Source organism: Glycine soja, chromosome 14 (assembly GCF_004193775.1).
Source record: "Glycine soja cultivar W05 chromosome 14, ASM419377v2, whole genome shotgun sequence".
In the NCBI taxonomy this organism is placed as follows: domain Eukaryota; kingdom Viridiplantae; phylum Streptophyta; class Magnoliopsida; order Fabales; family Fabaceae; genus Glycine; species Glycine soja.
Genome location: NC_041015.1, coordinates 29,759,938 through 29,832,026, shown reverse-complemented (window position 1 = coordinate 29,832,026; position 72,089 = coordinate 29,759,938). Strand labels below are relative to the sequence as shown.

Here is a 72,089-nt window from a genome sequence, read left to right as displayed (position 1 = left end):
TCTCAAGATTGAAGGGCGGGGAAACTATGTCACGGAAGCCTTCTCAAAGCCTCAAGGCACTTTTTTTTTGTTGTTTTGTGTTACTATAAGTGATAATTTTTTTATAATTAAAATGTTATTATGCAAGTCATTAATGTGCAAAGGGTATTTGTATCCTCTTGACTATATTCTACTACACTTAAGTATTGGCTTAATGCACTTAAGATACATAAACCTGCAGCCTTAAAGGGTAAAATTTCTTAACAATTTTAAATTGATGGCCTTTTTTTGTCTTAGGTTGATTGTAACAAAACCTTGCAAAGGATGAGTTTGAGAGAAATTTCATTTCAGCTGTAGTACCTCCTAGTCAAATTGGGGTGAAATTCGATGACATATGTGCTCTTGAAGATGTGAAAAAGGCACTTAATGAACTCATTATTCTTCCAATGAGAAGGCCAGACTTTTTCCCTCGTGGAAATCTATTATGGGTAATGATTGTTGTTTCTCATAAACATTCTCACTGTATCCAAATTTATTTTGTTCTCTTCCTTACATGTGTGTGCAACTAATTTGAAGAAACTTTTTCAAGCCTTGTAAAGGAATTTTAGTTTTTGGTCCTCTTGGCATTGGGAAAACCCTTTTGGCTAAGGCACTTGCAACTGAAGCTGGTGCAAATTTTATCAGCAAAATTGGTTTGACCCTTACTTCAAAGTTAATTTTTTATTGTTGGACATTTTTCTTTTTCAATTGATAATGATGTTGCAACACCCAAATTTGGTGGGCTGTCTATGCAAATTTTGTTTGCATCTAACTTGCAACATATGCATGATATCCTTGATCCACCAAACAATGATATCAATCAAATATTCTACACAACTTTAATCTATATCTTATAAACTCAACAATTTGTATTAATCCTACTATATATCTCTCCTCAAAAAGAAAAAAAGACCTTATAGGGTAGTTTTGGACTTCCAAATGGATTTATCAAGTAAACATTTAAAGATTAAGCTAGACAATAGGTTAATTACAAACTTAAACAAAGAAATTGCATGAAAACACACCAAGAGAATCTGAAGTGCAAGTACTTCAAGCTAGATTGGAGGATATATAATAGAATTAAGTAAAAACATATGGCTTTATAATTCACTAGTTTTGCTAAAATCAATTTCCTTTGAAGTTTTTTGCCCATTTATTTTTCTTATATAAAATGTTTTAGTTGTTTAAAGATATATTAGTTTCTTCTTTTGCATGTGATATCTTATATATATTTGTCATTTTTCTTTTTAAAACATTCAGGGTATACTTGAAAAATAATGTATTTTATTTCTAGTACATTGGAATTTGCAATCTTTTCAATATATATTTCGACATTTTAATTAGTTTTGTATGTTAAATGTTAAGTTGTTCATGTATAACAAAAATTGCAGTCAAAGAAGTTCAATAACTACTTCGAGTGGACCTTTAATGACTAACCATGCCTCTTCTCTATGACAAGTCTCTGTTGTTGAATTGGTTAGTTGAAATGGAAATAGAACTCAAGTCTATTCATATAGAATTGATTCCTAATGTTCTATATTTTTCTTTATAATATCCTTTACTAATTGTGTTGCTATTTTGAGGATTTTATATTTTTTTTATCTGCAGGTTAAATTAATGTTTTGTATGTTATATAATAGGTGCAACGCAAAGAAATAATATAAAAAATGCATTCTAAGATGGTTCTGTCGAGAACCGTCTTAGAACGTCGTACATACTAAAACGGTTTACTCGCTAAAACTGTCTTAAAATGTGATACATTCAAAGACGATTTTACGGAGGAACCATCTTAGAATGGTCCTCATACAAAGATGGTTATGTTGTATAAACCGTCTTAGTATGTATAAAACCATCTTCAAATGAGCCTTATTCTAAGATGGTTTTGGCGTGCAAATCGTCTTAGAATGTAGGACGTTCTAAGACGTCTTACATGACATAACCATCTTCATATCAGGCCCATTCTAAGATGGGTGAGGAACCGTCATCATAGGTGTAATAATATTCAACGATGTCACCTACGATGACGGTCATAAACCAATGTAGTATGCCCAAAATAACCGTCGTAAAAAATAAGTTTTTTTAATAGTGCACTTCTGTTCACTAAAATATGAAAAAATTGTTTCCTTTTTTTAAGAAGATTATAAAGGTATAATCTTATATCAAGTGTAAAAAAAGAATCTCACCAAAATGCAATGATTGACACAAAATCTGAAAGCATACATTTTTTTGTGTGTTTTTGGAACCCAATGAATTTTTCAACCACCAAAAGGAAGCAAGGAAAGAAAATAATACAACAATAAAATAATATAAATGGATTTAGGGAGAAGAAGCATATCATACATTTTTTTCTGTAAGGTTTATGATTCATCATATTCAGCCATGCCACCCTTATCGTTAAAATCAACTATGAATTATCCGGCTATCAATTACAACATCTCTTCCATCACCATCACTATCACATTCCTCTTTGTCACTGGCTTTATGCCTTCTCCGCATTGGCAACGACTTTGTGACCTCATTGGGACCACTCTTGTACTCAAACCCTTCATCACATTCCTAAAACCTAACAATGAATCATGTGGTGGAAGTGGATGGAGAAATAAAGAGATGAAGAAGGGTAATGCAACGTTGATAATAATAAGGACTTTTATGAAACAATTAAGGAAATAAAATATAACATTTATGTTTATTTGATTAAAATGATGTTTTTACGTCCATTGATTACTATTGATGTCAACATTTTTTGTAAAGACTCTAAATGTCATTACATGGAGCATTAAGACTTCAACGCAGAAAGATATACTTTTATTCCTTTTAAAAACTCTCGAATTAGTTCAAGTAATGAAAATGCACATAAAATTTTATGAATACTACCATGTCATATAAACATAACGCATAAAAGGTCCTCAAATCATATGGCACAGGTACGGGTGCCCTAAGGTACTACATCATCAAAACATTAAAAACAAATCTCCAACCAAATCTCAAGGTTCCCATTAAGACAATAAATACAATATAGATCCATGAATATATCTAAAACCTATATTGGTCCCCACTAAGACAAAACATAAATAAAAAACCGAGAATTGAATCTCATCCCTAAGTAACCATCAAGTCCACGAGTGACATGCTCCTCAAAAGCTATATCATAATCTAGTTCCTTGTCAAATGACACGATCATCACAGTTCAACAAAATATAATAGAAATATAAGATGATCGTGTTTAAAAAGAGATGCATAAATTCTTCACTTTTCCAACAACCATGTACTAACATAACTCATTAAGTAACACATCATTCTCAAGTCACAATTATCAATGTACATGTCTAACTATTAGGTTATGCCATGTTGACTTCTTACTCTCAAAAGATTTCACCTTGAGCGATTAACCAAAGTACATCCCTTAACATAGTCACACCTTGACCACTTAGGGAGACTTAAGTTAACTCTACAGAAGAAGTGTGGTTTTATTGAAAATGGATGTGTGGGTAGTGACTTATCTCGATAAGGCTTGCAAAGACCTTAACCTATCTACGAATTTTCCTACCCATCCATTTGATAGGCCCATTCCCATTAGCCACTACCACCAACCTCTAACACTAGGTTGAGGACCCACCAAGCACTCTCAACTTATATGCCTACTCACATGCAATATCATTCATCAATGAATGTATGTTATGATCATACAAATCAATATCATACATCATCACAAATTCAACCATTAATCTCAAAATCATAAGAGATTATAATATCATAGATTCACCATTCATGTGTTTACCACACTCATGAACCCACATATAGTTCAATGAGCATAGCAAGACATTCCAACACCTTGAATTCTGACAAACAATTCATCAAAAACTCATATGAATATGGATCTCATGATCTTGACATAAATTCAACTCTAACAATAAAACATCAATCATCTCAACCACATCCCATATCATCATAAAAAAAACAACCAACACAACTCAAGACATTCATCAATTAACATAATTATTTTAATATCAATATAATATCCTCAACAATAAGAGCACAAACCAATCAAATTATACAATCATGTATCACTATACCATTATAATAACTTTTCACTTGATGTTTAAGTTTAGCTAAACGTCTCATAAGTTTTGTGTTACTATCTCCTTCATTTTCTATTTTGCATCTATGACCTTCATAGCTTATAAACATGCTAAATAAATATATACTAACTCAATTAAATTGATTTTTGTCTCATTTGAAATCTAACATTATCTCCAACTTTTATTCTTACCCTAAGACCTAGTTTGGAAGCATGCCATGCCTAAAAGTATAATTTATACATAACTTTTACTTATTATCGACCACTTGACCTTTTTCTACTCATTCGATCTTTTTTAGAGTTATACAAAATATCTTTAAGTGATACCAAAACCATTAGTTAGCTAATATCTAGAGATAAAACTTTCATGAAGACCCCATTTCCAAATTCGGACTCTACAACTGAGTTTTGGCAATTGTAATCAATTTTAACTCATTGTAATTGATTACAATAGAGCTCGGGTCAACAAAATAGTTCTTGGGCTCAACCTTTAAAGTTTATTTTAATCGATTACCACATGATATAATCGATTAAAATGATTCAAAACTGTAGAAAGTTATGAATTTTAAACCATGACATAATTTTCATCAAAACAAAAATCATTCCTTTTAACCTAAAATGTTCAACAACAGAGTTAAGCTTCAACAAAACATTTTCTAACATTACAAAGCACTCAAAACAAGAAAGAGGTGAGCTTCCCTTACTTACACCAACCCAAGATGATGACTCCATGAATAAGGAAGGAAAATGAGTGAACTTTGGGTCCAAGAGAGGAACTTTCTTCCACTCCCACAATAGCCACACTACATAAGCATCAACCAAACCTTAAAGCCAACCAAAAACAAAATCAACACCCCTTAAAATTGAGCTTTTCCACAAACTTCCATGGGTTCTCTAGAAAAACAAAAATCAAGAGTAAGGGAGGAAGAGGAAAAGCTTACCACTCAATGAAAACTATGGAGTTCCAACAAGAAGGAAGAAGAATTTTCTTGCAAAAAAGGAAGTGAGTGGAAATGAGAGATTTTGGGGAGAAGTTTATGAAATGTGAGGGTTTTGAGAGGCTTATGGCTCTTTGGACTGATGGAAGCTTGCTTGTGGGGCTTCTATGGAGGATGGATCTTTGAGCTTCAATGAGGTCCTTTAATGGTGATTTTCCACCATGGATATGCAGCGGAAGACAAAGGAGAAGAGGTGAGAAGAGGCGCCATCCACTAGGGAATAAGCCATGGAAGAAAGAGCTTCACCACCAAGAATGTGCCTTGGATAAGAAGCTTGAAGTGGATGCTTTAATGGAGGAAAAGAAAGACATAAGGGGGAGCACGAAATTGAAGGAATAAAAGAGGGAGAGAAGTTGAACTTTGAGTTGTGTCTCACAAGACTCTCATTCATCAAAGTTACAATAAGTGTTACAAATGCTTCTATTTATAGACTAGGTAGCTTCCTTGAGAAGCTTTCTTGAGAAAACTTCCTTGAGAAGCTTTCTTGAGAAAACTTCCTTGAGAAGCTTCTTTGAGAAAACTTCCTTGATAAGCTAGAGCTTAGCTACACATATCCTTCTCATAACTAAGCTCACCTCCTTGAGAAGCTTCCTTAAGAAGATTCCTAAAGAAGCTAAAGCTTAGCTACACACACCTCTCTAATAGCTAAATTGACCTCCTTGAGATGAGAAGCTAGAGCTTAACTACACACCCCCTATAATAGCTAAGCTCACCCATATGCCAAAAAACATGAAAATACAAAAAAGTCCCTACTACAAAGACTACTCAAAATGCCCCGAAATACAAGGCTAAAACCGTATACTACAAGAATGGCCAAAATACAAGGCCCAAACGAAGGAAAAACCTATTCATTAGAATAGGTTTATGCGAACCCTAGGGCCTTCCCTTGGATCTCTAGCCCAATTTACTTAGAGTCTTCTATCCAATGCCCTTGGGGGGTAGGATTGCATCATTCCCTCCACCTTGGAAAGGATTTAACCTCAAATCCCGAGGTTCTTCATACTCTGGGCTCCTTCCCTCGACACTTGTAAAAAGAACAAAAACATATGTATTAGTGGTGTTTGGTATGTTGAAGTAAGGTAAGGTTTGAAAACCAATTTCCTGGGCATTTTCCCATGAAGGAACATGGTTCCTCACCAACTCAATGAGTGGTGCTACAAGTATAGAAAAATATGGGACAAACCTTTTGTAAAAGTTTGTTAAGTCATGGAAGCCCAAAATTTTTCTTATACTTGGTGGAGTGGGCCACTCAGGAATGACCTTTATTCTCTTAGGGTTCATGGGAACCCCTTGATCATTATTTGACAAATTAAGAAAAGTAACGCAATAAAACATACCTTTTCCTGTATTTTCATATTGAATATTCCTACCAAAAAGTATGACAAACCTAAGGTGTCCCATATGAGTACCTAAATTTGTATTGAAACTAAAAATAAGAACAAACCTACCTAATGGGTCCCTATGTACACACACCATGAAGATGTTAGGTGCACGAGTGATTTTACAAAAGAGGGTTGCACCACTCAAAACATTCATCATACCACTTATTTTAGGGACTTGGTGCCTAATAATACCTATTTTGGGCACCAACAAAGCACAAGGATTTAAGCTCTTGCGAACCAAACCCTCATCCAACAACTTCTTTACTTGAGGAATAAACTCAAGCCCAAGAGGTGTGGCAATGCTAGCAAGTGTCTTTTTACAAAAGAGAAAATGTGGAGGTTGTCTAAGAGGGAAAGTTTCTTTAATGTTTGTCTTTATTGTAAAATGAGTTTCCTTCTTAGCCAACCTCTTGGAGGAGACACTTACCTCCTTACACTTCTCTTTAACCACTAATGGTTGTCCTTCTTCTTGGGGGTAGATTTCTTCACTAGATTCTTCCCCTTTTGCTTCTTTACTTTTGTTAGAGGAAGGTGAAGTAGTAGCCTTATCTTGGCTACTATAAATGTCTTGGCCCCTCATAATCATGGTTTTTGTGGTAGGGCATTGAGAAGTAATATGTCATTTTCCAAGACATTTAAAGCACTTTATAGAGCTAGTTTTCTCTTGCATACTAGCCTTAGGGGCTTGCTTTTCTATTGTCTTCCCCTTATCATCTTTGGGCTTAGAAGGTGTCACCCCTAAGATGCCTTGACCTTGGTCTTTATTTGGATAAGAGTGAGAGCCATAAGATTTTGACGTAGACTTCTTTTTAAGTTGTTGCTCTAGCCTTATTTCCCAAACTAAGTTAGCCTCTACATTGTCCTTCCCATGGAAGTATGGGAGGTTAATGTTAGCCTCTTGAGGCCTTCTTTCCTTTTCTCTTCTATGGGAGTGAGTTTTAAGATGTGACCTATGCCTTCCTTTGTAATAGTCACAAAGTTCTTCACTTAGGCTCTTGCAAGAGTTATGACTACTATAGGAGGCATGTTTTTCTCTTTTCATTTCTTTCATTATTTTTCTTCTTTCTTCCTCTCTTATTTTCTTTCTTTCATCTAGACTTATTTCTTCCACTCTTTTTTTTTTCCTTTTTCCTTTCTCTCTTGTTTTTCTTTCCATAACTTGAGGGAACTCAACTCATCTAAGATTCTAGATAAAGGGTCTTTATGACTAGTACCCTCACCATTAACACTAGATGAATGATGACTCATGTTGGTTCCTAAGTGGTGGTTCTTTCTTGATGGAGGTTTGAAAACAAAAGGTAAAAGAAACTATGGTTGAAACTAGCCAAAATAAACACTAAAAGAGGTGTGAAAGATAAGGTAAAAAACTAATTGGTAAAAGGAAACCTATCTAGGCGGTTTGATAATGGAAGGTAAAGGAAATAAGCTATGAAAGTAAGCAAGAAATGTAAACTTGGCGAATCCTAATAGTGTTTGGATGACCACATTCAAGGTTCCCAACAAAACACTCACTATCCTAAGGAAAATTTGCCTAAAATTATTACACACAAATGGAAGTTTGATAACCTATTGGAGGCTCCCAACACACTTCCAATGAAAGGCCTTTTTGTTACAAAACTTGAAAGCAATGAAGGTAAGTAAATTGCAAATTACAAAATTACAAAACGGTCCTCAATTTTGGTGGTTGTTCTCTCTTTGGTGATTCACTCAATTTGGAGTGCTTCTTAGTCCAATAGCTCTTAAGGTGGTTGGCCCCTTTCTTCTTGACTCAAATTCTTCAAGGGATGGCACCAATCCTCCTTCCAATTCCCTATATGGCAACCCACAAACAAGGAAACAAAGAGATAAGCAATAACCAAAGACCAAAAAAAATGAAATGAAAGCTAAACCAATGGATTTTTAACAAGACAATTTTTCAAGGATTATTCAACAATTAAAGCAATGAAAAGGACATAGAAGCAAGCTAGGACTCAAAGAGAAATTTAGAATGGCTCTAGAGTAGTAAAAAAAACTAAAAAAAAGAGACTCAACAAACCTCTAGCTTTGACACTTGTTTTCACAGTAATTTTAAATTTAAATTTAGGAACTAAGATTGGTATAAGATAGGAACCAATTATAGAATAAATTTTGAGCCAAAACAACAAGCACACTTCCCTTTCACTTTTTTTTTCTGGATACTGATTTTTTTTCCAACTCGTGTGATTTTTCTTATTTTTTCCTTTTATCCAAACCACCTGGTTCTTTTTTATAACTTTTTTTCAGATGTCTAGAAAATTCAGTAAAAATTTCAGCTCTAAATTAAAAGTAACCAATTCTCAGTAATTTTTACAAGTTTGTATGTCCAAGCTGCCAGCACCAGCGATTTTTTTTTAAGCATGGTATATTGATTGCCTTGGGCTTACTTTCAACCTTCCTATGTATGTTGAACTCACTAGGATTGTTTACCACAGTTTTAGGAGTTCAATATTCGCTTAGGATCAACATTTCAGCCAGCAATTCAATCACCAAAACTCAAATTCACAATAGACACAATCAAAAGGAAACCTAAAAGTTCCAGAAAAGGTTCACAATCAAAGACTCTCTAAGAATTTTGCATGAACATGTTAAGGACTAATTAACATGAAAGATTTGACTCAAATCAAATAATAGGCTAAGATAATTTCATACACTCATGAACAAATGAGTTAGACAAAGAAACAAGAAAAATAAAATTAAGCACAACATAAGAAATCTTATGTGACACGTTTCATGACTAGACATAACTTCTATGACAAAACTACAATAGGTGAACAAGTCACTCTAGATTTTTGAGGTTTTCTTCTACTTTAATATTTTTGTAAGAATTTTATGGTTTAGGTTTCAGCCACAAAAAAAAATAGCAAGACAAAACTCAAAGGAACCTAAACTCAATACAACTCATGGTTCAAGAACATGAACAAGAAATTTGAACCATAGAAAATCAAATCTAGCTTCTATAGCTAGTTTAATCGGTGGAAATTCTAAAGAATCATGTTAACAACATTTAGCACTAGACATGTGAGGAGATACATGGAGAAAAATGAAGAATCAACAATGAAAGAGAAGGTAAAGCAAAAAATTAATGGAGGTTTAAGGAGCACCTACTTGAAGCTCTTGCGCTCTGATTACCACTTGATGGAAGCTTGCTTGTGGGGCTTCTATGGAGGCTGGATCTTTGAGCTTCAATGAGGTCCTTTAATGGTGATTTTCCACCATGGATACGCAGTGGAAGACAAAGGAGAAGAGGTGAGAAGAGGCGCCATCCACTAGGGAATAAGCCATGGAAGAAAGAGCTTCACCACCAAGAATGTGCCTTGGATAAGAAGCTTGAAGTGGATGCTTTAATGGAGGAAAAGAAAGACAGAAGGGGGGAGCATGAAATTGAAGGAATAAAAGAGGGAGAGAAGTTGAAATTTGAGTTGTGTCTCACAAGACTCTCATTCATCAAATTTATAATAAGTGTTACACATGCTTCTATTTATAGACTAGGTAGCTTCCTTGAGAAGCTTTCTTGAGAAAACTTCCTTGAGAAGCTTCTTTGAGAAAACTTCCTTCAGAAGCTAGAGCTTAGCTACATATACCCCTCTCATAACTAAGTTCACCTCGTTGAGAAGCTTCCTTAAGAAGATTCCTAAAGAAGCTAAAGCTTAGCTACACACACCTCTCTAATAGCTAAGTTCACCTCCTTGAGATGAGAAGCTAGAGCTTAACTACACACCCCCTATAATAGCTAATCTCACCCATATGCCAAAAAACATGAAAATACAAAAAAATTCCCTACTACAAAGACTACTCAAAATGCCCCGAAATACAAGGCTAAAACCCTATACTACTAGAATGGCCAAAATACAAGGCCCAAACGAAGGAAAAACCTATTCTAATATTTACAAGGATAAGCGGGCTCATACTTAGCCCATGGGCTCGAAATCTACCCTAAGGCTCATGAGAACCCTAGGGCCTTCCCTGGGATCTCTAGCCCAATCTACTTGGAGTTTTCTATCCAATGCCCTTGCGGGGTAGGATTGCATCATGACTCTCTCTTTTTACACCTTGGCTTCTACTAGCACATTTGCCTCTCTCTCATAATTCAAAAGTCCATCCCTCTAGGCCCAAACACACCAAAAACTTATTAATACACATAAAACACATACTCAAATCACTAGGTCATAAATTAATTAATTCATTCAATCACTTAAATTTAATTAAATCACTTGAACAGTCAATTAATAAAACACAACGTTACACTTTTTATATTTGATTTTATTTATTTTTCTTTTCCTATTATATTGTTTTTTTTCTTTTATTTACTCATCAAAAATATATTTCCAGTTCTACCCTCACTTGCTTGCTTTATATATATATATATATATATATATATATATATATATATATATATATATATATATATATATATATATATATATATATATATATATATATATATATATATATATATATATATATATAAAGCAAACAAAGGCAAACAAAGGCAATGGATAACACTGTATTAGTAGGCAAACAGGAGATGCGTTCTATATTAGTAACCAAACACATTTAATGGGAAAAAGCACACCCTTTCAAAGTCAATAATAAAGCTCTTAAACACCTATAATTATATTATAAATAAAATACATCAATACACTTATAAAAAAATTGACATCAATACTTAAAAATCAATGAGTAAAAAAAAGGTTTACCCTTATGTGACTCAAATTTTTTAGCAAAAGATCTAAACCAATTAGTGAATTGGTGTTAGTCGTTTTATACGACTAACTTTTGTATAGAACTTTTGATAATTATATAGAATTCCTCCAAGTTACAGTTCTTTTTGTAGGATTGTAAATACTTTTGGTTAATAAATTGATCATTACTCATTATAATCTTCCGCTTGTAATTAATGTAAATTTCAATTCTATTTCAGGTGAAAAAGGAGATTTTGTGAAGTGCTGAATCTGCTGTCTTGCTAAGCCTGGTTTGTGCACTTAGTGAGTATGTCCTGCTAAGCGAGGCACTAGCACGCGCTCAGCGCATTGTCGTTGGCTAAGCGAGTCATCCGTCATCTTCCAGGCTATGTGCGAGATTGGCGCTGAGGCATAGTTCACTAATGCGCGCTAAGTACGAGATTGGCGCTCAGCGAGAGGCCACCGATAGGATTTCCATATAAAACCTGAAAACACAGAATTAGAAGGGAGGTTTTTTTAGTGTGCAGACCCAGAGGCGACTGAGCAGACAAAAGGAGGCATCTTGAAGATCTTTGAAGGAGTTTTTGAGAGATTGTGAGGTTTTTAGAGGTGGAGGAGACATCCCCACCACTTTGTACTTTTTCAATTTCTCTTCTTATCTTCTTTAAACTTGTAAAAAGGAGCTTCCTCGCAATGGGAGGCTAAATCCTCAGTTGGGAACTTCTACAGAGTAAATGATGTAAAATCTTTCATATCTATTTAATAGTGTTTTCATGTGTTCTTTGTTCCTATCGACCTTTAATTGGGAAATGGTTTGATCCTTAGAACTTGATAGGACAGGGCTAATTTATTGTATATCTGGACACGGAGTGCGGTAACTTGGTTTTTTGGTATGCTGTAACCGTAATGCTATCCAGTTAGACTAAGTTCAACAAGAGACATTTGAGAACAGAGTCTAGTTAGGATTAGGCTAAACTCACGAGACATCGGGGTTTAGTAGTTAGGACCTCAACATAAAATACAGGAGCACTGTTAAGTAGAGAAATATCCTTAAATTACATCAAAATACCCTGTAGGAGGAACCAACATGTTCGCATATTTGTTTTCACGCACCATTACTCACTTTACTCGCTTTCATTTAGACTAGATCATACTTTTATTTCTCTTTTCAATCATTAATTGTATCACCAACACCTGCTCACCAAACGACAACTTTTACCAAGTAAAACAAGTTCCTTGAGATCGATACTCGGTATTCTTACCATTTTAATACTACTTGCGTGCCCCGGTAGACTTGCCGGGCAACGATCAATTGGCAAAAGATGAAATAAAAGGCCAATAAAAATTATAAATTAACATACAATCTTATTTCAAGGCTATAATGTTTAACCATTTTAGAAACTCCAATCTGTTCACCTTTCTCTATTTTTAATCAAGAAAAACATCATTAAATTGCCTTTCCATATTAGCATATCTTGCTTGTAATAAGATTATAATTGGGGCGAGACCTCTGCTTGAGACAAAATAAAAAAAAATCATCCTAATGTTTAACCAATTTGATACTATATAGATTTTGAACCAATTTAGAAATTTTAACATCACCTTTATCTTTTTTTTTTAATCAAGAGAAACACCACATGAATTGTTTTATGATATCAACAAATCCTACAGGTAATAAAATCAAAATAATTTTTTATTTTTGTTAAAAAAATAACTTGATTAAAAAGATACGAAGAAATCTAAAGAAGAATTCCAACCTTTGTAACATTGTATCAGTAGCCAAGATACAAAGGGAGTCCATTTTGTATCAGTAGCCAAACACATTAAATAAAACAAAAATACTCCCTTTCAAATTCAATAGCGTATATCATTATTCCTCTTTCCAGATAAAAAATCATCCCGTATAAAGAGTGAATTGTTGAACCAATGCAAAGTAATGAATGTATAAACACAAAAAGGATGAAAAATTAATTATATGCACAAAATAAATTCTAAGAGATGTTAAAAAAAATTGGGGGAAACATAGAAGAAAGGATAAAAAGCAATTTAACCAGTAAATTTTTTTCCAAATCATAGTCTAAAGAGACCGCAGTGACTTCTGGTGATGTCAAACACTAATAGCGAGATAAGGAACATAGGATTTTGAGACATGACTCAAGCTTAATGTAGGCCGCGACTTTGCACTCAAAACTATTTTTAAAAAAAGAAAGTAGGCACATTGCCAACACAAAAATGCATAAGTGCTAAAAATTTTAAGCTTTCAGGTTTTAGAGAAAGTCCACAGAAAAACACTAGCTCATAAATTCTTACAAAAATGAAAAATTTTATAAATCTTGTTTTTTTCGGTCCTCTGATGCTTTTGTTCTTGATATATGTTGCAGGTTTGTGATGAAACCTCTTACAAAGAAAAAAATAGCAAATAAAAAAAACAAAATTGTAGAAGGAAGTAGAGAAATTGAAGAGAACCAAATATTTTTTTCCAAACCCCATGAGAAAGAGAAATTTTCATAGTGTTTTTATTTATGTACCAAAAGAATTCTTATTAGAGTTGTAGTGCCTACTCACTTCTCAAATATATTGAGATAAATGTAGGGGTGTTCATGGGTCGATTTTGGTCAAATTCAGGACTAAATCCAATCAAATTTAATTGATTTAACTCAATTTCATTTTCACAATTTTTTTTTTGAAATTCAACCAAACCCAACTCATTCACAAACAGTTTAGTTCAATTTGTACCAACGAGTTACCCATTTAAATTTGATATTTTTTCATATAACTATTATTTTATATCACGATTCATCCAAATATCCAATACAATTAACACGATATTATCAAATGATTAAAAATAATAAAATTGATTCATTTAAATCATCAACACAATATCCTAAAATAAACTAATACAAATTAAAACAAAATATTGTTCAATGAGATTTACTATAATAGTATGAATTACAATTATTTCTTACAAACTAATTTCTAGCAATAAGCTTTACTCCAACCAGATCTGCTATAATTAGATTTCTTGTAACCATATTTGCTGAAACAAATGAACAAAATATAATTCATTAATATTATAAACATTGCAGACAAAATAAATATGAAAAAAAGGTGAAACAAATAACAATGTACCTGAAAGTAATACCTTAAGAAGTTTCAACAGTAGTAGTTCCAACACTTGGAGTCTCAATATTAGCAATATATAGAGTCAAATCAAACAACTCTAAAAAATTTGATCGATTCAGTTCTATTTTTGATCGAATCTATATATCTAAATTCGTGACCTAACCCATACGTGAACGATTTTGATCGGTTTAGTTCGGTTTTGACCCAAATACATAAATGACCCAAAGTTTAGTTCAATTCGGATTGCAGGTGACCTGTATCCGTAAACACCCCTAGATAATGTTTGTAACTTGAAAATAATAATTAGAGAATTAATATTCCATTATTTATAAAAACCACCGATGCATTAATTATTAAAATAAAATTCATTTTTTCATTAATTACTAATTAGCAAGCATTTATGCAAAAAAATTATATTTCCAAAAATGCTCATACCTATTTCCTTTTATATATACTAGTTGAAAAAGAGACACCAAGTGCCTCTATCTTTAATTTTTAAAATAAAAAGAAAAAGAAATTAAAGAAAATAGTGATAACAATTTTTTTATAGGGAAAATTATAACAACTGCGTCTTAAAAGTTTATGAAGAAAATAAAAACAATTATATATATTATAGAATAATTTAAGAATAAAAAATGTGTACATCAAAAAGAATAATTATCTTTATTAATAGTTATAGATAACAATTAAAAATACTTGTTATAAAAATTCAAGGAGAAAAAATGTTTCAATAAAAAATACGGAGATTTTTAGATTCAAATACAGAATATGATAGAGATCCACGGGATCCCAACACAACAAGGCCCAGAAGGTTAGTCACTGAACCTAAATACTTGAGTGATTACGTAACCTAACAATGGCTCTATGACAGAAACAACATGTAAGGAAGACGCACCACTACTACAAAAAATTGATTTAACATCGCAAGGTTAACATCAGTTTTTTGAAAAACCGATGTTAAGAAAAGTACGGTGGCATTTTGGTAAATAAGTTGATTTAATTAACATTGGTTTTGAAAAAACCGATGTTAACTATGTTAACGTATACTAGTTAACATTGATTTCTTCAAAACTGATGTTAACATTATAAAGTTAACATCGGTTTTTAAAAAAACCGATGTTAACATCAACTAGTTAACATAAGTTTTGTTTAAGAAATCGATATTGTCTCATTCATAAGTTAAAACCCCAAAATCTATTTTCCCCCCACGCGATCAGTTACGTACAAAAACTCTTTCTCCCTTTCTTCCTCATCCCTCAGATACTGTGTCTTCCTCACTCAAGCTGCCATTGAGGTTCGTGTTCGGGTTCGCACAGGCTCCATAAGTTCCCATTCCTGACTGGCGCGATTTAGGTACGTGGGCAAACCTTGATGTTGCTTTAACATTTATCCCTATAGAATGTTAACTTCGAGTTGGTGAGTTCATTGTTTCATGGGTTTTTGACACAGTCTTGGCTCCTGGTTGGTGGGTTCATGAGTTGGTGAGTTGTTGGATTTGCGAGTTCCTGAGTTGGTGGGTTCGCGGGCTGGTGAGTTCATTGTTTAAACCAATGTGTTTCACTTTTGCTGTCTAACATGCACCCTCCCGGTAACTAGTGTTTTTGTTTTAGTTTGTGAGTAATTAATAGGTGTTCAACTTTCTTCGTTTGGTTTTCTTTGCTTCAACCTGTTGGTTTGATGGTGTTTGTTTGCACTGTTGCTGCAAGCCTACAATGATTGTTAGGTGCACCATTTTCTTGTTTGCTGAGTGCCATTGTTTTATTTTGAGGTATGCAGCTGCTTGTCAGATATTCTAAATCACTCACTGCACTATGCCTTCCAATATTGGGTATCCTTTTGATGGTGTAACATCTCTGCTCTTGGAACAACAACTGCCAAATGAAGGGTAATGAACAAGGAGGTGAAGGGTTAGTGAAGGCTTGCTTAGCAAACTTAGGCTCCATATGATCAAGAAGAAAAGTAGGATGAATTTGAGGCTAAACAATTCCAGAATTAGAGGTAGTTTGCATTGGATGTGTGTTTTGAACAATGGTTTTGATAACCCTAACCCTAACCTAAGACTTTGTTCTCTCACTCCTGTGCACATTAAGTGATTGATTCAAGTCCTTTGCATTTGTTTTGGGTCTGTTTATGATGTGGCTAATGGTTTGTGGAATGAACTTAATTGAGTTTTGAGAGAAAGTGGGTAATGCAAGTATTCAACTCCGCCATTGTGTAACTCTTTCCCCTGCATTATAACTCTTTTCCCCTGCATTGTGAACATGAGTAGTTACAGAAAATTGTGCTACTGGAGAGACAAGATAAAAAAAAAAGGCATTATTGAGGTGAAAAAAAAGGAAAAACAATAGGAAAATAATGGGTTTATTATGAATATTCTATCCTATAATGTAAGGGTTTGGGGGACAAGGTGAAATAGAGGTTTATTAGGGAGCTGGTGGTGAAGCAAAATATTCAAATAACATGTTTTCAAGAAACAAAAGAATAACATTTCTTTTTGTGTCTCTTGTTATCATGTCATAACACATTATATTTACACTTGTCAATCCTTTTTTTCCTAAGTATAGAATAGTAAGGAGTGGTTCATGTGGCAGTTACAATGAGGTTGGTTAGGTTTTGGAATGTAGAAATCAAAACCTAAATTACATTTCTCATGTATTAATTGAAATGGCCAGTAAGCAGCTTCCCTACTTTTTTTCTTTCTTAAGTTGATCAGGTCATGAATAATTTCCTTCCTTTTAATGTAGAGGTATTTTATTCCCTTTGCGACTTTGTTTTCTATTTTTTGGGTAATTAAGAATCATGAATCGTGTCTTATAGTCAACTAAGTACAACAATACAAATAGCTTTTCAGTAGTCATCCATGTAAACATTTTGCATGCATTCATTTGCAGTATTGGTTGAACGCCTCAAGATTGTCCTGCTTTTTATACTTTCTAGCAACTTACTTTCAATTAACCAAAGTTAAAATATTGCAGTTAGGAAGCGATTGGACCTGAAAAATGTTCGATGAAATGCAATTAGTGTACAAGTAATTTCCAATAGCTAGCGTCTAAGATGATAAAATGCAATTAGTCTGCATCGGGGATGAAGAACAACTAGGTTGAGAACTTCCTACTTTTCTAGAAAGGCACCACATTATTTTCTGCTATGTACTCCAATGAATCACAATTCACCAATCATTAAGTCTATAACAATGGAACCTAAGTCCACTAAGCAAGCTCTTGTTGACCCTGCATGGTTGACAGCTGTGAAGGCATAATATGATGCCTTAATCAACAATGCTACTTTCACTCTTGATACTTTCACTCATAATTTAATAAACAAGCTAAGCTCCTAGACTTCATTCTCCATGAAGTGGTGAGTTACGAAGCATAATTGTGTAGTATTACATGGATTTAGTACATGGGCATAACTGGATGGATGCTATAACTCAATTCAGAAAATATTTCTGATATAATGTTTGTGTATATCGATGCTCTAACATTTATCCCATGCATAAATCTATATCACCTTGTCAGTTACAGAGGTAGAAAATATCAATACATTAAGCATTATATGCATGCCCACTTTGTTATCCATGCATGTTCATGTTCATACTGCATTGCCTAGAAATTTCAAAATCAATAGCTCTGCTCACTGATGAAAATGAGTTCAAATTTTTTATTTCAAGCTGCCATAAACAACTGACCATACTAGCTACTGCTAAATCTGTAATATCACCTGCAGTATTTGTTCATACTGCATTGCAACAAAAAGTAAGAGTAGTATCTAATATTTGTACTAACAGAATTCAGATGCTATTCAATTTAATATTTGTTTAATTTAATAGTAAGATTAAAGTCTCAATACCCTTGTAGAGGCACTAGTGCTCTGTTTTAGGGCTAAAGATACAATAGAAAACAAAGCATCATAAGAGATTGGAGACACCCAATTGTTTATGCTTGACCAAGAGGGCTTGAGTCTATTTTCAAGCAGCGGGTGGGCTTTATATCAGCTGCCAAAAGCTGTTTGACTTGGGAACAAGGTGAATGTTTATGGGGTAGTATTGTTAGATAATCCATTGGAATAATTAATTAGTTAGTTATTTTAAAAAGAAAGGAAATAGGTCTGCAGAGGTAATTGGCCTTTTATGGGTGGGTTTCTATTATAAACTATAGATCAGTAAACATTTTAGGAGGACTTCTCTTTGATAAGAACCTAGAGAGAACCACAACCATGCCACAAAAAGTAAGAGTAGTATCTAATATTTGTACTAACAGAATTCAGATGCTATTCAATTTAATAGTAAGAGTAGTATCTAATATTTGTTCATATTGTTGACTTCTTTACATATTTATACTAATGCATTGTAATAGAATTGAATTTGTTATAACAGATTATCTAATATTCTGCTCAAGAACTACCTAATGGAAATTGCCCGTAACTGCCTATGAGAAGTGGATTACTACAACCAGCTTTGGTGTTTCTTGCCTTGGCGCCTTAAACATATTCCTGCAGGTAAGTGGGCTTCTTAGTAACTCTCGCAAATTGATGTAAGACCTGGAAGGTGAAGAAAATAGTTGATTGTTGAATGAGAGTTGTAAGATAGGATTTATTTTATTAGTAGAATCTCAATTATGCAGCAATGGTATTCCTTTGTATCAATTAGCTATCATAAATTCTGGTGTTGTGTATTTACTTATCTGCAGTTTGCATACTTGTCAGCTTTGTTTATAATCAAAGGACACTGATTTTGTTACCCAGTAGTGGTACTGGAGCAGTGGTATATGGTGCTGGCCAAACTTGATCACAAGTTTATTGCAATTAACTAAAATCTAATGATGTTAATCTAACCACGGAGGAGTACATAAATGTCTTCTATCCATGTCTCAACTTGTCCTCAATATTGAAAAGATAATCTTCTTTCTAAATCCCAATAGCTAATCATGCAGCTTAGGCTACTCCAACTGTTGTTGTGTCTATATTAGCAGCTCTAATTACTGGACATCCCACCAAATAAAGAGAAGTCCGAGTCCAACCATTCTGACGATGGGTGTGGGGGTAGATCAATCTATGTTGCACACCAAGTTATGCAATAGTGAAGGGCCTATACTAACCCCCCACCCCAACACACACACACAATCAGACTGAAAAGCTTTATAGGTAAATTTAATTGAGTTTTAACTAAAGTGTGAAATTGTTTGAACAAATTACGTGTCTCAGATTTACTTTTCAACAAATAAAGCCAACTAAACCAATGCAATAGTGAGAAAAAAAAAATCAGAACATGTTTAATTTATAATGGGTATATTACACAGCTTGGATACAAGTTTCAAAGTATCACCACTAGGGTGACCTAATCTGGAATGCCAAGTGGCAAAAGAAAGATCACTATTAGAAAGAGTATTGACATGAGACACACTAGGATTGATTCTATTTACACTAGTTGAAACAGAATCCGGAGAAGAAGCACTTGGCACAGGTTCTGAGCCAGCAGTAGAAATGATATTGATAGTGAAAGAGGGATTGAGTTGTTGTTTAGCTGACTGAAGCAAATCAAGGAATTTATAGAGGCCATCACAGCCTACCATCCCTTTAAGAAGCACCTTTTTAGAGACCTACGATTTGACCAAACAAAATTCAAACATCTATGTCTGATAGTAATTAGGGTTCTGACTCTGACTTTGGTACTATTTTGATTGGGTTAGCAGAGGTCTGAGACTGATTCTGATTAGGATATTGGATGGTATAATCCATAGGCTGAGTAGGAACATAGCCATCATTGTGCCTATGATGACAATAAGAAGCCTCATGAACTATAGCAGTACAACTAACTCTGTCAATTGACTCTAGTTAGTTAACTATACCGGTACAATTAATTGTAGTTAATCTTATACATAGAAGCTAAGAAAGGAAAAAAATCTATCGAATAATTATACTCCTATAAAGTAAAATATAAGGCAGTAGAGGTTTACCTCTCCAAGATCAGAATCAAGAGGTCTTTCCTGAAATTGGACACTAGGAGCATGTTGCAGCTTGGAAAGATTTTCACATAGTTTAGATCTAATTTCTTCAAGTAAATGACGGGAATTCTTGTTTTCCATGTTACTTGGGCCAACATGAAGGGTATAATCTGGACCAAAATATTCATAGTACTTGTGCTGTGGCATTTTGTCATCAACTTCTATTCCAAGAGCAACTCTTGTCTGCCTTAACATATAAGTTATAGCATGCATAATTTTCTGTATTTGGATTAAATTCTTTACAAAACAATTACTCAAGTAATACATAACTAAACATGAAAGCTGAGAAGTGAGACACAACAGCTACATGGTAAGCCCCATTGAATACTAAGAAGCTTTAGGATATCTAATTTATATTTTATAGTTCAAGACAAGCAAAATGACTACTGCCACTGAACAAGTTACTTCATGTTTAGAATTCTGCATTTATATAATCAACATATCAAAGATGGAGAAAATATTGTAATTTCATGACATTAACCCCACTTGTGGGTTGTAGCACCCTGACTAAGATATGGTAGTCCTATGAATCAGGCTACCTTATATTTAGTGATATTACAATAAATAAATGGCAGAAAACAAGTAGCTAATTGTATATCACCATGCTCTAACATATATCGATGCTCTAACATTTATCCTATGCTATAACTTAAGCATAAGCTACCCATATTATGGGATGTAGATGTGAAGGGAAAACAAACATATATGCCAATAATAAATCAAAGTGCAGCCCCAGTCACATAAGATAGAGAAAAACTAGCTAGATTCTTTTTGCATGGAATCAAATTGGGCTCTTTTAGGGCCAATCTGTATCATAGCTCCTAATCACTAATTAGTTATCCCAGTCAAGTACAATTCAAGCCATTTGTATCATAGCTCCTAATCATACTGCTCCAAGAAACACTATATTTAGTAGATTAGAGGATAGTAACACTTGGTATTTAGTCGATTTGTATAGCTTACTCATTGTCACATATTGATATCTGTTTTTCAGAATGATGATTCATGTAGGTGGTGATTGAGATATTTATTGGATTCTTGCTTTCATTGTGGGTCGTGCTGCTCATCATTACAGGTACAAATGTTTGTTACCAATTAATGTTTTTATTGTTCACTGCCATTAAAGACAACTGATATATGATATACAAATTGTGTTCATGATGAGATAACCTTAGATTCCCGTTTGAGATTGAATGCAATGATTCTAGCGGAGAATTTGCATTGATCATTGTATTCAATCTTGAATTTTTTGTTTGGACAGTTTGGGGAGACTGATATTTTTATGGTAGATTCATGCGTTAAGGTTAACATTATTTTATTTAATTTGATGAAATTCTGGTAGAATACATTTCTAGTTGTTCTTTGAGTGCATACTTCATTATCGGGAAATTAATTTCACTGATGTCATGTCGTGCACTTGGAGACCAATGTGAAATGCTGTCAAATTAAACAAAATAGAATTAACCCTAACGTATGAAGCTACCATAAAAAATGGTCTTCCTGAATGGGATAGGGCCACACCTATAATAAAAAAAAGTGATATTTTCATGCATCAAATAACTTTGTGAGTATCACAGAGTTATTACTTAGATGGATCGAAGTTAGATGAATGAAAGTCGCATCAGCCTAGAATATGAGGAAGGCGTCGAGCAGTTCTTGCAATTTGCTTCAGAAAGAAGTTGATCGGATGAAGATGGAAAATATTATTGTCCTTGCATCAATTGTTTGAATGGAAAATGAAAAATACTGGACGAAATACGAGAGCATCTATTGTGTGATGGGATTAAGAAGAATTACACGACATGGATATGGCATGAAGAATTGATAGACATGCAGAGTGGGTCCCAATCTGAACCGTTTGATGTAGAAATGGGAGATCGCTTGGAGGATATGATTTGTGACCTTGGACAAGAGTCTTTTCAGCAAGCACATGCCCCTATGTATGAAGAATTATAGAGTGATTCAAAGAAGCCTTTGTATACGGGGTGCAAGAATTCCTTGACGCTGTTGTCGGCAGTATTAAGTCTGGTTAATATCAAGGCCAGATATGGGTGGAGTGACAAAAGCTTTAGTTCATTGCTTCTAGTAGTGCACGATCTACTTCTAGAGGAAAACATGTTGCCTAAAAGTTACTATCAGGCCAAAAAGATAATGTGCCTGATGGATATGGAGTATCAAAAGATTCATGCTTGCCTCAATCATTGCATACTGTATAGGCATGAATTTGAAAAAATGTCCAAATGTCCTAGGTGTGGGGCGTCACGGTACAAAGTGAAGGATGATGAGGATTGCAATTTTGATGAAAACTCAAAGAAGGGTCTTCCAGCAAAGGTGTTGTGGTATCTTCCCATCATTCCAAGGTTTAAGCGTCTTTTTGCTAATGCAGACGATGCAAAAGACCTTACCTGGCATGCAAATGGGAGAAACTCTGGTGGAATGGTCCGTCATCCGGCTGACTGCTCCCAGTGGAAGAAGATTGATTTTTTGTATCTGGATTTCGGCAAAGAGGCAAGAAATCTTTGGCTTGGACTAGCCAATGATGGAATGAATCAATATGGCAATTTAAGCCATCAACACAGTTCATGGCTAGTTCTACTAGTAATTTACAATTTGCCTCCTTGGTTGTGCATGAAGCAAAAATACATGATGTTGTCTATGAAGATATCGAGCCCAAGACAGCCAGGAAATGATATTGATGTTTATCTAAGTCCGTTGATTGAAGACTTGACAAAGTTGTGGGACGAGGGGGTTTTAGTGTTTGATGGGTTTCACAAGGAGACTTTTCAAATGCGTGCAATGCTTTTTTGTACCATTAATGACTTTCCAGCATATGGGAATCTGAGCGGTTACAATGTTAAGGGTCATCATGCATGCCCCATCTATGAAGAAGACACAAGCTACATACAACTGAAACATGGTAGAAAAGCAGTCTACACTAGGCATCGGCGTTTTCTAAAACCTCATCACCCTTACAGGCGATTGAAAAAAAGCATTTAATGGAAGTCAGGAGCATGAAACTACACCGATATTGTTGACTGGTGAGCAGGTCTTCAAGCGGGTTCAACACCTGAATACTGTATTTGGAAAGACCCAAAAAAAGGATAAAAGTAAGACTTGCATATGGAAGAAGAGGTCCACTTTCTTTGATCTTCCATACTGGTCTGATCTAAATGTTAGATATTGTATTGATGTTATGCATGTGGAGAAAAATGTATGTGATAGTGTCATTGGGACGCTCCTTAACATTCAAGGCAAGATGAAAGATGGTCTAAATACCCATCAAGATCTAGCTGACATGGGTATACGATCACAGTTGCATCCAAGGTCTGATGGCAAAAATATATACTTGCCTCCAGCTTGTCATACTTTGTCTAGAAAGGAGAAGATAAGTTTTTGTTAGTGTCCGCGCCGAGTCAAAGTTCCACAAGGATACTCTTCAAATATTAAGAGCCTTGTGCAGTTGAAGGAGCTTAAGCTGGTAGGGTTAAAGTCTCACGATTGTCATGTGTTGATGCAACAATTGTTAGCCGTGGCCATACGAGACATTTTGCCTAACAAAGTCAGGTTAGCCATAGCTCACCTGTGCGTTTTCTTTAATGCCATATGTAGCACAGTCCTTGATCCTGTCAAGTTTGATGACCTAGAAAATGAGGCCGCAATTATACTGTGCCAGTTGAAGATGTATTTTCCTCCTGCTTTCTTTGACATCATGATTCACTTAATTGTTCATCTGGTTAGAGAAATCAAATGTTGTGGTCCTGTTTATTTGCAGTGGATGTACCCGGTTGAGCGATACATTAAGATCTTAAAAGGGTATACCAAGAATCTACATCATCCGAAAACATCTATTGTTGAAAGGTACATTGTAGAAGAAGCCATTGAATTTTGTTCAGAATACATTGAAAGGGCTAAACCTGTTGGCCTTCCTGAATCTCACCATGACGACAGAGTGGGCAGTAAGGGTTCAAGAGGACTGCATGTTATCACTCCAAGTGTAGAAAATTTGTTACAAGCTCACTTGTATGTGTTGAACAACAGTAATCAAGTTTTGTCATACATACTTCAGCATAAAGCTTTAGTCAAACAAAATAATCCAAAAATGTCAAAGAACTGGGTCTTGAAAAAGCATAACAAGACTTTCTCTGATTGGTTTAAAGATACAATCTTTGCTGATGAAAATGCTTCAGAAACATTAAGAAAGCTAGTAGATGGGCCTAAAAGAAATGTTATAACTTGGCACGGATACGACATAAACAAGTATTCCTTTTAGAAAAAAGCACAAGACGACAAAAGTACAATGCAAAACAGCGAGGTCACCCTAAGGGCTGAATCTCAACACTTCGCTAGTGTGCATGATGACAATCCCTGTGTAGCATCCATCCCTTACTTTTGGTTCATTGATGAAATTTGAGAGCTTAACTATGTCAAATTTATTGTATGTGTTTTCAAATGTAAATGGGTTGACAGCAAGACCGGTGTGTGGACCGATGATGTAGGATTTACGTTGGTAGACCTAAAGAAACCAGCTTACCACAATGACCCTTTCATCATGGCAGAACAAGCTAAACAAGTATTTTATGTGCAAGACCCTTATGATGAAAGGTGGTATGTGGTTCTACACAGGAAAATAATTGGTGTTAATGTAGAAGATGATGATTCATACATGGACACTTATGTTAGTCCTTTGTCCACACAAATGACTCCTAATGTCGTCGGAGAAGAAGAAGTTGACGGCGTTCACGCTAATCGTAATGATCATGATAAAGGAGAATTAATTAACATCGTCTAGTGTAATTTTTTTAATTATGTATTTGATTTTGGTAAATTGATTTACATAACTGATTCAATTTTTTGATAATATTAACTAACTCAAGTTTTTCTCTTTACAGGACCATGACTACTCTACCTGTCTCGCCTCCTCCTCCTCCTGTAGTAGCATCAGAGTCTCTGTCCCCACAAGAAGAGATTGAGAACATATTTGGGGATTATCGCTCGTGATAAGGTCGATGTGACATATGACACCTGGAAGGAAGTCCCTGTTGCTCAGAAGGATTTGATATGGGAGGATATTCAGGTATTTTAGTTTTCTTCTTTGATTTTCTTTATTAGCCAAAATTTATAATTTACTAACAATAAAACCTAATTTATTGTTTGTCAGACCGAATTTGAAATCCCTGAAGCTTTTGATAGTAGGACAAAGAAGAAAGTTCTTCAGATTGTCGGCGAGCGGTGGAGGAAGTTTAAATCTGATTTGACAAGGAAATGGGCACTTGCAGCCGACAAGGACGGTGTGGAGGACACTGTCTGTGAAAAATACAGCATTAGCAAGAAGAAATGGGCCTAGTTTTGTCAGACCCGCAGAGACCCCTCGTGAGAGGTATGTTCTTTGTCATTTTAATTGTTTTCCACAAAAAATTCACTTCTTATAATTCATTGTAGTAATGATTTTCATTAATGTTTGATTTTTCCAGGATGTTCAGAAAATGGCATAGGCCATCCAGAAGCAAAACACCGCCCCCCACATGTTGTCTCGTGGGGGTTATGAATATTTAGAACATATGCTCGTGGCTAAGAAAACAAAGAAAAGACTGGAGGAAGCTGCTCAGTCCGGAAGCACTGAGGGCGTCATTGACCCTCCATCTCCTATCAAACGATACGTGAAGTGGAAGATGGCCCACACCAAGAAAACTGGGTAGATGAAGTCTAAGGCAACAAAGGAAATCGCTGACAAGATTCTAAGTCATTTTCTATTAAGAATTGTAATTATCTTTGTTTATTCTGTGAATGCCTTGGACAAATATATGTGTTTTGTACAAGATTCTTTGGAGGAGCCAACGTCAAATGGTTCGTTTGTCCCCCATAGACGTTAGGATCTCCTGACTGCTGCCATTGGGCAACCAAAACACCCTGGTCGTGTGCCTGCAGCTGGAGCCAATGTCACCATCAAGCAATACTTCGGATTAGCTCCACGAAACTCCCACAGTTCCTCCTTCATGCCTCCCGAAGAACTTGAGCAGCTGACTCAACAAATCAGGGACCAGCTAGAGGAGTTGATCACAGAAAAAGTGACTCAGCAGCTAATGTTATCCTTAAGCTAGATGTAGACCCAATTGTAATCACAGATCCAATCACAGGGATTTGCAATGCCTCCGGAGCCTGAGGTTGGTCCCTCAGCTACCCATGTTAGCACAAAGGGGAGTTGTGTTGATCCCTCACCAACTGATCCAGAGATGGGTGACTCAGTCAAATACGGGTTGTACATCGAAGACAATCCTTCCCTCCTGGTTGCCCTAGGAAGACTTTATGAGGGATCCACAGCGGTTCACAACATCCCTTTGTAGCATGGCCAAGTCAAGGTAGGTGTTGAGGAGGTTAAAGATGCAGAGGCTCCCGTTCCTGTACCCACTGACGAGGTTATTTTTGTGGGGCAAGCACTTAACACCTTCCATGCTTGGCCGACACATCTCGTGAAGCGTCCATCAGAACAAGTATTTTACTCTCATTATATGCTTCTTTTTTTCAATTGAATTGTTCCCTATAATTAACTATGTTCAATAAACAGGCAGCTGTGTCTCAGCAAAACCTCCAGATATGTGGGATACTACCGTGTTCGGGGTGTTTAATTAAGACTTCCCGTTGTACATTAAGCACGAAGATCTCTCTGAAATTGCACATGGTGGTCAATGTCTCAGCATATTTGTTATACAGTTGTGGATTCTGTAAGTCAATTTACATTATTGTTAATTACCTAAGTTATTGTTTTAAATTCATACATAATTAACTTTGTCTTAACAACAACAAGCATCTGACCGAGACAAGTATGTGAGCGGGGAATTCGAATGTGTATGGATTCCTCGAGCCACAATCCATTTAGAGATCTGGGAAATCACAATTTGAATTGGAAAGTTACATGAAGAGTTGGATGCAGAGTTCAAAATATGATGTCTACCTTGGAGCCTACCTGAATAGGTAGGTCAAACTGAACAACTGAATTTAAATAATGTATAATACTACAATAACCCATATTTGTCTCCACTACAGCGGACACTGGAAAATGGTCATCATTATGCCTAAAGAAAACCTTGTCGTTTGGTTTTGTTCCTTGCATAACAGGCCAGACAACTATCTTAAAGGAATAATTAACAGGTCAGTGTTGTTTTTCAATACATTTGCATTAGCATAACTGAACAACATCAATATTTTAATGTTCCTTGTATTCAATAGTGTTTTGAAAGGACTTGATGATACTCCACAACCTAAATCCAAGGATGGTGCTAGGTGGATTATTGTTAAGGTACGTGATTTAAATAAAACTTCTACTTATATATATTGCTTATGTGTGTGTACACTAATTGTACTTAACATTTAATATCCAAATTTCATTATGTATTTAGTGTTATAGACAAAAAGGAACCACTGAGTGCGGCTATTACATCATGCACTGGATGTCCACGATAATCTTAGGAACTTTCAAGAATAATTGGGAAACGGTAATTGTTTATTTCAAACAAAGTTGATTTTCTTATCATTAGTATTTCATTATTAACTTATCTTTTATTTGATCATGCAGTATTTTAATGATGTTAGACCATTGGAAGCAGAGAGATTGAAGGTGCTTCGCATCCAACGGGCATAGTATTATCTCAAAGTTAGAAATCAAACTTAGGATGTTAGGGAACTATGTAACTTTAGGTTACTTAATTAGTTTACTATAGCTTGCAATACATTTTTTACAATTGTTGTTTCATTTTAACATTGAATAATCTTTGTTGATAGTTATTAATAAATATCCATTGATTTTTTACGATTGATGGTTTACTAGCTAGCTTTATGCTAAAACCTGTTTGAAAGCAGAATGCAAATGATATAGAATGTGTTATGCGGTCTGATTTTATATTTACAGGTTAAATTTTGGGTTTCTTGTAAAAACAGACAGATTATTTTAAAAAAATTCCTAAAAACAACATCGATTTTTTTACTTAAACTGATGTTAACATTTAGAAGTTAACATCGGTTTTCTATAAGAACCAATGTTAATGTATATGTCAACAGTATACATTCATACATTTTTTTTTGGGTGTAATGCTTATCATATAACATCGGTTATTTAAATAACCGATGTTGTTAATTTTTTGTTAACATCGGTTTTAAAAAATGATGTTAACGATTATACTTTCAACATCGGTTAAAAATTGATGTAGAAAGTCATAAATAACCAATGTAAAAAATATATTTTCTAATAGTGCACGCACGATGTAGCCAAAGAGCACCTGTAGGTAGTTAAATAATAGCACGTGTAGTTAGTTGAGGCTATTAGAAGTTAGTTACTCTGCTAGAGTTAGTTAAATCGGTTAAGGGTTGTTATGAATGTAATAACTCGCAGTATATAAGATACTGCATGAACATGAATAAAAGCATGCAAAATACTTGTTTCGATCAACCCATTCGCAGGAGGTGCCTTGCCTTGAACTAAGGCAATCATCTTCTCTTCCTCGTTGCTAACACTAGTCCAACATGCTGCCGTCACCATCGCCATGGTTGACCATGCAACCAAAAAGACTACGACGGATAGACTGGAGGACGCAATCGCTCATCTATCCAACAGCCAAGCTTCTCTCACCAATAAGTACACTAAGCTTTCTGGCAAGGTAGATTCGATCCTCGATCACCTTCGCCTACGAGACATCAACCATAATCACTCTAGTTCAAATACCTAGTTCAACCAATGAAATCCTATCAGGCTAGATATTCCGAGATTCGATGGTCGCGATCCTTTAGGTTGGATATTCAAAATATCACAACTGTTTGACTATCAGAACACGCTAGAGGAAGAAAGGATCACCGTAGCTTCGTTCTACCTTGATGGGGCCACCTTAAGTTGGTACTAGTGGATGTTCCGCAATGGGTTCGTCACCTCCTGGTCAGGTTTCCTGCAAGCTCTTGGTCCAGATTCGCGTCATTATTTTATGAACACCCAAAGGGAGCTCTTTTCAAGCTATCACAGTGTGGAACAGTTAATGACTATCTAACCGAGTTTGAGCGATTAATCAATCGCGTCATAGGGCTGCCTCCTCCGTTTCTGTTAAGTTGTTTCATCTTCGGTTTGGCACTGGAGATTCGACGTGAGGTATTGGCAATTCAACCAATCTCTCTACCTCAGGCAACTGCACTTGAAAAACTCCAAGAAGATAAGTTGCGAGATCGACGTCCTTCGTCACAATGCCCCAACAACTTTCCATCACCATCAAGCCACCATACCAACTCGAACCTAAGACCGAAACCACCATTTGTTCAATGAACACCAGCTGAAATGGCTTTCTGTAGGGAGAAAGGTCTCTGCTACAATTATGATGAAAAATGGAGTTCTAATCATCATTGCAAGGGTTAGGTACTATTGTTTGTTGCAGACAGCCTTGCATTAGAACCCAATGACCCAAGCCCGAAGATCCTAACAGTTATAGAGGAGGAAACCGTCGTCGAACCTGCTACCATAGCTGATACCAATTGCCCTCACATCAATCTCCATGCTTTATCATGCTTGCCTCACTATCCTTATTAGTAGTGGGAGCACCCACAATTTTCTCCAACCCCACATTGCCCTATTCCTTCATCTCCCTATCCACTCCACACCCCCTTCGTGTATTAGTGTGAAATGGGTCTGTCCTTGATTGCAATCAACTTTGTCCAAATACTCCACTCTCCCTGCAAGGTCACCTTTCATCTGCTTCCGATAAGTGGCGCTGATGCAGTCCTCGGCATAGAATGGTTGAAGCAATTTGGGCCAGTAACTGTTGACTACACCTCTTTTATCATGAAATTCAGTCATTTGGGCCATGCAATTGAGCTTCATGTAGACGTAGCAATTGGGCTGGAACCCATTTCAGCACCCCAAGTTATACGTTTGATATAAATCGGGTGAACCTCGGCCTTGTTTCATTTGTGCCTGTTATCCATAACTTAACTCGACCCACCAACACCACATCTTCCTCACCCAATTCCAGCCATCGAAGCATTGCTCCACCATTACCAACACCTTTTCCAAACTCCGACCAACCTTCCGCCGCCGCGGGAAGTAGTTCATCGAATAAATCTTTTCCCTGCGACTACTCCGACGAACGTACGGCCATACCGCTATCTGCACTTCCAGAAAACCGAAATAGAGAAGCAAGTTTTTGATCTTCTCTCTGTAGGCCTGATACGACCAAGCACGAGTCCATACTCATCCCTGGTTCTTCTGGTAAAGAAGAAAGATGGAACTTGGCGAATGTGCGTTGACTACCGTGCATTAAACTCAGTCACCATACGTGACCGATTTCCAATACCGACGATTGACGAGTTGCTTGATGAGTTAGGGCATGCATCATGGTTCTCCAAGCTAGACCTGCGACAAGGGTTCCACCAAATCCTTATGCACAAGCTCGACATCGAGAAAACAACATTTAGAATGCATAACAGACATTACGAATATCGCGTTATACCTTTCAGGTTGTGCAACGCACCCTCCAACTTTCAGGTTGCCATGAACACCCTACTAAGCCCGTTCTTACGCTGTTTTGCCACTGCATTCTTTGACGATATTTTATTATATAGTGACTCACTATCATCCCATATCCAGCATCTGGAAACAATCTTTCAAACATTGCTACAAGGCCAGTTCTACTTGAAGCATGCCAAGTGTTTATTCGCACAGAACCAATTGGAGTATTTAGGGCACGTGGTTTTAGGCAAGGGAGTTGAACCTGAGCCATCCAAGGTCCATGCCATGGTTAAATGGCCTTCTCCAACTTCGGTCATGGAACTAAGAGCTTTTTTGGGCCTCATTGGGTTTTATCGTAAATTTGTTAAGAACTATGCCTCCATCGCAATCCCTCTTACCACACTGTTATGCAAAGATGCGTTCGAATGGACTGTAGCTTCTAAGGCTGCCTTTGACCTGCTCAAAACGGCGATGACAAGTGCCCCGGTTCTAGCTCTTCCCAACTTCATAGAGCCATTCATTGTTGAGACAGACATGTCCAGTAATGCCATGGGAGTTGTACTGATGCAGCAAGGGCACCCAATAGCGTTCTTTAGCAAAACCTTTGGGCCTTGACTACTTCACGCTTCAACATACATAAGGGAGCTCCATGCCATTGTCGCTACGATACGAAAATGGCGACAATATCTCCTAGGGCGGTCATTCACCATTCTGACGGACCACAAGAGCCTCCGGGAACTCATGACACGGGTGATTAAAAACCCAGAGAAACATTGCTACCTCTCTAAGTTGCTAGGGTTCAACTATACCATTCAATACAAAGTCGACACTTCTAACACCATTGCAGACGCTCTCTCTCGTGTGTCGTTCGACTCAGACCAGATGCTCTTACTATCCGTGCCCCACCTTGATTTCATCGATGAACTCCGACGAACGTTACAAGCTAGCCCCGAATTCCAAGCTCTACTATCTAAGGTTCCCACCAATCTTTCGGCTCACCCTAAATATCACATCCACAATGAACTGCTACTATTCCAAGGGCGCATTTGGTTAGATAAAGCCAATCCTTACATCCCCATTCTCTTACTCGAGTACCATGCTACACCTTTGGGTGCTCACCTGGGCGTCGCAAAGACCACCCATCGGCTTGAATCCAGTTTCTTTTGGTCGGGCCTATGGCAAGATATTAGGCGTTTTGTTCGGGAGTGCAAGGTTTGCCAACAAACAAAGACAAGCACTCATCGGCCGGCGGGACTTCTGCAACCATTACCAATCCCGAAAAGAGTATGGGAAGACCTATCTATGGATTTTATTACTCACCTACCGCCATCCCATGGATCACTATTATCCTCGTCATTGTTGATAGATACTCGAAGGGTGTCCACTTCGGTGCACTACCCACAAGCTTCCCCGCCTTCAAGGTCGCATCTCTATTCCTAGACTTGGTTTGCAAACACCACAGCTTCCCTCGAAGCATCATTTCTGATAGAGATCCTGTGTTCTTAAGCTCCTTCTAGCGAGAGCTTTTTTGACTCAGTGGCACCCATTTACGTATGAGCACGATGTATCACCCACAGACCAACGGCCAGATCGAAGTGATGGACCATGTGTTAGAACAATACCTACGTTCATTTGTTCATTCCCAACCGGCAAGTTGGTTCCGTTACCTAGCCTTAGCAGAATAGTCGTATAATACTTCCCTTTATTCCAGTTCAGGCTTTACTCCGTTCGAGGCAATATACGGCAAGCCACCACCAGTGTTGCCCCATTATCTTCCTGGAATGACCAACAACGAGGCGGTTGAATCACTGGTAAGCTCCTGATAGAAGATCCATGCAAAGCTTCAATGCAGATTGATGAAAGCTCATACTGCAATGAAACAGTACACTGACGCCAAGCGAGAAGATGTAACCTTTATTGTAGGACAATGGGTCTACGTAAGACTCAGGCCCTTCCGTCAACGTTTGGTCGTGGGACTAACCCATCCAAAGCTATTGAAGCGATTCTTTGGACCCTTTCAAATCACTGCTCACGTGGGTCAGGTCGCATATCGACTCCAGCTACCGGACACAGTGCGCATCCACTCGGTCTTCCACTACTCCCTTTTGCGTGCCCATCACGGTCCACCACACTACTACACAAGCTTCTATTTACGACACGCCATCTACGACGGTTATTGAGAACCCAATTAGAATATGGCGTGGTGGCAATTTTGTAAATAGGGGAACAAAAATTTGTTTTTACGTTGTACATTCTAAGGCGGTTATAAATAACCGTCTTAGAATGGGTGCCAGTGGCAATGTTGTAATTAGTATAAATTAAGACAACGTTGGTTCTTACCCTAGGACCGTCTTTGTATAGCATAATAACTGTAGTTTTCCAAATTAAAACCCTAAAGTCCACGACGAAGCGGTAGCCACTCCATACCCTTCGTCCCCGCCTTCTTCCTCTTCCTCGCGTGGATCTCACTCGGCCTCCAGCGCGGTCCTACTCCTACGTGCCCCCTCACTCCTCCCACACAGACATCAGGGCCAACCTTGTCAGGTTTGATGCTTCCAAGGTCACAAAGGACAAGCACGGTTGGATCTTCGATCCCATAGCTCTTGCCCTCGCTTCTGGCATTTCAGGTACCATTATTGTTGGATGCAATTGGAATACGGCATCATTTTTGGTTTGGAAGTGTTTACGACGTGTTAGTTTATGGTTCGCCTCTCTCATTCTAGTTCTTTTTCTCTCTAGTTCGAATTTCTCACTCAGACTCTCTTTTTCTCTAGTTTGTCTCTCTTTCCTATTGTTTGATTAGGATTTGATTTAGGTCTAATTCGCGATGTTCCTCTTGTTATAGAAAATTTAAGCAATTGAGTTTTTGAATTTGTTGGCTTATGTGCAGGGCCAGCCTTGAACACCTGTGTGTTAGACTTTTGTTGTGTGTTTGATTTCACCCCTTTGTGTGTTGAGTTAATTTGGGGATTTGTATAGATTTATGCAACAATGATTATTCATGCTCATCATGATCTAAAATAATATTTGCTCGAATGGAATTGTGAATATCTGTGTCTTCTTCCCTATGTTGATGCATTTTACATGGCTTTATAAATTATAAACAATATCTTTTATTTTTTGTTAGATATCTGAATCTGATACACATCACAATATTGTGAACATTATGACTTGATTAAATTTTATGAATAAACTCGTTACAATTTTGTAGAAAAAATTATCTGTAGGCTGTCATATTATCATATATGTCTAACATTATGTTGATATATCAATCTAGATCATATATAACTTTCACTATGCTCATAAAATAATTTTCAATGCCTGTTTAGTTTTACTTTCTTTTTAAATTCAGGTGGAATTTTAATTTTTTCCCCTCACTGTGCTAGTGGCATTTCTCATTGGTAAAGAGTTTCTTATTTTGTGTTTAATTCCTGTGTTTGCTAAATGAAGTCTATAATGTGATATTTCATTACTTTGCCTGAATAAAGCGTGTTAACTAATTTTAAACCTTAAATATTTTTTTCCTATACTTTCACCTAGTTACCCAATTGAAATTACAAATTTTAATCTTGGGGTCAATAACAAATTAGTTCTAAATTCTAATATCATCATATATCCTCACTGCCAACTTTAGTAGAAAATTGATGTAAATGTTGAACTATTATTGAGTGTAAATTTTAATCAATGCAAGACAGGCATTGTAATGCTTGTGTCATATTTCTCTAATTTGTGCATAAACAATTCTCTGAAAAACTGATGAAGGCAACTAGTGATTATGGTGCTTTGACAACATCAGTTGCAAATTTTCAGTGGAGTCAGAATTTCAAGGAACTTGCTTCAGTTTGGGGGGTATGCTTCTACATTCCTTTTATTCTGAATTTCTTTTGTACTAATTGTTTTTTTAATATTTTATTTTGCTATTGTACAAAATTATTTTCCCTTCAGTTCCCATTGGTTCTTGTAGTGATCTTGTTCCTAGGCCTGCTGCTGGAGTGTTTCCTTCAACCTGCATTACTTTTTTAATCTCTTAACAAATTGTTAATCCACCCCCCCCCCCCCCCTTTTCTCTAATTCTTATATGTTTTATTCTTTGAAACTTTCCTCTCTTGATTTCAGGGGTGGTCATGGCATTGGTGGAAGCATGCTTGTAGGTAAGTTTAAAATATTCCAATCTAGTTATATGAAATTGTGTATTATTTTTGCATAACCAGAATTGTTGATGCTTAAGTTCAACACTTGGAAGCAGGGCCTAATGACCCCCGTTGGTTTGGTGGTATTGGTGGAGATCCTGCTTTTCCTGGAGGATTGCCGTAAGTTGTTTACATCTCCTTTTTATTATTTCCGAGTGATCAGTGTAGTTAAAGGCAGTGCAACCTACAAAGCATGCCTTAGGTGCTAAGGTAGGGGAAGGGAAGGTTCCAAGTTCTTGCTCTCTGAAGCAATGTAACTTCAATGAGGTGTACATCACATCACTTGTTCCTTGACTATTCTGTGAGAGAGCCTGACTAAAATGTGCTTAATAGACCCCAGCCCATGAAAAGCGTAAGCTTTCATGTATAATACAAGTAATGAAGTTATGCAATAAATGTGAGAAACGTCACCAACTGCCTAACCAAATTCAACCACCATCAAAGCAAACAGTTACCTCTTTTTTTTCCCATTCAACTCTTTACATGATTTGGCACTTTCTATGACCATTTAAAACTTTTATTTATTGATTTTATTAGTATATTTTTGCCACCAACAAGCTTCTGCTGTTTAAGTTTTTCCCCTAATATCCAAGCACCTTTGCTTTGCTCTTCAATTTGTTTTCTATTTTCAGTTTCATGCACCATGTAGGTGAATTGTTCTGTTTTATTTTTTGTGGAGTTGTTTTTTGTTTACTTGGTGCATGCTTTTTCAGTTATGTCACAACCCGCATTGATTTAAAAATGCCATGTCACCCAAAACATTTTAAAGAGCCTTATTTTTTATTCTCTATTTTATATTATTTGGTTTCATGTCACAACTGGCATGTGCTTCAAACATCTTTTTTTATTTATTTAAAAGTTAATTTGACTAAATTTTATAAAAAAATCTTGTATAAAAAAATCTTAAAAAAAAATATTATTACGTGACCAAAGTCCACCACCCTCCCTCTCTGTTTTGTCTTCACCTTCCTAATTGATGAAATAGTTTTTCAATTCAGACTACTATAAATTTATGAGGGAAATGGAGTGCCGGTGTCTCGGCTTGAAAATTATAGCTACGAGTAAAACAAAAACAAAAAATTGATTCGTTAATTTTTTTGAAATGGGGATGGCACCATACATAGAGTGTGCCTTTTAATTCCACAATGCCTTCTTCTACATTTCGAAGACTAGTTGCTCTTGTGGTTGGTGAGGGTTGGGCTGGTCCTGGAAGCAAAAATTAAGAAGAGTGGTGGATAAGAATAAGATAACCTAAATTTCTCACAAGTACTGAACAAATATTTACATGCGTGTGAACTAATAATATGTGTTTTTATTTCATGTTTTTCGTAGAGCCAATAATGTTTAGAGAGAATGGCAAATGTGTGGAGTAAAATCACATCATGTGGGTCGGTGATTTGCAACCTCTTCAATTACTCTCTCTTAAAAACATTTGACTTTGGTTAATTAGTTACGTAGTAACATCAAATGAAGTGGTACCAGCAAAAGAAAGAAAGAAAGAAGGTAGTCTCTGCCTTGTAAAGAGGTGATACTCTTGCATTTAATTGTATTACTTTATGAATTTTTACAATCCGGCATTAAATTTATAAATATTTCTTCGATTCTCAATTCAACCTTTTAAAAAATATTTAATTTATATTTTCATTTAATGTAAAAAAATCATATCAATTTACTGTGTCGTTTGTTTCTTATAACTTTTTATATTTATTTACAAAAACAATTTCATATCATGGGAGCAAGTGGGCAACATTTATTCTTTTATGAGGATAATTTTTTTATCATATGTATTTAAGTAAAAAAGATATCTTAGTGGGGCAATTGCCCCCATAATACTTAAGTTGGACACATCCATGACTAGAGGATTAATTTTTATAATAATTATTTTAAAAAAAAATAATAGACAGTGTAAGTATTTGAATTTATTTAATAAAAACTGATCTTTCATTATATATTTATTAACATGATGTTACGATATGATGAACTTTTTTTAAAAATATTTGTGTTAAACTAAATTTTTGTATTGATAAAAACTCTTTATAAAATATCTTTCCTCTCTGTATACTAAATAACAATACTAATCAACTCCTAACTTCGTTTGCTTTATTTTAAAGGTAACATTTCTCCTAAAATGAAGGAGAAGTTGAATGGCAGGAATTGAATGGAGAGCAAAATGAACGGTCATCTCATTAGCAATTCCACATTCGTGGGAAGAAGGTATAATGCACTCCTAACTTATCGTACTCATAATCAAACTAATCAATCTTACACAGAAGGTGATGTTATTAATAACATATTTGTATTGGTTTATTTTAAAAAATAAATATTTTCTTCATATTTTAAAACTCTTCCATGAAAATCGACAACAATGTAGTAATAGAGGTAAGAAAAGCCTTATTTGATTAGGTGAGAACGTCAATATGAATCACATAATATGATTTGATGTATTGGAAGAGCAAATTTTTATAAATATTATTTTCCATGAGATTTCTTTTTAACACATTGTTCCAATAATCCAATGTCTTTTTTAATCTTCCTTTTCTCCTTTTTTTCGTGAATAAAAATTGAGAAATGTATTATCCTTGTTGCTCCTTGCAATACAAGACTCATTGAAAAAATTTGTTAAGATGAATCTTGTAATAAATAATAATCTTGAAAATTTGGTTTTTAAGTGGCTCCAATGTTTATCATGTGATCCATAGTCCACCTTATACCTAGTACAATAATTATTTTACGGTTATTGTAAACCTCAAATACACACTTGTTGTAGTTTTGCAGTAACTAGCTTGTATAAAACGGTGTAAGGCAAATTGATCAATTGTTGTGATCTCATGCATGAACATTGATGACTCTTTTGCCTTTTACCTATCCTCCAAAGCTCCCAAGAATATTATGTGAACAACAAATTTAAAGCTTCTTTCTTTCGCTATACTAAGTTACATATATAGGGCCACATGTAGGCCACTATATGAAAATTTGTCATGCACGTATTCTTTTTCTCCTCTTTTTATATAAACTAGTCACTAACCCGTGCATACGCACGGGTCTTTCACTAAATGATTTTCGATGAAATAATAAAAAGAAAGATATTGTAAAAAGACAAAGGGACTAACATTCATATTAAAGAGTTCTATATAGTAGAGTAGGTTGATTGGCAAATTGATAGAAGATAAACATAAAGATGTTGGAAACAAAGATAACTAACATTGTTTTCCAAAATAACAAAATAGGTTGAATAACAATTGTAAAACCTAATCTATGTCGATGTCGTCCCAATCTATTGCGCGTCAAATAACAACTTCACTACTACAAAAAACAGTTTTAACATCGGCTTATTAACATCGGTTTTGTCCAAAACCGATGTTAAATTAAATGCGGTGGCATATTTGTAAATAAAGTATCATTCTTAACATCGATTTTCCAAAAAACCGATGTTAATGCATACACATTAACATCGATTTTTCAAAAAATCAATATTAATGCATACACGTTAACATCGGTTTTTCAAAAATCGATGTTAACTAATGATGCTAACATCAGTTTTTGGAAAACCGATGTTAACATATGATATGTTAACATCGGTTTTCCAAAAAACCGATGTTAATGCATACACGTTAACATCGGTTTTTCAAAAAATTGATGTTAATGCATACATGTTAACATCGGTTTTTCAAAAACCGATGTTAATATAAACTTTTTTTTGATTACATATATATTTTAAAAATAATCATATATTGCGTTATTAATTATATTTTAATTAAAAAACAAAATAATTAATAAACAATAATAAATTCAAAAGGTAAGCATTTAAAAATTAAACTAAATTTTTAAAATGAATTTTGTAATTTTAATTTAATTATTTCATGATTATCATTTAAATATAACATACATTTATATAAATTATTTTATATTAGTTAATTTGAAAATATAAAAAAACTGTTTTTAATAATAGAGTTTAACTTTTATAGAATTTTTATAGAATGTTGGTAAAAACAATTATATCATAAAAAAATTAAAATCTTTTATTAATATATTTTTATTTAATTATTATAAAAATAAAAAATTAGTTTTTTTCTTCTTGAAAAGGTAAATGGAGAATATTTTTTAAAAATTCTATGAAATCCTACTATATTTATATTATCCTATTATCTTTAAATTTAAAGTAAATTAAAATATTTGTATATATTAATTTGATTTATTAAAAATATATGTTACAGTGGTTTAATTTAAATAATTATAGTTATCTCATATATTTGTAGGATTTAAAAAAATGATATTTTCATTATTTTTAAACAAATGTTTCAGAACAAATAAAAATATTTTATGACACAAAAATTATGTTTTAAGTCTTTAAATTTAGAGTTAATTATAATCCACATGTAATTTATTTTTATTACATTTATCATTTTTTTATTATTTTTAACCTCATTTGTTAATTATGTGATTTTTTTGTTAATAAATTTAATAAAAAAAATTACTTAGGAAAGAAGAAACAAAGAAAAAGAATTATATTTAAATAGTGATGAACTTTTTTTTGTCAAAAGTTATTTTAATACTCAATTAAATATATTTTAATACTCATTTAGGAAAGAATAAACAAAGAAAAAGCATTTCGGATTAATTATTTTCAGTCTCTATTTTTTTTTTAAATTCTAATTTTAATATTTGAACAAATATTTGGCTTGTCAAAGTCTTCAAACTTTTCTTTATTATCTTTAGATTTTTCCATCAACTTTATTTGTTTGACAAAATGATGTTATGATAAACATTGAGACTATCACATGTTAGATAAAAAAAATATATATTGAAATTTATTATTAACTTGTGTTAAAAATAAAAATCTCTAAACATGAATTATATCACCCAAAATCAAAATCAAATATGCAAAACCAATTCCATTTAAAATTAATTTTGTAAATGCTGAATATGTGAATATAATTTCATTTGTTAGATTTAACTTCTCGTTAATATTTTTTAGTACAATAAACATGTAATGTGATTATGTGAATATAATTTTGTTATATTGTTAATTAATTAAAATTCACTTTGACATATTTTTTTAGAGTGATTATAGAAAAACAAAAAAAAAATGGTATATAACAGTTTACTTTGAACACTATTACAAAATATTTATATTGTATGAATTATTTGTTTTTTATTTGTTAATAATTTAAAGTAGTTTTAGGAAATTACACATATAGATCAATTGACCTAAATTTATTTTAACTTAACGTTAAATCTTAAATCTTGTGATTGGGTTGTATATTAAAAACAAAATTTTACAAACTTCCTGTAATTCTATCAAGCTGGAGTAGGATTGAAAATAGTATTTTTAGAATTGAAAAATACATAATGGTCACAACATAAAAAATAAAAGAAAATTCAAAATCTGACAGTGCCTTATGTTTTATTTATTTTTGGTACATGAATGACAAGGGAGATGAACTGATGCAAACGGAACGCGGACTCCAAGGCTAAAACAATGAGGCAGATTTAAGGAGAGAGTTGAGGTCCGTATATTTTAAACTTAAGCTTAGTTTCTATTTTCTAATTTCCAATAACCAACCTCAAAGGTGGTCTTGTTTTTGTTTCTTTTGGGGAAGCCATGTTAAACTTGGGAAAGCCCGTTCTCAGTTGGTCAAATAGTTTAACGGGTTAACCCGCAATGAACCCTTTAAAAATAATAAAAATAAAATGAAGGGTTTTAGAATTAGGGCTTTTTCAATTTTTCCTCTTCTGAATCCACCGCCACTGCAACGTGGACAGAATTGGAGTGCAGCCATAGCAGCAGCAATAGAAGTCCTGTAAGTGCAAAGCCACACCTTCCAAACTCACATTTTAATTCCAATTGCGTCGATAATATAGTTAGAACAATGTTATATCGATTTTCTTAATGCTTTCATCATTGTATTTTTATACATTTTCGAATGTTATAATCGAGATTAGATTGATCCTAAGTAAATAGTATGTTATATATATTGATTTTTGAATGTTATATATAGACAAAATTAGATTATCTTGGGTGACGAAGAAGCTAATTGGTTATGCGGCTTCTGAAATCAAATATAGATCTTGGGATTGGATAATTGCAAAACTTAAGGGATTTCATTTCTCTTTCTATGAATAGTATTCAAATTCTTTATGGTGATGCTGTAAAGTGGGGACATGTCCGCAATTAGTGGCTTTTATCAGGTTTAGTGGTGTGTAGCTTTGGGTGCCTTTCATACGTGGTGGGTTAGTGCAGGGGGATAGGGGTTTATTTTATTGCTGCTGGTTGGAACATGATTGGTGGACTTTCTAAGGGTCCAGTGAAAGTTTTCTAAGCATTTCTGAAAGTTATAAAAAATCGATGTTAACTGTCAATAGTAGAACGTTAGTTAACATCGGTTTTCTGTAAAAAAACCGATGTTAACTGTCAATAGTAACACATTCGTTAACATCGGTTTTTTACAAACAACCGATATTAACTGTCAACATTAACAAATTCATTAACATCGGTTTTTTTTACAGAAAACCGATGTTAACTGTCAACATTAACACATTCGTTTGGTTTTTTTGTAAAAACCAATGTTAACTTTCAACATTAATATACATTTTTTGGGTGTAATTCATATTAGCAACATCGATTATTTATATAACCGATGTTGGTAATTTTACGTTAACATCGATTTTTAAAAACCCGATGTTAACGATAATACTATCAGCGTCGGTACTTTCAACATCGGTTCAAAAACTAATGTTGAAAGTCATAAATAACCGATGTAGAAAGCATATTTTCTAATAGTGCTTCCCAGATTTTTTCGGCACGCCTATAGTAGAATGACAGTTCATCTCCATGGCTAAAATCACCTTCTTGAAGGAATTTATACCAAGGCTGAGTGATATACTTATCACTAATCCCCTTGTCAAGCACAATTACATTCCATTGTAGTGGAGGTCCGAATTTTCTCAGAATTGTCATGTGGTCACCACAGTGGATTAGACATTGTGTGACAGAGGGTGGAAGTTGCTATAGGGAAAAAAAGAGTTAGGCATTGAAATTAATATTTGTATAGAAGATATAAACGGATATGAATATTTTACCAGTGAATATGGTGCCCCTAGCATTGATTGGGTGATTTCATAGGTCCAAATATGTTTCCTTGATGCACGGCGTCTTTTGCATGTCTGATGGTGTAATGGTGGAGTGAAGTGGAGGTCAAATTTTGAGTGGTAGTCATAGGCTAGGAAATTTATGATTACTGATTCATAAATCTGCAATTCTGTCCACAATGTTGTTAGGCCATCAGCAAAGAAAAGTTTGCCCTTGTGTTGCCTGACTTGAATTTCATAGGTGGCCCCATCATATTTAAACTCAACGATTTCTGGATAATTTGGTTCCCATTGCCGTTGATAAAAACCTGGTATTTCTATGGTGTCCTGCAAGGAAAAAAAAATGTTTTAAAAAGGAAAGACAATATGAAAAGCAGGAAAGGAAAAAGTATGGAAACGAAGCATTTGATTTTACTTTGTCACAATGGAACACAACTTTAAATTGCAATATTAATGGTTGTCTGATAACAGAGAATCTCAACTGCAGTGCAATGAAAAAAAAGTGGAGTTAGCATTTAAAGAAGATGTATATTGACCAATTTAATTGTCTGCAGCCCTAAATACGGGTGTTCCTGCAATGTAGTAGTAATTGGATTTAAGAGTTCTAAATTAGGATAATCAAAATAACATAAGAGAAGATGCATATAATATAACACCTAAGAAGTTGAATCCAAGACATGAAAATAAGCAATACAGAACATGTGTAATTCATGCAGAGTAGCGAAAGTAAAAGATCAAACCATGGGTCAATGGATTGAAGCATTGATTAAATGGAAGAAAGTTTGAGAGGACAGAATCAGCATTATAAAAAGAACATAACAGATGATGTATATAACCGAACAACTCAGAAGCTTAATACAATACTTGGAAATAATGGTAATAGAACCCTACAAAATTTAATAGGCACTTAAAAAGTTTTAACTTAATGTTCTTTCTGTTTTGTTTAGGCTGGAGCATAATGGAATAGGGTACTGATAGTTTGTTTTTGCGTACATGCATGATTCAAATGTTATTCTAGATGACATGCTAGCTAGGGTCCATTGACAGTGGCAATATAGTAGCATCAGTTTAAATTATTGGATAATTTTCACTACTCGTTAGCAATGAACAAAACTAAATTAATATTTAAAGAATTTAATAGTGTTGGTGGTGTTAAAGAACACTTATTTCTTACTATCTATTTAAGAATACAATATCAGAACCACTGGAACATGGTTTTGAATTAGTATCAACAAAATGTCAAAATAGAACATGCATTGCCATAAAAAGACAACATGAATGCAAAAAGTGTGAGGGGCAAAAATATGGATTTAAACATTGCAGATATCTAAATAGTAAGGTAGATGATAACGTAGTATGTAAGAAACCTAAGACAATGGGTGCAAATAAATGAAATAGAAGGCGGGAAAAATGAATTAGGGGTTTGGCACATGAAAGAAGGTTGAGTGAGACAATCATGGATTCAAAGCTAGAATTGTTCAATATGTTTGTCCTAAATTGCAAGTGCAAAAGTCACAAATACAGATGACAAGATGTTGAATTTTGGTGCGGGATATCAATGAAAAATGTAAGCAAAGGCAAGGAAAAAATCACAAAATGAATAGACATGCAGTGAGGTATTCGGTTTAGACTTACCTTGCTTGAGGCAGATGATGAAGCGGAACTCATGGTGGTAGTTGTAACGACCCGCCTCGTCGCTACGGTATCCACACTCTAATATTCGATAATTTCAATTTTTATAAAAAGAACTCCCTTAATATTTGCTTATGAAAATAGAAGTGATTTTGTCACAACATAAATTCATCCAACAACACGCCATTACTTAAGTGAATATGCATAATTACATAGAAACAATAATTCGGTACATGTCATACACATAACGAAAATTAAATCTGTTCATAGATATAATTAAAATCTCAGTTTTACATCTTTAACTCAACAAAATAAAACTTAAAAACCAACTACGAAGGAGTTGATTACAAAACACAACTCTCTCCCAAAATAACGCCAACGTCATCACGTCGGCTCGGCAGCTCCTCACCAGAATCTTACTCTCGGCACCCTGCCACTGTCATTCTGCTCCCACGAACAAGGTTCGTGATCATCACAGGTATCAACCACACGATACAAAATAGCAAGGGTGAGTTCATTATAAAAAGAACCAATACCAATTCCAAATAACCACAATTAGCAAGGAACATAGGCAAACATGATGAGCATACACAACAATCATTATTCAACACTCATATCCAACAAATATTTATCATCCACATCCAACAATTACTCATCATCCATCCATGGACCCAATCAAGACTGCACAGAATGATGCATGCACCTGACTCAACACTCAGATGCAATGTGGTACGTACCAACAACAACCAAATCTTAGGAAATAGCCTAAGCGTGTCCACACAACACTCTCACTTAGGGAACTATGCTGAGTTTGTCGAGACCTCCCGGTTGTGCACGTAACAGCCCCCCTCCTATAGGTGATCAGCCTGGGAGCCCAAAGGTGTTCCCTACCAGGTGACAGCCCCCTAGTACAAAGTACACTTGGCCACAGTTACTCTATTTCCTGTGTCGTATGAGCTATGATCACGGCCAAAAGTAAGTGCCAAAGACCATGGACCAATTAAAGCGCCTAAGCATCCCGTAAAAAATGCTTAGATTCTCTAACCACGCTAGTTACCCACGTCTGGGCCATCCGACAAGGTCAGTGCACTCTACCCCCCATGACATACACTCCATACGGCGTATGATCGTGGCCAAAAGCTAGTGCCAAAGACCCTGGAAGGTCAGTGCACAGTGCCCCCCACGAACATACACAACATCCAACGTATGAACGTGGCTAAAAGTTAGTGCCAAAGACCCTAGAAGGTCAGTGCACAGTGCCCCCCATGAACATACACAACATGCACATGCCAATGCATTTCCAACATCAATCAACATTCCATTTCTATGTCATTCACAACATAAATATCATCTCATCTCAATGACGTTATCAACAACAACAACAACCTCATTTCATATTCACATATTCATCAATAATAACAATCATGTTGACATGGTCTTTATTAACAACATCATCTCAAATCAATATCATCATAATTATCATTATCATCATATATCAATTAAAATCCTTAATAGCAACATCAACAACAAATCGCATTTCACACATATATATATTTCTTTCATGCCTGAGATTCACACTCACAGGTCTTCAAACAACACCAATCAAACAACCACAACAATATCATTCATCACAATATATATATATATATATATATATATATATATATATATATATATATATATATATATATATATATATATATATATATATATATATCACATCCCATTAGTTAAACGTAATTTTCTTTGAAGAAAAATCAGCATGCAACAGGGACAGGCAGATATCCTCATAGCTAGGTTCCCTGACCCTAACTATGGTATTAAAACGGTAAATTCACCTATTGTGAGCTACCCGTAGTTTCCTCGTCACGTCGCTTGGAGATGTCTTTTTCTTTTCTGCTCATCGATTCCATGCAATCCTCTACCATACCAAAACGAAGGAGACTTAATATGGATTTTCAGAAACAAAGCTAACAACAATGCTTTGGGTCAAACACCCACGTTACTTCATGAAAGAGCTGAGAGCATTTTGGGTTTTAGAAAGGAACATCATTTGGAAATTCCGACCATGCCAATGTGACCGGGGTTCAGTGTAGGTTATGAAAATAACATGAATTTCATGAAAGGATAACGTTTACAAAGTCTCTTTCTCTAAGGTTTTTCAAAGGAAGCATAAGACATGCAATGGCGGTTCCAAAGTCAGAAAAGATGCAAAGACAAGATGAAACTAACAAGAAACAAGCGTAGAACCATGGTTACCTCGAAAGAAAACAAAAGGTCAGATTAGGGTTTCGTTCTCTACCAAAACCGCAAGCCTAGTTGGAAGATTCCGCTTCGATTGAAGGGTTCCTCTTGGTGTGGGGTTTCAATGGAGAACAACGATGGTTTGTGGTGGCTAATGGTGGCTTTGGGTGATGGAGAAAGTGCTTGGGATGTTAGAAATGGCTTTGGAAGAAAGAAAGGAGAAGAAATGGTGTTTTTCCTAAGTTACACGAAAGCAAAGGCAGAAATGCTTAAATAAGAAATGCTCTCGGGAATGGAATCTTCGGGCACACTCCAGACATCTTCTCAAAGATCTCAACGGTCAGATCATGGACAATTGTATTGTGAAGCTGCAGACCAAATTTCGAGAAGATCCAACAGTCAGCATTTTTACCGAGGCAGCTTCATGTAGCTTCCTCAAGAAGCTTCATTAAAAGGCTTCCTCAAGAAGCTTCCCCATGGATTCTTTAAGAAGCTTTCTCAAGAGGCTTCTTTGAGAAGCTAGATCCTTATCTACCCACACCCTTCTATTAACTAAATTAACCTCCTTGAAAATAATTACGGATAAAAATAACACAACAAATAATCAAACATCAAACATAATTACTAGTAATATATATATATATATATATATATATATATATATATATATATATATATATATATATATATATATATATATATATATATATATATATATATATCAGGGTGTTACAGTAGTCACTTTGAGAGAATGATTTGCTTAGAGTTGAAGTGGGGGTGGTAGAAAAAGGAAGGGTGGTTTCATGGTGTGAGGTAGTGGGTGATGGAAGGGTCATTGCTTTTCGGTGGCTGTAACTGGCAGCAAGTTAAATGGTTTGGGAACTGTGGAGCATTGAATGTTACGTCCAAACATTGGACGTGAATGGGTAGAATAATGAGTATGAAGGTCCGTGGTGGTGGAGGCAGGTGAAGAGGTTTTTTGATTGCTGAATATAACAAAGATTTTGACACAATTTTTTTATTGTTATAAATACAATTTCCATTATCAAATGAATGACGTGTCTAATGCTGAAATCGGTAATGATTTGGGAGAGATAATATTTTCCATGGGCAATTGATTATCTAACAAAAGATAAATGGTTCTACTAAAAGAGTAATAATAAGTGTATTATCGTAAGAAAAGAGCTAGAATAACATATATAGTTCATTTGCTGAATGGTAGTATTTAAATTGAGATAAGCATTTTAGTTTTTTTTTCGTACAATTCATGAAAGAAATGGTTAATTTGGAGTTTATGAAAAGGGATGGAAATTTAAAATGCAGTAAATAAGAAAATGCACTTCATAACGAAAGAGTGGTTATTTGAAGTTGATGAATTATAGATTGGCTCATTTGATGATGTTTTAACTGTATATCAGAGATCATATGAGTAAGAAGCAAATACACTTGTGCATAGAATTAAATTTGGAATCGCAAATAAATTGGATTTACCTTTTAATATTTGTAAAGACCTCTTTGAAAACCACATTCGTGGTTGAAGTCATTTTTTTTTTGTTCTGATCATGTATTAAAATTCGAAGTCCTTTCATTGACTTGACCCTTGATAATGCAACATATAATTGGCCATGTGAAAAAACTGGTTTTGGCAAGTAAAGTCCAACTGAAGATAGGGATTGTCTTTGGGATTTGTTAATTGTCATTGCATAAGAAAACATTATTGGAAATTGTCTCCTCAATAGCTTAAAAGGCCATGGTGACTGTGAAGGCAACATAGACATTCGTGGGATATAAACATGATCTCCGATATTTGTCCCAAAAATTATGTCAGCTGCAATAACATGTTTTGCTAGCCTTGTGACAATAAACCTAGTACTGTTATACAACCCTTGAGTTTGGTCTAAGTTCCTTAATAGCATTATAGGTGTTCCAATTTTGAGTTTGAGACAATGATTGGGTAAGTCGGTTGTCGTCAATGAATTAAGAAATTCAGTTGTGAGTGAGCGGAAATGACAACTTTCAATGGTTTCGGATTTGTCAACTGAATCAGAGCTTAGATATTCCATTTGTTCACCTATCATTATTTTAGACATAAAAACGCAAATTCATCAACCAAAAATGTAAAATCCAGGAAAGTTGACTAAAAGATGAAAACACAATAAGATAATTTAGTATATGATCACCTAGTATCATTGTAAGCATATAATCATTAACTTGTTATACTGTTTCATTTGTAGAAGCTAATATTGCTCTAGTTTGGAAGTATTCACGATCATTGTGTTCATGACATAGATCTGGGAATGTAGAGCTAATTATACTATGAATAGGATCATTATATTTTGTGATTAATAGTTCCTATGGAATTTCAATAGTAGCGTAGCCATCATTTTCATGTCCAATAATACCATCACCAATATCTATAATCCATTGTGCAAAAGCCGTAGTTTCTTCTTGATCTACTGCTTACATGTTGTTTTGTAAGCGCATGTTTTTTGTCAGTCTCAAGATCTGACAATGATCCCATAGATAAGAGGAATTAATTGTTGCGTTAACAATATCAGAGCGGCTGCCTCTTGGAATGACTGGCAAGATCTGCCAGACATCTCCACCAAAGACCATTACTTTACCTCCAAAGATTTTACAGTCCTTTAAGTTGTGTTTGATGATATCTCTAAGGCTGTGATCAAGTGCCTCAAAATAGAATTTGTGAGTCATGGGTGCTTCATCCCAAATGATCAGACTCGTCTGATTTAATAGTGTAGCTAATTGAGTTCCTTGATGGATATTGCAAGTTGAGTCTTCAAAAACTGGAACTAGAATTTTGAATTTTGAATGTGCAGTTCTACCTCCAGGCAATAACAGAGAAGCTATGCCGCTGGAAGCAACCATAATTACAATTTTATTGTCAACTCTTAGTGAACTTGCAAGTGTTTTCCAAATGTATGTTTTTCCTGTACCTCCATATCCATAGAGAAAACACATACCACCTTCATCTTTATTAACAACTTCAACAATCTGGTTGTAAATTGATGCTTGTTCGTATGGAATTATCGATGTGTGGTGTTAGATTTAAAGAAAAATGAATCCAGTTGAAGTACTAATTTCTAGATGAGAAAAGCTAAGAAGGAAATGGACATAATAATTTTCAGAGGCGTAAATTGCTCTGTAGTTAATATACCTGTCATTTGAGAAAATAGATGTTTAAACTCTGATCTAAGTTCTTGATTGTTGTCATTGAGTTCAGCTAATATAAAACTATTGTCTAGATAGGTTGGGCAATTCGCATCTTCTAGATATGACATTGAAGGATAGTCTCTAAGCGATCTTTGATTTGCTTGCAACAGTTGTTCAATTTCAAGCAAGAACAGATTTTGAAGAGTCCTATCATCAAGCTGTAATGCTAATACACAAAAGGGAAAAAAGTCAAATTATGTGTCGCATCAATATTCATTTGTGTCATGGGAAATTACCACTAACCTGGACTTGCTGATGATTTTTTATAATTATAGACAATGTCATCAGCCATCCAATGCCAAGTTTGGTCCCAAACTTGTTCAGGTTTGTTCATTGTTGCAGTCAAAAGTAACAACACAAATAGTTTTCTTATATAATGTGCTGAACCCCAGTCTTTTGCTTCTTTGATTGCCTTAATGAATTCTTTATCATCTTGCAAAAAACCCATAGCAAAACATGCTTCTTTATATGTAGGATACTAAACATTATCAATTATTCTTAAATCCTCAAATGAGGTAGGTCCTTCACAAACAGTAAGCATCATCCTCAAGTAAAATAATTCGCCTATAATTGGTGGGACTCATAGTAATCTGCCAATGGTGTAGCCTTTCTTCCTAAGGTGCCAACATCTTTTCTTCTGATTGTATAGAAACTTAGAAACAAATTCTGCATAAGTAAGATTTCTTCCTTCAACAAAATTTTGGTTGGTGTTCATCCATGAAATAAACTTTGAATCAGAGATGCTTGGCTTAGACAATACATCATCAATATCATCGTGGTCTTTGTAGAGAACACTATGTTGGCCTGGAAGATGGAAATGCAATCTTTCAACAGCAGGTTTTCTGCCATGTATTGGAAACCCAAATATTCTCCAAGTAGATTCACAGGGACATATGTATCTGTCGAGAAGATAGATGTAGTTGTTAAAACAATGATGGTCAGATAAATTAGAGATTAATTTTTAATAATACCTGCAATCTAGATATTCTTTGATCTCATCATTATGAGTGCTACCATTGTGAGTTTGATCATTATCATCATGAATTAAAACAACAATTACTCTATCATATCCCTTATTGATGTACTTAAATAAATATTTGATAGAAGTGCTTTGGTTACACCATTCAATATTGATATGTGCTTGGTATTTTATGAGCAATCTTGGATTGTAAGGTACAATATACCTGTTATCAATTATAACACCATTTTTCTTAATTGTGTGACCATTGTTTCTTCTACGGTAGACTGGAAAACCATCAGCATCTAAAACAGTATGTGGCTGGAACATTTTAGGATAGAAATGACTGCACTTACCTTCCTTCATGCATGGAGATCCAGGGTTCGAAGTTCCACATGGGCCATGAACCATATGGTTTTTTACTAATGAATGCAGTTCTGGATCATCTTGCTGTGAAGGTATCTCTGCTGATATAATTTGATCAATTTCATACGAGGATGGGTATTTGTTATCAGGATGTAAAAAAAGCAACAAATGGACATGAGGCAGCCCTCGTTTTTGAAATTCTATTGTATACATATCTGCAATTCATTAGTAAGACTGTTAATAGACAACAATTAAAGTTATTAGATATGGTTGTGTGCTTAATATTGATAGTATAAAATAACAATCTAACACATAATATAAATTCACCAAAGTTAGAATCAACTTACATGCAATAACTTTCCCTAGCATCTGATTCTTTGTCAAGTCCATAAGCATTTGTTCATACTTTAGTTTGAAGACTCTGGAGATTATGTCTGGTCTATCTGTTGCATTCAGATTCAACGGATTCAACAATCTATGGATTTCAGGCCAGTGTGGATTGCAAGTTAAAGTAATAAACAAATTTGGGAAGCCCACATGGCTACATATGGTCATACCATCAAAATAAAGTTGATCCATATAGCGGGGACTGCCAACAAAGGTTGAAGGCAAAATGACTCTTTTACCTTTATTTAGGCCTTTCGTGCTTCCATCATCCAATGACTGTTGTAAGCTGCAAAACTTGTCAACTCGAAGTTATTTTTGGTTGTTTCTGATGTAAGAAAGCCTTTCTGATTCAACCATAGTATACCCCTCAACAACAAATTGTTGGAATAGTCTCCTTGAATTCAACAAAGTTTTTGACTTATTTGATCTGCATTGTAGCCTGTAAGAAAACCACTCCCTCATTGTAAGACAATTTCTTTTCCTTTTCTTACCATCTGGTGCACTACTATGTAGGATATCAGGTCTATATCCATCTTCCCCGTAAGGAAATAGGAGAGGGTATTGTAGAGCTAGATAGCTAGAATGTAATTCATGGATCCTTTGTAATTGTCCATGCTGAGTTTCAATAATAATATCTCTTTTTGAATTTGCATCAAAATCACCTACTATTAGCGTTGTAACTTCGGGAACAGTAGGTACATTATATGTACGACCATATTTTTCACGATTAGCAATCAATTTCAACTTGATATTATCCACTTGACCATCTTCCAATCTATCTGTTGTCATCTTGAAAGTTTTTGCATGCACATTGTATTCATCCAGCATCTCACTAAGTTGTGAAACAATGTGCTCTTGAATTTGATTATGTGGACTACTGAGCAAAGTAGACAATTATATATATGATGATTGCAAGATTAGCAATACAGAATAAACAATTGAAATCTGTTTAAATGTAACATTCTTCATAAATGTTGTGCATTTATAATTGAAATTCTGATACTGAGGACAGATGTCGTACAGGATGTCACGACATCGCGCTTCAGAACATGCAGATTGTATATGACAGTATGAACAGATTAAACAAGTAAATAACACAAGAGAATTGTTAACCCAGTTCGGTGCAACGTCACCTACATCTGGGGGCTACCAAGCCAGGGAGGAAATCCACTAAAATAGTATTAGTTCGAAGATCTAACAGCCACTGTATACAACCTTCTCACCTAACCACTACCCATGCAACTTCTACCTAAGAGCCACTCTTAGATATGAGAACCCCTCTCACTCCCTCTCAATCACTCACCCGTGTTTACAAACAAATCAAAGACACACCAGAGATTGCTCTCTGAACAATAGAGATCAACTCTACACACTCAGGTCCAACACTTGATGTTAGGGTAACATTAAGGTGGCTCACAAAACACTCAAGTCACAAAACTCACAAAATAACTCTTCAATCTCTGACTTGATTAAAAACCCGTGCAGCCTTCATGTTTATATAGCAGTGTACGTATCTGGGCTGCAACAACTTGCGCTGGATAAGCTCTATCATTCTCCTGAAAAATCTGCACTTAAAGATCTAAAAGATAAAGTTTTATCTTTTAGTTTTTATCTTCAATCTCTAATCCCTGAACGAAACTATTCAAGTTTGTAATTCAATCTTTAATTATCTTTTAATTCGTTCCTAAAGATAGAGCTCCTAATCTGTTGCTGACTGCACATTAATCTGTTAAAGATATAACAGATTTATGTGTCCAGTATTTTCGGGCAGGATGTCCTGGACATTGTATCCGACATCGTGGATCCTGCAGCTTCAATTCTTCATTTGACATTTTATCTTGCCTTGTGCATTGTGCAGCCCAATCTGATTCCTTGACATAATGTTAGACATCATGTGCAGCAACTCCAGCTTTCCTTCATTGTCTAAGTGCTTATGTTTTAACAAAATTTTAGCCAATCTTTTAAAACTAAGTAAAGCTAAGCACTAACAATCTCCCCCTTTGGCAAATTTTGTCTAAAACATACTTAGACACTTCCTGAGCAGGTACGAGCAGTCATGCAAGTGGGATCAGCAACTTTCATTATCAGAGTAATCAAGCACAGCAGTATCTGTAGTGGTGACAGCAAAATTCTGCAAGTTGCAAATCTACAAGTCTTTTCCAGGATGTCAAGACATCTCACGTGACATCAGCTTTCTGCTCCCCCTGTCTCCATGCTCTTACTGCTGTGAAGTGAATATTCTGCTAGGCAGCAGTTCACTGCAGCATCTTCTATCAGCTACTAGTTTCAGTAGCTTACATCAATCATCATCAGCAGCAGCAGTATAAATACTACTCCCCCTCAAAATCATAAATCATGCATAATATCCTACTACTCCCCCTTTTTAGACAGAATTTGGCAAAAGTAGAATGCATGAAATTAATGTGCAAATATTAATTGTTCAAAGGGACATGCCCCAATAGCTAGTCATGGGGTGGCATCAGAATCATCATCATCTGATTCTGTATCCTCTGCTGCATCTTCTTCTTCCTCAGCTGCTTCTCCATCATCAACGCCATTGTCTGAGAGTCTTTTGATCAGGCGTTCCAACTCCATTTTCTTCTCTGTGTTGGCTTTGATGGTTGCCTCCAGCACCTTGCATGTGTCCTTGAGTTCAGCAATCAAATCATCCTTGGACACAGCACCTGAAGCAGCAGCTTTCCCTGATGTCGAGACAATGTCTGGGACATGTGTCCCCTCAAACAGTTTGTAATGCAGGGATAGAGGAGATTCTCTCTTCTTCACAGAGTCAATGTTGTTTAAAATATTGGGATGTTGACTCAACATAATGCCACACAATACAGTTGGGAAGGCAATGGGTAATTTGACAGCAAAAGATTCTGAATGCTTAATAGTTTGATCAAAAATATAGTTTCCAAAATTAAATTTGGACTTGGTTCCAACAGCATACAGAAATTTACCCAAACCTGTGGCAACAGTGGAAGTATGATTGGTGGGTACCCAGTTGGCAGTGCCAATCCTATGCAGGATTGCATACTTCACACTTAGCTTCCCTGCAGAAAGCTTCCCTTTCTTTGGCCAATGCTGGACTTGCTTGGCAGTGATTTCCTTGGCAATTTGATGCTCAGAAACAGCAATATCCACCACTCCTTCAGTTGGTCTGCCCAGGTACTTGTTGATTACAGCAGGGGAGAATCTAATACATTTTCCTCTGACAAACACTTTCTGATACTCATCACTCTTTCTGTTTGTTATGTCAGAGGGAATGTTGACAATGAATTCCCTGACTAGACTTTCATAACAATCTCCCAACTTGGTGACAGTTTTCAGCAGTCCAGTAGCCTTGATGAGGTCCATGATCTCCTTGCAATCCAAGGCATCTCTTCCCAGTTCTCTTTCTAAAGCAAGTCTGCGTTGATATACAAATTTCCACCTTTCAACATTGCCAATGGAGTGGAATGAAATGTTGTCCAATGGGGCATCAGGGACATTTCCAGGCACCTTTTTCCCTGATTTCTTGGCTCTCTTGATGTCGGGAACATCTAGTTCGACATCATCATCAGAATCAGATGAGGAAATTTCTTTCCTCTTCTTGGAAGGGATTGCAACTTTGCTCCATCTGGATGTGGTAGGAGTGATTGGTGTGCTCTTCTTCTGTGCAGTAGTTTTGATTCGTCCAGACCTAGTAATGGGGGGTTTTCCCTTTCTGCTTTGTAATCTTTCTGCAATGCCAGGTGCCAACTTTTTGGCAATGGGTTCCTCATCAGATTCTACTTCTTCTAGGTCAATGAAGTCACCTGGAGCAGGTTCTGGTGCCCTTGGTGCAGGGGTCTCCTCTGTGGCTTGATCCTCTTCCTCTGTTGATTTCTCTTCACTGGATGAAGAGAGGACTTCAGCATTTGGGGTGGAAGATTTTGGGACATCTTTATCAGCATCAGGGACAGAAGCATTTTTCAAAATGCTATTCACAAAACTGCGGATCTTCTTATCCATCTCAGTGTCTTCTTCCCTAGGGCTTGTTGCAAAGCTAGGGTTTTCAGAAATCTTCACTCCCTGTTGTCTTTTAGGGACCAGTTTCTCAGGAACAGGGCCTGGACCAGGAATCGTTTGTATGGATTGGATATTGAGTGCAGGTTGTTCTTGGTTTGATGGAGTTTTGGAGGATGATGGAGATGATGGTACAGAGGGTGAAACAGGGGATGAGGTTTCTTTTGGTGAGGTAGCCATGGAGAAGCAGAGCTTTGGGAGTGGTTTCGTGAATATCTGAGAAGAGTTGGGGAATGCTGATGAAAACGAGATTGCCACGAAAATGTAAGTTTGAATGAGGAATGTAGGAGAATGTGTGAAACGGAGGTTGAATTTGTTTTGGCCCAGTAGTGAACATGCTATTAATGTTGAGTGAGAAGTTTGAGCACGTTCAGATAGAAGTAACTGCTATAACTCCTCTAGCAGACAAATGCCCAGCTTGCCCCTCAGTTTTTCAAACTGATTTGCATCCAATGCCTTTGTGAAAATATCTGCTACTTGTTCCTCAGTGGCAACATGCTCCAGTGTGATAACTTTATCATCAACAAGATCTCTAATATAGTGATGTCTAATGTCAATGTGCTTGGTTCTGCTGTGTTGAACAGGATTTTTAGAAATATTAATAGCACTCATGTTGTCACAGTACAATGTCATGACATCTTGTTTGACATTGTACTCCTTCAGCATCTGCTTCATCCAAACTAGTTGTGAACAGCTGCTTCCTGCTGCAATATACTCTGCTTCTGCAGTAGATAGGGACACACAGTTCTGCTTCTTGCTGAACCATGAAATAGGATTGTTTCCCAAATAGAAACATCCACCAGAAGTGCTTTTTCTGTCATCTACACTTCCAGCCCAATCAGCATCACAATATCCAACCAGCATTGAATCTGAACAATGACAGTACATAATCCCATAGTCACTGGTGCCATTTACATATTTCAGAATTCTCTTTACTTGATTCAAGTGACTTATCTTGGGATTGGCTTGATATCTTGCACAAACACCTACTGCAAAGGTGATGTCAGGTCTGCTTGCTGTTAAATATAGTAAGCTCCCAATCATGCTTCTGTACAGACTTTGATCAACACTGGTGCCAGCTTCATCCTTTGACAGCTTCAAGTGAGTAGGTGCAGGTGTTCTTTTATGGCTGGCATTTTCCATCCCAAACTTCTTGACAATGTTCTTTGCATACTTGCTTTGTGAGAGGAATATGGAGTCTTCCATCTGCTTCACTTGGAGTCCCAGAAAATAAGTCAGCTCTCCAACAAGACTCATCTCAAATTCAGATTGCATCTGTTGGACAAAATGTCGAAGCATCTCATTCGACATCCCTCCAAACACAATGTCATCAACATATATCTGTGCTATCATCAAGTTTTCAGCATCTTGTTTGACAAAGAGAGTCTTGTCAATTCCTCCCTTCCTATACCCTTGCTGAGTAAGGAACTCTGTTAGCCTTTCATACCAAGCTCTTGGAGCTTGCTTCAATCCATAGAGAGCCTTCTTGAGCCTGTATACATGATCTGGATGAGTTGGATCTACAAATCCCTTTGGCTGCTCCACATAGACTTCTTCATTCAGGTATCCATTCAGAAACGCGCTCTTCACATCCATCTGGTACAGCTTGAATTTGAGGATGCAAGCTACACCAAGTAACAATCTGATGGACTCAAGTCTAGCAACAGGGGCGAAAGTTTCATCAAAGTCTACACCTTCAATCTGAGTGTAGCCTTGAGCAACAAGTCTGGCCTTGTTTCTGGTTATAACACCTTCTTCATTGGTTTTGTTCTTGAAGATCCACTTGGTGCCAATCACATTAGTTCCCTCAGGTCTAGGAACTAGCTCCCAAACTTCATTCCTTTTGAATTGCTCCAATTCTTCTTGCATAGCATTGATCCAGAACTCATCAGTCAGTGCCTCTTTCACATTCTTTGGCTCAGTTTTGGAGACAAAGCATGAATTGGAGACAATCTCAATCTCCCTTGATCTTGTAGTGACTCCTCTGTTTGGATCTCCTATAATCAGCTCCTTGGGGTGCATCTTCTGGATTCTAATGGAGGGACTCTTGTCAGGTTGATTGATGTTTGGTTCATCTGTAGCAGAATCAGAGTTTTCTGCATTTTCTGCATTTTCTGCACTTTTAGCTGTATCTGCTACATTGTCTCCCGATGTTCTGACATCGTCTTCGACATCCTTCTTTCTTGCTGGAGTTAGATCATCAACAACCACATTGATGGATTCCATCACAGTTCTGGTTCTGGAATTGAATACTCTATATGCTCTGCTGTTTGTAGAGTATCCCAAGAATATTCCTGCATCACTCTTGGGATCCATCTTTCTCCTTTGCTCTCTATCTGCCAAAATGTAACATGGACTTCCAAAGATGTGGAAGTGCTTGACAGTTGGCTTCCTCCCTTTCCAGATTTCATACAGTGTGGTTGGAGTTCCTCTTCTAAGTGTGACTCTGTTGTGGATATAGCATGCTGTGTTCATGGCTTCAGCCCAGAGATTATAGGGAAGTTCTTTGGCATGAAGCATGACCCTAGCAGCTTCTTGCAAAGTCCTGTTTTTCCTTTCAACTATGCCATTTTGTTGTGGTGTGATGGCTGCAGAGAACTCATGAGTGATGCCTTCAGATGTGCAGAATTCAGTAAACTTGCTGTTTTCAAACTCTCTGCCATGGTCACTCCTAATTCTCTTGATGACACAGTCTTTTTCTCTTTGAAGTCTTAGACTCAACTCTTTGAATACTTCAAAGGTGTCTGATTTCTCTCTGATAAAGTTGACCCAGGTAAATCTGGAGAAATCATCCACAACAACATAGGCATACCTCTTTCCTCCAAGGCTTTCAACTTGCATAGGCCCCATCAAGTCCATGTGAAGTAGTTCCAGCACCCTGGAAGTGGTCTGATGTTGAAGCTTCTGGTGGGACATCTTGACTTGCTTTCCAATCTGACATTCACCACAGATTCTGCCTTCTTCTATTTTCAGATTGGGAATGCCTCTAACAGCACCTTTGTCAATGATTTTCTTCATGCCTCTTAAGTGCAGATGTCCAAATCTTTGATGCCATATTTTGACTTCATCTTCTTTGGAGGATAGACATGTGGAGGAGTAACTGGTTTCTTGAGGTGTCCATAGGTAACAGTTGTCCTTTGATCTGCTGCCCTTCATTAGAACTTCACTCTTCTCATTTGTCACCAAGCATTCTGACTTTGTGAAGTTTACATTGAATCCTTCATCACACAACTGACTGATGCTGATCAAGTTTGCAGTCAGTTCCTTCACCAGCAGTACTTTGTTCAGACTAGAAAGTCCATCATGGACTAGCTTTCCCATTCCAGTGATCTTTCCTTTAGAGCCATCTCCAAATGTAACATAGCTAGTGGAGCAAGGTTCAATGTTCACCAGGAATTCTTTAACTCCTGTCATGTGTCTGGAACAGCCGCTATCTAGGTACCAATCTTCCTTAGCTGATGCTCTAAGTGAAGTATGAACAACAAGACTAACAATCTTGTGTTTTGGAACCCACATCATCTTCCTTCCGCTGCTGCTACTTTGAGTTCCATGATGTGGATGGCCATGTAGATGATAGCAAAAGGGCTTTATGTGACCATACTTGCCACAGTAGTGACACCTCCACTTCTTTCTTTTGCTCTTTTTCTGCTGCGTTCCATGATGTCGAGACCGATGTTGTGACATCGTGGCTCCAGTGCTGTTTTTGGCAGGAACAAATTCTGTCATGGTTGTTCTGCCAGCAGATTTATGATTAAATCCAAGTCCTCTCTGGTTTCCAACATTCTTCCCAAGCTGTAGCACCTCATCAAGCATATCTGAGCCTTTATTCAGCATCTTTATTGATTTTGTCATGTTTTCCAGTTTAGAGTTCAGAAAATCAATTTCTCCTTTAAGCTCAGAGATCTCCTCTTCATGTGCCTCCTTCTCAGCCTCCAGATTTGCAATGATCTTCTTCAGTTGAGCTTCTTGCTGAAGAATCTTCTCACTTTTGATGCATAGTTCTCTATAGGATATAGCAAGCTCATCAAAAGTGATTTCAATATCAATATCACTTGAATCTTCATCAGATTCAAATCTCCCAGTGAGTGCATTCACATCTCTGTCAGAATCACTTTCTTGTTCACTCTCTGTATCATCAGACCAACATACAGAAAGTCCTTTCCTCTGCTTCTTGAGATGGGTGGGACATTCAGCTTTGATGTGTCCATAGCCTTCACACCCATGGCATTGAATTCCTTTGCTGTGACTGGGCTTTTCATCTGACTTCTTCTGGTATTCACTACCTTTCCTGATGTCGAAAGGGATGTTCCGGACATGTGGTTTCTGCCTCCTGTCCATTCTTTTCAGCACTTTGTTGAACTGTTTTCCAAGGAGCACAACTGCGTTAGTCAGACCTTCATCAGTATCCAGGTCATACTCATCTTCTTCTCCTTCATCATTGGACACGAACGCCAGGTTCTTGCTCTTCTTTTCAGTCCTATCCGAGAGTCCTAGCTCAAAGGTTTGAAGGGAACCAATGAGTTCATCTACTCTCATGTTGCAAATGTCTTGGGCCTCCTCTATTGCAGTGACTTTCATGTCAAATCTCTTAGGCAAAGATCTGAGGATCTTTCTCACCAGCTTTTCATCTGTCATCCTTTCTCCCAAGGCAGTGCAAGCATTGGCAATTTCAAGAATGTTCATGTGGAAGTCATGAATGCATTCTTCCTCCTTCATCTTCAGATTTTCGAATTTTGTAGCCAATAGTTGCAATCTGGACATCTTCACTTTGGAGGTTCCTTCATGAGTGGTTTTCAGAATCTCCCATGCATCCTTGGCAACTGTGCATGTGTTGATCAATCTGAAGATATTCTTGTCAACTCCATTGAATAGGGCATTCAAGGCTTTGGAGTTTCCAAGTGCCAATTCGTCTTCTTCTTTTGTCCAGTCTTCTTCTGGCTTCAATTCATCAGTGGGCTTTCCTTCTGCGTCCAGCATCTTGGGATGTTCCCAGCCTTTGATGACAGCTTTCCAGGTTCTGCTATCCAGTGATTTGAGGAAGGCCACCATCCTTGCTTTCCAGTATTCATAGTTGGTTCCATCCAGAATTGGTGGTCTGTTCACTGGTCCTCCTTCTTTCTCCATGTTCATCAGAATTTATCTCCCTAGATCTCACTCAATGATTTAGAGTGCCTGCTCTGATACCAATTGAAATTCTGATACTGAGGACAGATGTCGTACAGGATGTCACGACATCGCGCTTCAGAACATGCAGATTGTATATGACAGTATGAACAGATTAAACAAGTAAATAACACAAGAGAATTGTTAACCCAGTTCGGTGCAACGTCACCTACATCTGGGGGCTACCAAGCCAGGGAGGAAATCCACTAAAATAGTATTAGTTCGAAGATCTAACAGCCACTGTATACAACCTTCTCACCTAACCACTACCCATGCAACTTCTACCTAAGAGCCACTCTTAGATATGAGAACCCCTCTCACTCCCTCTCAATCACTCACCCGTGTTTACAAACAAATCAAAGACACACCAGAGATTGCTCTCTGAACAATAGAGATCAACTCTACACACTCAGGTCCAACACTTGATGTTAGGGTAACATCAAGGTGGCTCACAAAACACTCAAGTCACAAAACTCACAAAATAACTCTTCAATCTCTGACTTGATTAAAAACCCGTGCAGCCTTCATGTTTATATAGCAGTGTACGTATCTGGGCTGCAACAACTTGCGCTGGATAAGCTCTATCATTCTCCTGAAAAATCTGCACTTAAAGATCTAAAAGATAAAGTTTTATCTTTTAGTTTTTATCTTCAATCTCTAATCCCTGAACGAAACTATTCAAGTTTGTAATTCAATCTTTAATTATCTTTTAATTCGTTCCTAAAGATAGAGCTCCTAATCTGTTGCTGACTGCACATTAATCTGTTAAAGATATAACAGATTTATGTGTCCAGTATTTTCGGGCAGGATGTCCTGGACATTGTATCCGACATCGTGGATCCTGCAGCTTCAATTCTTCATTTGACATTTTATCTTGCCTTGTGCATTGTGCAGCCCAATCTGATTCCTTGACATAATGTTAGACATCATGTGCAGCAACTCCAGCTTTCCTTCATTGTCTAAGTGCTTATGTTTTAACAAAATTTTAGCCAATCTTTTAAAACTAAGTAAAGCTAAGCACTAACAATAATAATAACAATGAAAGAGTAACTACCTTATTGCATTAATCCTATTCTGCACTTCATTTTCTGTGTCAAAGATATACAATTGTGCAAATTTAGGTTCTTTCCCAGGCATTGGTAACATGCTACCTATTCTATGACATGGTTGACCTTGAATTCTTATTGTAGGAGGTCCTCTTGAATGATTAATTGATTTGTCAAACTTAATACCAGTAGAAGTAAAGGCAAACATCATGTTATATGTCCTTATGTTCTGTTGGTAATTTTTACTATCAGATGTATCATGATTATACAAAAGTTGGTAGAGATATTTAGGTGGATTTTGTAACAATGGAAGTTCAACTTTGCCACCTCCACAACATAAGCTGAATCTTGGATTTGTAGTTCTTTCACGTTTTGAGATTCTTTCATCATACCACATATTTGCATTATAGTGGCTATATTGCATGAGTTGGTCACCAAGATCAGAATACCCTGAAATTGTTTAATGACATATGGCAAAATGATGTTGGCTATTGAAAATGTTTTAGGAAAACATGTAAATTGGAACACGATAAACAAAAGCAGTTTTGTACAGTGCAAGGCATTCGAGGCTAAGCTAATAACATAGTGTTTATGAATATTAATTGTTACCTTCTCTATTAATTGCAGGCTCATTAGCTGAAGACATATAGTTTTGATTTTCAGGTGAAGAAACTGAAGCAGAGCCTATGAAAATTGCATTTAGATCAGATTATAGGATGATAATCTTGAGATTTAATTTGATAAAGCAGATTTTGATTGGTACCTTGTGTTGATTCAAAACTCTCATCCTCTGATGAATCAGGAATATTAGCTAAAAAAGTGAATTAAATCTAAGTTTAGTGGAATCTATTTAATGTGGAATGGATTCCCATAATATTGAATGCAGCTTACAGCTTGGTTGTCTTTGTGTGAAAAAAATGTGGATATTGTATTATTAAATCAATAAACTAATTACAATTATTAATTGTAATTTGGAAGATAATATTTTGAATTGCTTACAATCAATATTCTGAGCCTGATCATTAACTTTGTGCTACCTGATACCTTTTTTCTTTATCCTGGCTTGTGCTGGATCACTATAATTTGCATTTTAATGGTTATCCATGTTCTTGATGCTTGTTGTTAATCTTGACTGAGCTATAAATTTTTTAGTGATTTCTTGTTGGAATGTTACAATATATGGTAAATTAAAACTTCAGAAGTCCATGGACATGCAGAAAAGAAATGCTATTCCCACTCAGACCAAGACATAACTTGATTGTTGACTAAAATGATCAATGTTGACAGCTAGTTAAATGGACCATACTTTCATAAAAATGATTAGACATGCATGTATAGCCATGATTATAGCCATGGTTTTGGCGGTTGCATTAAAACATGAAAAGTAAGTAATAAACAGTAAGCATAAGGAAAAATACTAAAATTATGAATGTTGACAGCTAATTAAATGGACCATACTTTGATAAAAATGATTAGACATGCATTTATAGCCATTGTTATACTCATGCTTTGGTAGCATCGATAAGAAATCTGATATGGAAAATGTTATGGATGGAAGAAGTAGGATGTCAACCTAAGGAGAAATTGTTTTTTTTACTTGTGTTATTAATCGTACATCATATTGAGAGATATGATGAAAGATGGAGAAAATTTATAAAATATTCGATTCTGCATTTGTCAAAGTTAGATCAAGGCAAAAATGCCATCTAAAATAACAAATGATGCTAAACGATGATTTATAATAAATAAGTAGTTTATTACATATCATTGATGATCCAAGATCATGTTTTTGAAGACTCGAAAGCTGATACTTTTGTCTTGGTGTGTATATTCTGTTGTTAGAAAATTAATCAGATATGAATGCTGGTTTAGCTGTCATGGTGATCGATATTTCGTGGTAATTATTTCTAACATTTAGTTTGTTTCCTGTGCATACTTTGTGCTGAGACAATTAAGGATGTACACCTTAAAATCAAATGCTTTAATGGCCCCCCTAAAACTTTGATTGAAATTTAAGTTATCATCATTGTGAAGAACATGTTTTCTGAATTTTCTGTCTAGCAATCTGTGATTTGTATTTCCAAATCTTACTTGTTCTATCTCTCGCGATATATTTGAATTCATAACATTTGCATATGTATTGTATGAACTTTGAGAATTTGTGGAGTTTCTTGAAACATCCCTTTATAACCATTTATATAACCATGTTTTGTCGATATTTATTTTAACAATTGAACAAATAAGGATTTTGAAATATAGTGCAATAGTTAAGGTGAGATCGCATAAACAACAAAACTAAAATACCACAATACTTGGATACAAAATAAGGTTCAAATTTAACAAAAGGTGTGATCAAAGTTTTAAAGGAACACCACGACAACAAAATTAAAGGTAGGAGCCAATTTACAATATGCAAATAGCAGGGCAAAAAACATTGTTCAGCACAACTTGTAAGCAACCAAATGTACTAAATTGTGCCATGTTTTTTTAATTTATTGGATGAAAGCTGTGCAGGTGAAATTTGAGATCTCCCTGCTTCATCATCACAATCTTGAAATGCCTGCCGCTTTGTAGGTGTCAATGGGAGCCCAAGCAGTGGATCATGGTCTACTGTCACAGACACGGATTGCTGGATAAAACAAATAGCAATGAATAAGTTGAATACTAAGTTCAAAGTCATGAAGTGTCAAAATGGAAGAGTTGCAAGAAAGATCATATTAAAAAATGAGGGTCATGATCAAAACTCACAGATTGATGTTGGGTAGAATGATTGGAATCAAAGGCTAGGATATTGATTTTTGAAGATGTCTGAATAAGACATACATTGATGGCAACACAACCCATGCAAAACAAATAAGTATGGATAGAATACATAGTTTTGACAATAGTTAATCTCAAATAACTTGCATTGAACAGTACCTCAGCATCAACTAGCATATCCATCACAACATTTATTAAGCTTGAGTCAGTTGAACATTTCAAAACAACAGAATTCCTGAACTTGGGTTGCACCTTTATCTTAAAAGCAAGTTCATAACCCAGCAGCTTATCAAGTGCTTGGGGTCAAGCATTTAAATCAACATCACCATCCTTGTGGAAAGAGAATAATTGTATTACACAAACAAAAAATAACATATCAAAGATAAAGAGTTACTTTTGAATCCAAAAACGTACTTCAATTCTAAGCTTATTAACTGCATCAGCTGATTGACCAATTAATTCATTGCATTCACGGTCCCAAAGCAGGAATTTTGTGCTTTCATCTTCGTGGTTGATCATCACATCAAGCCTATACTTGATACCATATGTACCAACAGTGTAAAAATGATGAAGGTATGAAGAATACACAACATTTTAAAAGATCGCAATGACCTAAGCACAGCTTCCTTATTGTATTTGCTGCATGCACATGTGAAGGGCGCCATCTCCGCATCACTTTTTTTATGGCACTTAATGCAAGCTGTATAGCACCATGAATGATTGTCCATAACAATCCTAGTAATTGTGCCAACAGTTACACAAACAATTTCCTGTGTGAAACAACATACACATCAAATGCTGAAAAAACTTGGGATGGTGGGGGGTAAAGAATTAAGATCTATAAGATGATTACTTCAGAGATGGTGTTAATTTCAGCAATAGTCTTTGCCTCAGCCTTTTCCAAAGAATGATTCCTTTGATGATAATTAGATAGAACCTGAAATCTGTGTACTGCCTTCACCATGGGTCAATAAATTGAAGATAAGGATATACCCTGAGCTTCCTTTATTCTACCATGGGTCAATAGAACTGTAATTGGGACATGACCTTCATGATCATCTAAGAACTTTAAAAACTACAAGCAATAATCATCCCACAAAGTGCAAGATAGCAATTGCTGGCTATCTTGAAACAAATAGTTATGAGACAACCAGTTAATAATAATGTAATCATACCCACAACTTGACAAAGCATATGACACAAATTGTTACCAACTATCGAACTTTACCTTAAGTCCTTTAGTTTAAAGACTACCCTTCTACCTTTTCCTGAAACATGGCAAAAGACAACCTCCTCCACAACACCAATAACTTCTAAAGCAAGTAGAAAAATCAAGGAATGTTATTTATTCCAAAAAGAGCAGAACTTTGAAAATAAACTCAATTGTAAAAATATAAGTTAACATACCAACCAATAGCCCAGGTTCAAACTGGCCAACCACAACATCCGCAAATCTAGCAAACCTGTATTTTCTAAAAGGGAGGTCCTCTAGAACACACTGCCTTACAACAGTAACCCCAATAAACACCAATTTAAATTGGTGATCATAGACTCTGTACTGACCATTGTTTTTTAGCACTTTAAAATTATGCATCACATAAGTACAATTTTCCTTCAAGTCCATCTTCCAAGACTTCAGTTGGTCTTGTTTACAAACAGCGTGGATCTCATCACCCTGGATTGCGTTAAAGTTACAACACAATGGCCTGAACAATAAGTAATAAATCTAGAAAAAAAAAACAAAAAATTGAAGCATACATCGGAGTCCACAAAAACCATCTCAGCTTGCTCAGATTTGTTAGGCGTCCCAATAAACCATAGATCAGTGATCCTCATACTAAGTTTAAGAGTTTCTTTTGATCCATCGATGTTTTTTATCTTGTCTGGAGAACGTGCCATAATACTGGAAAAAAATGCAACAATGCCGTTACCCGGTAGTTGGTTTTTCGTAGATAATCTTGCAAGGAAGAAGTTAACAACAAAACCACCATGAAAAGAGAAACACGATAAGGTAACAAAAAATCCAAAACCTCGTTTGACACAGAAAAATGAAAAGCTAACATGCATGTAAGAAAACACACATGAAAACACACCAGAACAGAACAGCAGAAGTAGCATGAACACACAAACACGATAAGCTAACATGCAAACCAAACCTCGTCCAACACAGGAAAATGAAAAAATAACATGCATGTAACAAAACAAACATGAAAACAGCACCGAAACAAAAGCCAAAAAGCGAAAAGGTAACATGCATGTAAGAAAAGAGAAGACAAAAAATGATAAGCTAACATGCAATGTAAGAAAACATACATCAAAACAGCATGAAAGAGAACCCAAACCTGGTCTGTATGTGGAAAGATGAAAAGCAAAAAAACCAAACTGAAGCAAAATGGAAGAGATTTTTAAAAAACCACGTAAAGAAGCAAACGGTAGCACATGCACAATCTGGAAAATCAAACACGTGTAAAAGGCACAATTTGGAAAATCAGACACGTGTAAGAAGCAGGAGAGTGAGAAATGAAAGGGCTAAAAGACCAAAAAACCAAGGAAATGGACAGGTGTCACAATCTTAGATAGGGGCATTTTAGAATTTTCCAGACACTTCTCTTTTATAGATAGTATATAGATGATATGAGCAAAACAAAAACAGAATGTAGTTGGACAACTCAATACTATTGTAGTAACCATTAGCTATAATGCATAATTGTTTGTGTTATTTTCTTTCCCTTGGAAGCTAGTACTCACAATATTGTGATTTAATTTTGCATTACTTTTTTATTTGAGTTGTTAGTTTTTGTTGCAGAGAAATTTGAACCCATAATCACTATACCAACATTATATCTCCAATTTTGCGTTACTTATAAGTATAATTTGTTAAGTTCCTAACATTCTGCTAGATGGTTTTCCCTTAATATGTAAATGTATATGTAAATGTAGTTTTCCTATGTTTGTTTTGTTTTAAAATATCTGACTCCTATATATGTTTGATGGACAGGGATGTGGAGGTATCACCATAAAGAAAACTAGTCAAGCATTAGTTAAGTTCCAATGATTACTTAATCCATCATGCTTTATTTTAATTAATTAATTAATTTAGGATTCTATTTTAATAAATATTATGTTTACTATGTATATTATATAATATAATATTATTTCTACTCTTTTTTATAAGAAACAAGTTATAATGTATTTTACATTATAATTTGTTTCTTTTAAAATAGGAACAAAAATATGGTGTAAATTACTATGGGAAGAAAAGCATGGTGTTAAATATTGTTGTGTTATTTTCTTCTACAGTTACTATGGGAAAATAACATGGTGTAAATGTAATTAACATAAATATGGTAAACCTTTGTGTATTTATGTTGATGTTATGAAATAGGCAAAGGCAGTTGCAAAGGTGTATTGGGAAGATCCAAGGGAGAAGTTGTGTAATGCTGTAGAAGATCTTCACTTGGGCTCTTTTGGACACACTGAACAGGATGTTCATATTGTAAGAACTAGTACTCCATGTCTGAACCTATCTCACACTGAACATTTAAATTGTATATTTTAAAATTTGTGGCACTGTTGGATTTGTGTTTAACGTCAAGATTGTCTATTACCTTCATACAGTCCATACTATTGCAGGCTATTTATGTTTAATAAGTATTCATTTCATGTTTCCTGTCAATGCGGTTAATGGAGGACTTTCTTGATCTTTACTAGAAGAAGCTTTAGTAGATGGTGAGAATCTACGACGGTTCGTAGTAGACCGATGTACAATGGCGAGGTAAACTAAGACGGTTATTAAAGAACGTCTTAATATACTTGACTTTCTATGACAGTTATAGAATAACAGTTGTACATAAGTTGTTAATGCTTGCACATACGACGACGATTTTTCCAAATAACTGTCTTAGTTTCAGACGACATTCTACATCGGTTCAGTAAAAATTGTCGTAGAATACGTAATAAAATAGCAACATTCTAAGACGATTATTTAGATAACCGTCTTAGTTTTTGCAACCTTTCTAAGACGGTTATAAAGTAAACGTCGTAGAAAGTTCAGTTTACAACGACGATTTTTTAGAATCGACGTAGTATTTTTTTGGTATTTTACGACACTCATTTTTATGACGATTCAAAACCATTGTAAAATGCCTGATTTAACCATCGTAAAAAGTCTTTTTTCCAGTAGTGCCAACATCGTCTTCAGACTCCTAGCCCCTACAGGTTATTGGTCAGAAACCAGTGTCGTGCCCCCTTTGCTTTCTAGATTCCAAGATTGACGACTCTACATCCCCACCAACCCGATTGGTTCTTACTCAATGGATGGGGCAACCTCCGGAAGACACCACCTGGGAACCATGGCTCGAACTGCGCGACGCTTACCACCTTGAGGACAAGGTGGTGTTTTGGGATGGGAGTATTGATAGAGATCCACAGGATCCCAACATAGCAAGGCCCAGAAGGGTAGTCACTAAACCAAAATACCTGAGTGATTATGTAACCTAACAATGGCTGTATGACAGAAACAACATGTAAGGAAGACGCACGCACGATGTAGCCAAAGAGCACGTGTAGGTAGTTAAATAATAACACGTGTAGTTAGTTGAGGTTGTTAGAAGTTAGTTACTCCGTTAGAGTTAGTTAAATCGATTAAGGGTCGTTATGCATGTAATAACTCGCAGTATATAAGATACTGCATGAACATGAATAAGGTGATGCAAAATACTTGTTTCGATCAACCCATTCTCAAGAGGTGCCTTGCCTCGAATTAAGGCAATCATCTTCTCTTCCTCATTGCTAACAGAAAACTTACATTTACTTTTCCCAAAGAAATTGAATGTTGGTATAAATATTTTTTGGTGGGGGTATATACTATGTACTCATTTAGGGGTTTTGTTTGTTTCAATATAAAACTTTGTAACACGTACAAGGTACCCCTTGTACCTTATTAATGAAATCTTTAATTTGCTGAGAAAAAAAATGCAAGTTGTCCACTACTACAAAATCAACTTTCTACATCGGTTAAAAGTGTTGGATCAAGTGGCCTCGAATAATTAAGAAGGGGAGGTTGAATTAATTATTAATGAAACTTTAGTAATTAAAAAATTTACCCTTCTTAGGCTTTTACTATAATGATAAGAAAGTGAATAACAGAAATAGAAACTTAACCAAAAGTAAAAGTGATAATTAAAATGCACAGCGGAAATTAAAGAGTGTAGGGAAGAAGAAGACAAACACAAGAGTTTTATACTGGTTCGGCAACAACCCGTGCCTACATCCAGTCCCCAAGCGACCTGCGGTCCTTGAGATTTCTTTTCAACCTTGTAAAATCCTTTACAAGCAAAGATCCACAAGGGATGTACCCTCCCTTGTTCTCTTTGAACAATCTAGTGGATGTACCCTCCACTAGAACTGATCCACAAGAGATGTACCCTCTCTTGTTCTTAGTTACAACAACCCAATTTGATGTACCCTCTACTTGTACCAGAAAGGATGTACCCTCTAATGTGTTAAGACAAAGTTCTCAGGCGGTTAATCCTTTGAAACTTTGTGAAGGGGAAACAAAAGAATTCTCAGGCGGTTAGTCCTTTGAAATCTTTTGTTTTAGGGAAAGGGAAGAATCAAAAGAATTCTTAGATTGTGTCATTTTGAATTCTTTGACAAGGGAGAAGGGAGACACAAAAGAATTCAGGCAGTTAGTCCTTCGTTCTTTTGGAAAAGGGAGAAGAGAGACAAAAAAAGAATTCAGGAGATTAGTCCTTGGCGAATTCTTTTTGGCAAAGAGAGAAGGGAATGAAAAAGATGAATAACACACTTTTGTTTTCAAGGTTTGGAAAACCAAAAAACTTTAGAAAGCTTTTGGCAAAGGAAGAAGAAGAAGAAATTCAAGAAGATGCTTAAAGAGATTCAAAGGTTGTAAAGGATTGTAAATAATTGTTTAAAAAGTGATAGAAATGCAAGTCAAGGTCTTGCTTTTATAGACTCTTCAAGTTTGGTCAAGAAAACCATTAGAAGAGTTATAACCTTTAGAAAAACTTGAAAACCATTGGAAGAATTACATCTTTTGATTTTTATTCAAAACTTATCACTGGTAATCAATTAACAAATCATTATAATCGATTACACAAAGCATTTTTGTGAAAGGATGTGACTCTTCACAATTGAATTTGAATTTCAACGTTCAAACACACTGGTGATTGATTACCAAAATCTTGTAGATTACACCATTTTGAAATTAATTGGAACGTCGTAAATTCAGTTTGAAAGCTTTTGAAAACAAACTTTGCTACTGGTAATCGATTACAGTAAACTGGTAATCGATTACCAGAGAGTAAAAACTCTTTGGTAAAAGCTTTTGTGAAAACTTCATGTGCTACTCAATGTTTTGAAAAAATTTTTAGTACTTATCTTGATTGAGTCTTTTCTTGATTCTTGAATCTTGATCTTGATTATTCTTGATTCTTGAAACTTGAAACTTGATTCTTGAATCTTGAAATCAAATTTCTCTTAATTCTTGAATTGTTCTTGACTCAATCTTGAAATCATTCTCTTGGGCTTTTTGTCATCATCTTTGTTATCATCAAAACACCTTGAATCAATCTTGATTCATGACTCAATCTTGATTCAATCATGAAGCTTGCTTCTACAAAAAGCGCCTTTCTACATTGGTTATCACGCGTCATTGTAGCCGGCGACGTTGAAACACCCGTGATTTTCTACATCGGTTGTCCGACCGTCTTAGAATGGCGCGGTTCAAAGACGGGTCTCAAAGCAAACCCGTATTAGAATTCTGACCATTCTACATTGGTTGTCTTAATAATCGATGTAGAATGTATGGAATTCTACATCGGTCTTTGCCATGAAACGTCATAGAAAGCTACCTATGGTCAAGCATTCTACATCGGTTGTCTTAATAACTGATGTAGAATGTCTGGAATTCTACATCGGTCGTTACCTTGAAACGTCGTAGAAAGCTACCCATGATAAAGCATTCTACATCAGTTTTCCTAATAACTGATGTAGAATTATTAATTTTTTTTCCTTTTTGTTCTTGAATGGCAATAGCAATGCAAATATAATTGTAAGATTCATTTAATGATTCCTCAAAATCCAAACACAAATTTCTCTTAAACCCTATCCTTCAATTCAAATATTCAACATTCTCTTAAACATAATTTGGACTAAAAGCCAATCTAAACACGAAGATTAAAGTTAACAGAACATCACAAGCTCATCCAATCCAAGTTGGCAAAAGCAAAAACCCTGCATAAGACTCTCCCAAAAAACAATCTTTCACTAGTTTACATTAAACTCGTAGCATAAAAAAGCCTTAGCTTTGAACAACATGCAACAATAAAACAACATAATCTCAAACTGCAGAGAGGCACCAACAACCAAAAGAACAAGTCATTAATGTGGTACACCAATAAAAATCTAAACAGAGAAATAAATCATTTTTACTATAGCAGATAGTGCATCATCAAACCTCTTTTTTTCAACCTGTTTCAAGAAATTTTATTTAGTAGCTTAATTCAATATTAACAATAAATATAATGTCGTCTAACAGTGTCTAGAGTCTAGTGTTAGTGGGAGAAAGATGAAGATAAAGCTTGCAAAATTGTTAATGATTGTAAATAAAACTGGTTTGTTGCAACTTGTAAATTAGTCATTAGAGCTGAAACTATAGTATAAAGTCACTAACACTAGTTAATCACATCAAAATCAGAAAGACACTGATAAAATTGGCAACATAATAGTACCTATCACACTTAGGCTTTAAACAACAATTTAATCTTTAACTACTCTATACGAACCTCAATTTTTTCAAGTGCATTTGTTGGTTCTGGAGGTGGGGTTTGTAGCTTGGACTGCCCTTTGGGTGCAGAAGTCAATCCCAACTTGTCTCTCTGCTCCAAGTGATTGTCCTTTCTCCTGACTGGATCATCTGCATAACACAAACCGCGTTATGCCAATGGTATAACAATAACAACAACAACAAAGTCTAAGTATATAAAATATTATAACTAAATTATAATTTATAATAAACATGTATTTTTAAATTTATAAAATATTGTAACTAAATTATAAGAAAATAAATCATCTATGTATATAAAATATATTGAATTTTTAATTAATAGTTTAATTTTTAATATAAATTTATTTTTAGCCAAAATAGCTAAGTGGTTAAAAAAATTAAGAAAGAT

At 35.5% G+C, this 72,089-nt stretch overlaps 1 pseudogene; it reads right to left on the bottom strand.

Annotated features, from left to right (window-relative positions):
* Nucleotides 1-49,744: 49,744 nt before the first annotated feature.
* Nucleotides 49,745-65,790, bottom strand: LOC114383990 (annotated as a pseudogene).
* Between the last annotated feature and the right edge of the window lie 6,299 nt (nucleotides 65,791-72,089).